At 34.3% G+C, this 72,089-nt stretch overlaps 6 protein-coding genes across 6 annotated transcripts in view; 3 read left to right on the plus strand and 3 right to left on the minus strand.

Moving 5' to 3' along the window:
- The first annotated feature begins 3,570 nt into the window (after positions 1 to 3,570).
- On the plus strand, positions 3,571 to 7,762 carry LOC122315270 (probable LRR receptor-like serine/threonine-protein kinase At3g47570). The gene is made up of 3 exons (XM_043131094.1): positions 3,571 to 6,507; positions 6,754 to 7,181; positions 7,360 to 7,762. Exons 1-2 carry the CDS (start codon positions 3,810 to 3,812, stop codon positions 7,170 to 7,172), a joined length of 3,117 nt encoding a protein of 1,038 aa, XP_042987028.1. The 5' UTR covers positions 3,571 to 3,809; the 3' UTR covers positions 7,173 to 7,181; positions 7,360 to 7,762.
- Positions 7,763 to 13,525: 5,763 nt separating this feature from the next.
- LOC122316553 lies at positions 13,526 to 19,922 on the minus strand. Its single transcript, XM_043133166.1, has 2 exons — positions 19,402 to 19,922; positions 13,526 to 15,447 (listed from the first exon to the last, which is right to left on the minus strand). Exons 1-2 carry the CDS (start codon positions 19,502 to 19,504, stop codon positions 13,847 to 13,849), a joined length of 1,704 nt encoding a protein of 567 aa, XP_042989100.1. The 5' UTR covers positions 19,505 to 19,922; the 3' UTR covers positions 13,526 to 13,846.
- Positions 19,923 to 31,395: 11,473 nt separating this feature from the next.
- On the minus strand, positions 31,396 to 32,981 carry LOC122317359. Its single transcript, XM_043134404.1, has one exon. It carries the CDS (start codon positions 32,701 to 32,703, stop codon positions 31,651 to 31,653), a length of 1,053 nt encoding a protein of 350 aa, XP_042990338.1. The 5' UTR covers positions 32,704 to 32,981; the 3' UTR covers positions 31,396 to 31,650.
- A 9,864-nt stretch (positions 32,982 to 42,845) lies between these two features.
- LOC122317139 (plasmodesmata-located protein 2-like) lies at positions 42,846 to 44,456 on the plus strand. The gene is made up of 2 exons (XM_043134075.1): positions 42,846 to 43,755; positions 44,010 to 44,456. The coding sequence occupies exons 1-2, from the start codon at positions 43,011 to 43,013 to the stop codon at positions 44,138 to 44,140; spliced, it is 876 nt and encodes a 291-aa protein (XP_042990009.1). The 5' UTR covers positions 42,846 to 43,010; the 3' UTR covers positions 44,141 to 44,456.
- A 15,581-nt stretch (positions 44,457 to 60,037) lies between these two features.
- LOC122316180 lies at positions 60,038 to 60,829 on the minus strand. Its single transcript, XM_043132715.1, has one exon. It carries the CDS (start codon positions 60,827 to 60,829, stop codon positions 60,038 to 60,040), a length of 792 nt encoding a protein of 263 aa, XP_042988649.1.
- An 8,683-nt stretch (positions 60,830 to 69,512) lies between these two features.
- The window catches only part of LOC122317460, a 4,127-nt gene continuing 1,550 nt past the window's right edge, over positions 69,513 to 72,089 (plus strand). The window contains exon 1 of the mRNA XM_043134568.1: positions 69,513 to 70,130. Within this exon, the coding sequence (XP_042990502.1) occupies positions 69,728 to 70,130 (403 nt within the window). The 5' untranslated portion in view covers positions 69,513 to 69,727. The remainder of the gene's footprint in view (positions 70,131 to 72,089) is intronic.

Here is a 72,089-nt window from a genome sequence, read left to right on the forward strand (position 1 = left end):
ATATATCCTCCATTAATCGTAGATGGCAGAAGTATGGTCAAACTTTGTGAATATAAGAGCTGGGCAAAAGAAGTAGAACCTCCTCACACTATTTAATAGACTCTTCCGTAGACCGGCTATTGATTTGATACATGAACGTTGCATTTGACGGAATTGCTTTGACCAGTGAGTCAATAGAGAAAGATGAACACAATGGGTCTTTCCCACACAATGGAGAAATGTTGTATTCGACAATTTGTCTCAAAGTCCGCTGAATTTGACAGCACTGCATTTTAATTAATTAAAAGATTGGTTATTTGAAAATTATTACGAAATATAAGATATTTTTTTTCTGTAAATTGATTTAACTGTTCTTAACTTTTAAGATTCTTTGAACTATTTGCGGCCAACAAACATTGAGTTCCTGTTTATACGATTTGGCCAATTGGCAGGAAAGTAATTTTTTATGCATAAAATAAGATTTGGCCAGCAACTTAGGTTGTTTAGATTTGAACAATAAAAATAACTTTAGTTAAAAATAATGTAGATATATTGAGTTCATTGTAGTCAGTTTTTATGCAATCTAACTAAATTTTAGTTAAAATTTAGCTAAGTTGATTCCATAAACAGTGCTCTAATAATAAATAGGGTTTGGAAACTATATAGGGTTTCGGGGTTTTAGATGTCCTTCAAAAATTTGGAGTTTCATTGGGGTTAGAATCCTCTTTTAGTTGAACAAATAGTTTTTGGTTGTATGGAATAATGATTGGTGTAAGAGTGTATGATGACAAGCTTGATTCACACTCCATCTCTTATACACTTTATCTTCTCTTGACAAGTGTCCTAGGGTTTCCAAGTAGATGGCTAGAATTGTGTCATGTGTCTATTTAAAAAAATTTCTATTGATTCTAAGTGAATTTGGCTATCATATATGAAGATTTGACATCTCTTTGAAAAAGATGTCACGAAGCGTTCTCTCGAAGTATTACTATTTACAAAAAAAAAAAAAAAACTAGAAACTTTTTATTGCACCATCAAAGCCTAAATATTTATATGAGTCTAATGATACAATTTATTTTGTAAAATTCTAGTCTCAAGTGACTTAATTAAATAGAAAGGAAATTCTATCACTATAGTGAATTGAGATTTGACTACACTAATTGACTAAAACTTAATGGATCGCTCGATTTGTGAAATCTTTTGGGGATCTCACGAAGTTTTTAAAGTTTAAAGAAATTCTTTTATTGAACTTCTTTCATATCATTACACGCATCCCATTGGTCACCTTGCTCGTTGCTCGCCTATAGTTGTTCTTGCTTTACAATTTCAACTTCTTGTTTCCTTGCCTGGCACCCCACTTGCCTCACACTCGATTATCGCCCTCCTATTTGTTTCTCAGTCGCATTTTGCTCGCTTATTGGGAGTTCCTACATTCGAATAGGCGGAGTTCCTACATTCGAAATCGAAAAGTATTTTGAATTTTTACAAGTGTTATGGATTCTTGTATACTTGTCGCTAAAATGTAAACATTTTAAGAATAATGGTATTCAATTTTCTCTAATTTTAAAACCTTAGATGTACGAGATGTTACACAAAGTGTGTACCCACGCCATACATATAATTTATCATCTCAGATCATTAAAATTATTTGCAGTTGGAAGGTTATTCCCACTTTGTGGATATCAATTTCCTATATAATTATCTCTACTCGTCAAATGAACATATGTTTTGATTTAAAAGAAAATGAAATAATTACGAATTTTACTATATATAGTTATTTTGACATATTCTTTATGTACGCCACCAATGTGATTAGATAAAATAGTTATTTTATATTAAAAAAATAATATAGTCAATCACATTAATAAAATACATAAAAAATACGTAAAATATGACTTACATAAAATTTTTAAATAACTACTTCCTCATACCATCGAGTCCCCCTGCTCCCACGGTTACGTTAAGTTGACCCATTATTTGAAGTTTCAATTACATAGTGTGTCGGCCATGTCAATCCTTCCATAAAGAAAGGAAAGAATAAAATAAAATAATTCCTATTCCCATTGAATTTCTTTCTCTCAGTTTTCGTTTCCGACATTGAAGTAAGATTCTAGGTATGTGTGGTACTTAGAAGACAGTCAAAACAATTTTTCAATTCAACTTACCAAAACTCACAAACTCCCAACTTTCCAACACAACAAATTTCTGTCTTCATAAATCTGAACACGTTATTCAATATGTTTTTTTCTCAAGAATTCTAGGAAAGAAAAAAAAATCTCATCTTTCATTCAATCCTACACGCTATGAATAGAATTCTGGTCAAACTTTTGTGAATAGCATTAAAAGATTCAAACTAGAATATATCATATGGTAGATTTAACAAGTGAGATGATTAAAATTTTTTTTATGTTAGACGAAAGTTTAAAATATTATTTTTAATATTATTATTATTTTAAAATTTAAAAAAATTAAACTGTGAAAAAGTTTTGAAGATGAGTCTGGCTCAATTAAATTACCAGAGCCAAGAAGATGAAATTTATATATTGAAGTGTACACAGGATCAATCAGCCAAGTATTGGCCGAATATTAAAAAAAAAAAAAAAAAAAAAAAAAAAAAAAAAAAAAAAAAAACTTTCAGAATATTTGCAACTAAAAAGTAAAGAAATAAAATTCTGTCAACTGTGCTATATGTGCTGTCCAGGATTGCTGCTCGGAATTCACTGCAAAACATGCGTTCCTTCATCTGATTTTGCTTGGTTGACGGGACTTGCTTGACTTATGGTAATAAGATTGACATTTTTTTTAATTCCATGTCAGCATAGCTTGTCAACACAATAATTTTTATGAATATAAAAATTTTATATATAGTTATTTTTATGTATTTTTTTATACTTTCTAATTATATGAGTAGTTATGTATTAAAAAAAATTAATCCAATTAATCATATCAATGAAATGCGTAAAAAATATATAAAAATAACTATACGTGATATTATTTTTGTGGATATAAGAACTGGGCAAAAGTAGTATTTGACTATTTTTGTGAATCTCCTCACACTATTGAAATAACAAAAATTAAAAAAATTAAATTCTTTCACGTCAGTATAGCTTGTCAACACAACAACAATTTTTTTTTTTTTTTTCTTTTTCAACCGAAAGGAATAGTTTCATTTAATCATTTTCATTTCAATCGATGCATGAACCTCGCATTGACGGAATTGCTTTGACCACTGAGTCAATAGAGAGAGATGAACGCACATGTGTATCTTTCCCACACAAAGGAGAAATGTTGTATTTGACAATTTGTCTCAAAGTCAATTAATTAAAGGATAGGTTATTTGCCAATTATTAAAAAAAATAAGATATTTTTTTCCATAAATTGATTTGACATTTCTTAACTTTTAAGATTCTTCGACTATTAGTAGCCACCAAACAGTGAGTTTCTATTTAAACGATTTGGCCAACAAGCAGGAAAGTAAATTTTTATGCGGAAAATAAGATTTGACCAAAATTTAGATAAGTTGATTCCACTCTAATAATAAAGAGGGACGAACGAGGCACGAGTCTTGCTCATATTTGATTCAAAGACTACACCTCCATTTTCAAAGCTCAATAGAAGTATCTTCCATCATGTCTTCAAATTTATATCTTTCTTGGGTTTATCCTATCCTTCAAGTTGAGTTAGCCCATTTCTTTCTATAAATATCTTTGCATTGAGTGGCCAGACAACTCAATTATTAGCCCTTCAAAATTTTCTTCATAGCTTTTGATCTTCCCTCTTTACTGTGAGCAACCAACTATTAGTTTCGGAGTTTACCCAACTCTAGAACTATGTCACTTCCCCGCTTGAGTTGTGTGTTTCCATTGCCTGTTTGTTATATCCTGGCAGTTGTTTCTATGTTGTGCTTTGCTTCAAGTGCCTATGCCTTTGTCGGGAATGAGACGGACATATTGGCCTTGCTTGAATTCAAGGCCAAAATACATGATCCACTCAAGGTTTTGAGCTCATGGAATGACACCGTCCACTTTTGCAAGTGGCATGGCGTCACATGTGGTCGTCGACACCAGAGAGTCACGGGATTGCGCTTGGTATCTCTGCAACTGGTGGGTTCTATATCACCTTTCATTGGGAATTTAAGCTTTCTAAGGTCACTATATCTCTTCAACAACAGTTTCAGTCTAATCCCTCCTCAAATAGGTCGTTTGCGTAGATTGCAGCGCCTAAATTTGTACGAGAATTCACTTAGTGGTAGAATTCCTATAAATATATCCAGTTGCTCTAACCTTGAATTTCTTAATCTGGGGCACAACCATCTAGTTGGGGAAATACCTGTTGCACTCTCCTCCTTGTCGAAACTCCAGCTGTTTTCTATAGAAGATAACAACTTAACAGGAAGTATCCCTCCATTTCTTGGGAACTTTTCATCACTTGAGATCTTTGCAGCAGCCTTAAATAAGCTGGGTGGGATGATCCCTAATGCTATAGGCCAATGTCGGAATCTTATAGATCTTCTACTTGGTGGAAATCAGTTTTCTAGTACCATCCCTTCTGCAATCTTCAATCTCTCTTCCATTATTCGTTTTGATGTCGGAAGTAATCAAATCCAGGGGAGCCTTCCATTGGATTTGGGCAACACACTTCCTAATCTAAAAGAGTTCCGCATTGAGAATAACAAATTGGTTGGGTTTATTCCTCCATCAATATCCAATGCTTCAAATATGGGAAAACTTGATATGGCAGGAAACCAATTTGTTGGAAAAGTGCCTTCTTTTGAAAAGCTACAGAGGCTAGAACAGTTGACCTTTTTCAACAACCACCTGGGAAGTGGGGGTGCTGATGACGACGACTTGAGTTTTCTTTGCTCTTTGACCAATTCTACCATCTTAGACTCCTTGCGTATAGACCAAAATAGTTTTGGAGGGATCATACCGGAATGTATCGGTAACTTGTCATCTACGCTAACATTTTTGGCAGTACAGAACAATCCTATAGTTGGAAGAATTCCAAGTGGAATTGCCAATCTTGTCAACTTAGAGGGACTCTATATGAGAAATAACTACTTGTCAGGTGACATTCCCGCTGATATTGGAAACCTTTCAAGGTTATTGGAAATGGATCTATCAAACAATAATCTCTCAGGCAATATTCCACCCTCTTTTGGACGCCTTTCAAGAATATACAAACTATATTTATATGGAAATAGTCTTTCAGGTAGCATACCCTCAACTCTTGGCAACTGCAAATCTTTATTTGCATTAACTCTTGCTTATAACAATCTCAGCGGCACCTTACCCCCAGAAGTCATTGGTCTTTCATCTATATCACTCGCTCTTGATTTGTCAGGAAACCATTTTTCTGGTCCCCTTCCAATGGAGGTTGGAAATCTAAAAAATATTGGTTTATTGGATATTTCAAACAACAGGTTATCAGGTGAAGTTCCTGCCACGCTTGGAAGCTGCACCATGCTCGAGTTTCTATACATGGGAGAAAACTTCTTCCAAGGGAAAATTCCTTCAAGTTTTGCTTCTTTGAGAGGACTTCAGAGCATAGATCTTTCTCGAAACAATTTCTCAGGGAAAATCCCAAACTTTTTTGTGGATTTCAAGTTCTTGCTGCTTTTAAATCTATCTTATAACAATTTTGAGGGGTTGGTGCCAACAAAGGGGATTTTTAATGACTCAAGAGCAGCTATAACTATTGGTAACAATCATCTGTGCGGGGGAGTTCCTGAGATGCAGCTGCCTATATGCAAACTCAACAAGCCAGAGAAGAGAAAATCAAACTTCAACGCAAAATTAAAAGTACCTATATTTTGCGGTGTTCTAGGAGTAATTTTTGCGTTTTCTTTATTATTTGTTTGGTGGTTAAGAAAGAAAAGAAAGCAACCAACTTCAAGTTCTTCAAGAAATTTGTACCCGAATATGTCTTACCAAAGTCTCCTGAAAGCAACTGATGGGTTCTCCTCTACTAATTTGCTTGGTACGGGCAGTTTTGGATCCGTATACAAAGGAAACTTGGATGAGGGTAGAATGACAATTGCAGTCAAGGTGCTCAATCTTCAACGTCGTGGGGCTTCCAAGAGCTTTCTTTCTGAGTGCGAGGCCTTGAGAAACATCAGACATCGAAATCTTGTAAAAGTGCTTACAGTTTGTTCAGGTATTGATTATCAAGGTAATGGATTTAAGGCACTAGTTTATGAGTTCATGGTGAACGGTAGCCTTGAGGATTGGTTGCATCCAACTACGAGACGTGACCTAGAAAATCAAGAACACAGGTATTTGAGTCTTTTTCAGAGATTGAATATCGCCATTGATGTCGCGAGTGCATTGGAATATATCCATTATCATTGCCAAACAACAATCGTTCATTGTGATCTCAAGCCAAGCAATGTTCTTCTCGACAACGAAATGATTGGACATGTGGGTGACTTTGGATTAGCAAAATTCTGTCTTGAACCAAACCAAAACTCTTCTACCAATCAATCTAGCTCTATTGGCATTAGAGGAACTATTGGTTATGCTGCTCCTGGTAAGGAAACAAGCATGTCTTTATCATTCCTCCATTACATCAAATTCCATTTAGCTTTAATAACTTATGTTTGAATAGGATAGCACTTTTTTATTCACATTTTTTTTAACACAAACATATAAATTAGCCTAAAATTATTGCTTGTTATTATCTCTTGGGAGTGTATCATAGCAAAACTTATTTATCCGCAGGTCTTGTTTTTCTTTGAAAGCCTTGACATAGAGTTTGTTATATTTCCAATTACAGAGTATGGAATGGGAAATGATGTGTCGACCTATGGTGACGTGTATAGTTTTGGCATCCTTCTGTTAGAAATGTTCACTAGTAAGAGACCCACGGATCCCATGTTTCAAGAAACTCTGAACTTGCATTCATTTGTCAAGACAGCTTTGCCTCAACGAGTGGTAGAGATTGCAGATCCAACTATTGTTCAAGAAAGAGAAGGAGAGTCAACCATGAGCAATGTTGCCAATAGTAGCCGTACAAGACAAAACAAAATCCTTGAGTTATTGACTTTGATATTTGAGATTGGAGTTGCTTGCTCCGTTGAACAACCAGAAGAACGGATGCGAATCAAAGATGTTGTAGCTGAGTTACATTTGGTCAGGAAAAAACTTCTTCAAGCTGAAACACATGAAAGTAATCCCACTACAAATGGAACATAATGTCAACAGGTAATGAAAGAAATTATGACAAATGTTATGTTTTTATTACTTGATTCTCCCATGATTATGAGTTTGTTGATGTGTACAGTATGTTTGCGATCTTGTTTCGAAGCTCTAAAGGATGAATTATAATTGGTTTATGTCATGCCTTACTAAACTTTGTCGTCCGTTGTTTTTGTTGTTGCAGAAATGGGAAAATGACCGTTGGCGTTATGAGCATTATTATCAATACGAGTATTTTATAGATCCCGTACTTGTTTTGGATTTAAAATTTGTGGCTATCATGTTGAGAGAGAGCAAGAAGAGGACTCACGTTCAAATTGATGCTCAACATGTGCATTGAATTTTGTATTGTTGCCTTTTATTGCACCTAGGACTTCGATCGGGCTATTTGGTTTTGCTTTTGAATGTGTTGCTTAGTTGTTTTGGTGTTTGACTTTGTTCAATGAAGTTATCTTATTAGACAAGGAGTCTGGTTGGCCATTGGGATCGACAATTGTTATCCCAAATTCACTTGGGAGTTGTGTTTGTAGCCTATATAAGGCATTTTGTGCATCATCAATAAAATCGTCAACTTTAGTTCTTTATTAGCAAACGTGATTTGCGTGTTTCATAGGGATAGAGGTGTCATCAACCCAACTCAGCCAATACAGTTGTGGGTGCTTATCCACTTGGGGTTTCAATTTTTTGCATGATTTCTTATGAGATAACGTTCATTCCACCCCCATTGTTAATAATCAGATTCAAGAATCTCCTTTGGTGTTACACCTGCGTGTGGAAAATATTGTTGCGTAACCAATCATTCTCCGCTGGCTCCTATTTCTTTTGTCCTGTTAGTACACACCATATAACACAAACTGGCAATTGGGACCCTTCCATTATTTCCTCTGATTCCGCAGCTTTGCTGTCTTCATTGGTATCGGAGGTCGTCTTGTCCTCTGCAGACGTAATTATGTTTTCACAGGTTAAAGCCAACTTCTGTTCTTTTATGGGAAAAACAACTACAAAAATGACCATGACCCTCACACTTCTAACATTCCTTAGGCTTGCTTTTTCCAACTCCTCAAACAGTACCTCCTCATAGTCAATCGGTAAATACTTCTCTTGTAGCCTTAGCTTCGTCTCTTCCCAATCCGCAATAGGAGGTTGATGCAACCTATGCAGTTGCTCTTCAACGCTTTGCCACCAGACTTGTGCCTATCCCTTTGATTTCATTCTTACGAAGTGGACTTTGTGGTCAGCAGTCATTCTGAACTAATCGAAATAATCTTCCAGGCCCATAATCCAATATCGGAAAGCATACGGATCTAACTTCCTATAGAAATCATGAACTTCTACTCAAATTTGTCTCATGGCCTCATTATGATGATTCTCGTGAATTTCAGTGTGGTTCATGAATGAACCCATGTGATGTGTCATATTGTTTTCACCACTGTGAGTTTGTGGCATCCATTGGGAACCTTGGAACGAGGTAAAAGTAGTGTACGTGATTGATCTTCTACATTGCTGCCTCCTTCCAAATGTAGTTTAGATTTCCCACTTTTTGGCGTATCCTCCTATTTGTTGGTGCCTGAACCTTCCGGTTTATCAAACATGTGGTTCCAGACTACGTCTACCTTCTTATTAAGGGGGCCCAGTTGAGTAATTACTTCTGGTCAGAAATCATCACGTTGTTGAGGTGTTAAGAAGGCAAAATAATTGGTGCTTTGCGTATGCAAGGTTATAACAATGGTAGGAACTGACTCGGACTTAAATGTATTCTTTCAAGTGTAAAAGTGTCAAGTTGTATCAAGAATAAGTTCAGGATCGTATTCCACAAGGTCAAAGGGTTATCAAAGTATTTGTGACATTTTTTTATTGTAAAAAATGTATCGACCATGAGAGATGAAAATAAATGTGAGTCTATATTTCTAAAATTACCAAGAACCAAGATATTTAAGGAAAATGTATAGAGGTTGAATTAAACTTGTAAAAAGCAATAAAACAAACACTTGGGATGCAGTTTTCGCCCATTTCTAATTTGAAGTTAGATTTATCTCTAATTTCATCTTCTCTCAACCATTTTCTCATTCAAGAGATTATGATCGATTAATTAAACAATAAGCACACTTTTCAGTATAATCAAGGTGCTTGACAGATTTTATAACAAGTATAAAAGTGAAAGAAAGCCATCAAAATCTTGTTACAAGTTCAAGTATCAATTGTATCTTTATGTCTACGACTAATCAAGTTCAAGAACATAGAACTTTAATCCTTCCCATAGGTAAAATGAAATGCAATCTATCAAGTTAATTATTTAAAATTTCATAACCTTGAAGAAAATCCAACTCAAAATAGTCATGAGTTACTCATTGAATCTCAAGTTAAAAAGTTAACCTATAATTACTAAATTAGCAAAATGTTTAAAAATGATTAAACTTAATATTTCAAGTTACTGTAGAAAAATAAATGTAGAAGAATGGTAAACAAAAAAAATAGAACCAAGAAGAAGCCACTGCACAACAAATAATCAAATGCCTAAAAGAATAATATTCTGTAAACCCACAAAAAGAACGAACAATTAAAACTAGGAAAGCAGAAAAAATAAAATCGAGAGAGAACTCCCGGAGTCCATCCGAAATCTGGAGTCGACTCCTCTATATCTCTAAAGAAACGAAAATGTAAGAGCACTAGCAATGGTTTATGTATCTTCATCTTTAAAATCACATCTTTTAAAGATTGATTTTGAAGATGAAGAAAAACTCCTATATTGGATTATGTATTTTTTGACCAAATAATAATAAAATATTATTATAATTTGTTTCTCCTAAAATCTGAATATTCAGCTCCACGGTAGCACCATTCAACTCCACGGCAGCTCCACGGCAGCACCATTCAACTCCTCGGCAGCTCCACAGCAACAACCACCAGTACATAACCAGAAAAAACCCAAATCAGAAAAAAATCCTCCAACCCACATCTAGAGGCATGTACAATATCATTGATCATCTTCAAAACCGAGAGAAGAGATTACCCAAATCCTCCAAGTGCATGCCAATATTCCAGATAAGACCCAAATCAATGTCCATGTCAAATTCATTAACCTATTTTGTGCAATCTAGTCTAAAGGCATGTAAATCCACCATTGATCATAACAAAAAATTCAACAACAGAGGCTACGGCATGCATAAAATCAGGAGTAATTTGCTTGTAAAAAAAAACCCTAAATCGTTTTAGGGCAGCACCATTAAGGAGAAATAAGACCCAAATTTCTACCACCAAAGAGTAAGAATGGAAGACGAAATCACCTGCAAGGTAGGGCTTTCGGGTTGTGTTGTTGATGGATTTGTGTTGGTGATGAATCCTGCTCAGAGAGAACCGTGAAGAGCAGTTCCAGCCGTGGAGAGTAAAAATCCAGCCGGGAGCAACAAGAGAGAGAAATGATGTGGGGGCCGTTCGGGATGGAGAGAGAAGAGAAGAGAAGAGAAGAGAAGAGAGATGGAAGCGTTCGGGGATGGAGAAAGAAGAGGAGAAGAGAGAGAGAAGAGAAATAAAAAAAAAAAAAAAGAGAAAAAGAAAGAAAAGAGAGAACCGTTCGGGATGGAGAGAGAAAAAATAATAAAAATATTGTTTGAAGAATGAAAATGTGTTCTTCATATTTGAATAAAGATTGTAATTAGTTATTTATAATTTTAGAGATGAATAAGTTAATGTAAATGATTTTAAGGACATATTCTTTAAATTTAAAAATAAAAATAAAGATAAAGAAGTCATTGTGGATGCTCTAAAGAAAAAAAAAAAAACTAAAACCAGCCGCCGCTCCCCTTGTTCTCCGTCTGAACAAAACTAAGAAAAGAAAAAATAATAATAACTCCAAACGAGAGAGCTGCTCCCTACCCCACGCCGTCTAAATCCAAAACTCAAAAACAAGTAAAATAAATAAATATCCCAGTGAGAGAGGGTCTTTCGACTCTTTCCCCCACGCCGACTACCTACCCCAAAAAACTAAAAACAAGTAGAAATATAAATATAGCTAGCCGCCCCTCCAAAATTGGAAACAATAAATCCTAAAAAAATAAAAATAAAACTAAAAATAGAATGTCAAATAAAAATTCCATAATCACGAAACTGCCCCATCTTGAGTCTACTGTGTGCGTGAGTCTATTGTAAGGCCATCTCCAGCCCTTCCTTCTCGCGTGCTTGAGTTTGCTTTTAATTCTAGTGTACTCTAGCGTGTAACAAGTCTATTCCTATATCTGCTTTTTGTATTTTTAAAAATACTCTACGTCAATTTAAATTAAGTGTTCATAATGAAAAGAATAAAATTGAGATATTAATTCTAATATAGCCTAACTGCTGCATTATAAATTTTTTTCAAGTGTAAATTATCAGAATTTATTAATTGATTAATCAACTTAAGTGCTTAACTATTTTTTAGTTAAACAATTTAGTCACTTTAACAACTTAATTATTCAGTTTTTACACTTTATCACACTCCCCAATTACCAAAATTGATGCAGGACGTAACAACTCGTAAACAAAATGCAACTTACACAATGCACCAGGTGTCTCACCCAAGTCTTCTCGTCTCAGGATTGAAAAATAAACTTTATTGATTCATAAAAGTATGTCTTATTGTAACACTTGACCTTTTAAATAGACTACAGTCCTAATTATTTTGTCGACAAACAAATCCAACTGTATTATGATAATAAAGACTTATACTTAAAAACAATAACTTAGATAAGCAACGACACAGGGATTTATCTCTTTATTCTTAACTATGGAAAATAGACTTATTAACAACTACTGAGTCCTAAGACTCCTTCTCATGCCCAAACTCTATCTCTAACTTGGACTCTATTAGGGAGTATAGTAGATTAAGTACAAAGAGAGTATTTTGATAACTTGAGAATTGTATTCAATAGATTTTTTTTGCTCTGTTGACTTGGATTATTGGGATGTTTTGAAGCTTTGTGGTGTCTTAGAATTTCTTAAGACTTTGTGGTGTCTTAGGAAATAAAGTCTTAGGAAATGGTAGCTGTTGCAAGGAAGATCCGGTAGAGAAAGAATGGTTATATATGCCAAGCTAAATGCACTCATCATAACTCAGTGGTGAAGCTCTCAAAAGACACTTTGTAGGACTTTAAAGAATTGCATTCCCAGCATGCTAGCATACCAAACAATTCATGCAACACAGTATAAAGATGGGAATCTCCTTCACACAATGTCTTCAAAATTAACTAAGATGCCACTTTTGATAGGATTCAATGCAAGATTGGCATAGGAATAATAGCTCGAGATTGGGAATGAAGGGTTATAGCCACAATGAGCATGAAAAAAACTATGTTTCCTAACCCTCTTTCAGCATAGACGTTTGGGACACTTCAAGCTACAATGTTTAGGATCGATTTGGGGCTGAGGAATGTTATCTTAAGAGGGAGATTCCCTATAGCTTATCAATGCCATAACAAAAGCAGAGGAGTCCTGGACTAGTGCTAGAATGTCTGTGAATGAAATCAAGGAGAAACTTTGGAGATTTACCAAGTGGTCAGTGCACCATGTTAGAAGATAGATTAATGTTTTTGGTCATGCATTGGCTAAGGATGCCTTACTATTTTCTGATGTTATAGTTGACATGGAGGATTACTCTCCATGTATTATTTCCTTGATTTAAAGGAATTGATCAATAAAAAATATTTATTAAAAAAAATTTAAACAAAAAATTACCTCCAACTAGATTACTATTTTTACTTGAAGCTATATGTATATCTATGGTAAATATAATTTTAGAGGAATGAGCTTTGCTCTGCTGCAGTTAGACCACATCATTCATTCTTAAATCTTATGTCGAATGTCCATAAATTTAGTAATGTAAGTTCAAACAAACTAAATTGAAAGTTCTTGTCAATAAATATTATCCAATTTGAAATTTAAAGATACAAACACTTCCACTTCTTCGGATCTTCCTATATTAACTGTTTGTTTTCTTTCCTTTACATTAAATTTGTTAGGATTAGTAACATAAAAATATTAAAAACTATTCCGTGGTCAGTCTGACTGCGCAATGTCCTAGGCTACTCCTGGTGGCCAGAGCAAAATTGGGAAAGGCTAAAAGAGCGCGTACATGAACGCCACAAATAACTAGGATGATCGTCCCGAGCCAAAAACAAACAGGACAAAACAACATAAATTCACAACAAATGCCGGATCCAGACATGGACGAAACTAGCTTTCCTCCATGTCTCTTGTCTCTGCACACCTTCTGTGTTCCACCAATCTTGCTGCTAGTGGGTATAACATACATGCGCACACGAGAGAGCGCGCGCACACAATCATGCAGCAACACAGTTTTCTGTCAGAACTCGTTAGTCTACGCTAAGAAATGATGCATAAATGATATCTGCAGGAATTTTGTGGAACTATCCAAGTTTTTATAATCTTAAAAAAGCATGGGCTGAACATTTAACTTCTAGGATCCTTTCCAGCCGGTAAGAAGGACATTTCATATTTGTTGTAATGGGATTACATCTACATTGATACACAAGCGCCAGATCACCATTTTGCTTCAATCTTTATGCAGAACTGATATGGCAGCAAGCTGGTAACTGCAATGACTAGTTGAATCCTTCTTAACACAAGGCTACACACTGAAGCGAAGAAGAAAATGACCAGGTAAGAATTGTGAGGAAGAGCTAGCATATTTCATCGCCTACCCAATTATCCTTCTCCTTTGGGCCAGTTGGCCCTTCTTCACCATAAAGCTCTGTTGGAAACAAATCAAATATGTTCTCCACTGAGAATCTAACAAACAGTGGGAGCAGATCAATTAACTTATCTATTTCTGATCGCGAATCGTACACAATAGTTGGACCCCAGTCTCTCATGTACTGCAACCAACATGGTTCCTCAATGATTCCATCACCAAGATACTCAGCTGCAATAATCTGATACCTGGTGCTCGAGTCAATAATAAAATTGCTTTGAGCAGCATCATTTCTCACTCCTATTCCCAGCTTTGATGACCCCTGAAGGTAAGTCCCAGCGTGTGGGAAGCTAGCATGACCACTTTTAGAGGAATACACAATGGGCTTATTCCCTTCGATGAACTCCAAGTTGAAAGCATCTACCCACTCACCACCACTATGCTGTGAGAAGAACATACTCCAAAGTTCTCCAGTGAAATTGTTCACACGGATGGTGAAGTGCTCCCAGTCACCAACATGTTGCCCTATCTTGCTCATTGCAATACTCACTAAACCCACTTTAATGGTGGCAGGTCCGTTAAAAGGGAAAAAAACCCACATCACAATATCGGTAAAAGTTCCTCCCAGGGCTGGTTTTGCATGAACATAGAGCTCTGCACTGTCTAAGTTTCCATTCTTCAGATTATCTCTTGCAACATCATCAATTGGCAAATCTATCCAAAATTCACCATCATTTTTCCCTCCACAAGGCAAGTTCGACCCCCTATAATTGATGGGTACAGCCTTTTTATTGCCTTCTTGGTATAATAGGGCCCCATTCTTGAAAAACCATTGCACTGATGAAGGCAGATAAACCTCGTCAGGATGGAAGAAAACCGTTGGCCCATAGTGCGTGATAAGTGAATGAATCTGATCCAGATTTGGCATAGCCTGTAGGGTGCAATCATGATTTTTCAAGCATGCAATATTTAGCTCATCTTCAGGATTAATGTACGTGCTGCAGTAGAACGTCCCTACAGAAACACCTGTACACGACATCCCCCTCTCACATGGTCTTGTGTTCCAAACCTGAAAAGGATCCATGGAGAATTCTGAATCCGTGACAAGTATAAGTTCACATGTTTCACAACTTTCTGTAAGATCCTCTCGGACACATCTAACTTCTTCAAGTTTAGGCTCCTCTGGTTCGTCACTAACTACAAATCCCATGGCCTTATAACCCGCTGGAGGGTTTGGCAGCCAAAAGTAACCACAACCATTGTGCTGTGTATCTGTACTCCAAATCAGCGTGTAGCTGAGGGGCTTTCTTAGAGGTGGCAATTTTAATGCTGAATCACTGATAGAACCAGATTTCTCCTTGGCAAAAGTGGCATCACAAGCCACAAGAACATGCCCTCTCAATGGCTGGTTGTTCAGCTGGCAGAAGTGACCAAGGCAGAAGAACCCATCTGGGATCCCCACAGGTTTGTAGAATGTGAGACCTTTTGTTTTTCCATGCAATAGATTGCAGCTCCAAATTCTCTCAAACTCAGTGACTTTGGAAACTTCTATATCACCTAAGCATATTCTTCCAGTAGCAAAACCTTGGCCTGAGTAGATGACATTACAGTATTAAGAAAAGCTAGATACTTTGGCACACTACATTAGAAAATATCTTTTTGATAATTATTAATTTCTAATTAATAATACTAATCAAAAAGCACACACCACAGCAAAAAATTTACTTCAAGTGAGCAATAATTTAACTTAAGTAGTACTTTATAAATTATGGAAAATATAGTTTTTTTAGGTATAAATTATGGCAAATATGACAGTTGCTCCTGTATTATTACGAATGACATCCGCTTTCTCATATACTACCTGATTCAAAACACAATCTGTTGGATTTACAAAATCTAACAGACAACATCATCCCATTTTAGAGGAATTCCATATAGAGTAGATGTTGCTTCATAAAAAATTCAAGAAATTAGACTCTACAACCTTTTTAAGAAACTTGAGAATTTTAAATAGAAGAGGAAAAGTTGGATATTAATATTGATGCTTGCCATTTCTTTTCTGTTATTATTTTTATTCATATAGACCAACTCTAACCACTTTAGAGATGCATCAGCTGTCGGTGAAAGATCAAGTGTGCCAATAAAAGATGGCATTTATCATAAATGTAAATATAAAGCACCATTCTTCTAAAATTATATATTGTAATGATTATGGGCTTTCAACATTTGGAGTTAACATCTGAAAGATCATGTGTCTTAGAAAAGATGTCTATGTACTTTTTGTCTCAGGGGCAAAAGAAGTAGTCATCTTTATTGCATTTGAGAATTGAGGACCGTAAGCTGACCCATTATCTTTTTCATTCAAGCATGAACTGTTCTACTTAATTGGAGGTTTTTTGTTCAATATATGGTTAATTGAATCCAACAGTTTTCTTTATATTTAATTATCAATTGTGTATAGGAGATTAAACAAAAAGTAGTTAATTGATCATTTGACCACATCAATCTTGAACCCCCTCAAATTTTGAAAGTTTTAAGGTTTGGACTCAATTTCTTTGTATCAGTCACTTCCTTTTTCTCTATATCATCATCTTATTCTTTGGCAATCAGAAGAGGAAGCATTTGGCCTGTGAAATCTGAGGAACACTGAAGGGTTGCTTCAACATTGCTCCACCCTCTCTCTCTCTCTCTCTCTCTCTCTCTCTCTCTCTCTCTCTCTCTCTCTCTCTCTCTCTCTCTCTCTCTCTCTCTCTCCCTGTATTCTAGAATCACGCAAATAAATGTGTATTTTTCAATTAAAAAAGTTAATTACCCTGCGCATCGGACCTGTGACCAGTTACAATTAAATTAAATTTAGAGTTTTAATCTATTGCTTACCTTTATGAAACTAATAAAAAAAATTAAATTTCCAGCCATAATACATGGAAATGGACTTCGACAATTTAAGAATAAAGAGGATTCCAGGCAACAGCATAAGGGTGCTGCATTTCATTGAGAAAAAAATTTCTGAAATATCCATAAAATGGTCTATGACAATAAGATTGACCCCCCCCCCCCCCCCCCCCCCCCCCAAAGTTCGAATTTATTTCTATGTTCTAGTCCCATCTAAATCAAATGTTAATATGGACAGAAATCACATCAAATGTGCTACACATGCTGAATGGCAATATATATCGACTAAATTACCTTGGTATAGTCATTTGAAATGGGTGACATACCCAAGAGACTTCTGCTATATTTATGTTCTTATACCTCACTCACCCAAACTCTCCTCCACCCCTTCCTTTCCCCTGTCCTCCAAAGCCTACTCAACCTCACCCCCGTTGCCGTGATCGTTTTCAACCTCCATAGCCTCCTCAAGCATGAGGAATGCCCCCATTTTGGCTCACCATTTCTCCTTCCTAAATGACCATGCATCTCAAGCCTACTCCGTTACCTCCCTCACTTACCTCTCTACAGCCACCACTGCTATTTGCTAGGCCTGCTTATTCTCCTAGTCGTTTGAGTGTGAGCAATGGTGATCTTGGTTTCCAGTGTTCTACTCTACAAGTTTTGATTCTACATGTGAAGTTCATGGGTGATTTCTGTGACCACAACTTTGATTCTAAGACTTTTAAACATGTTTTCCAAGCCAGTATTGAGACTCAAGCAATGTTGGTAAAAGCACACATAGGCACAAAGCGCCAATGCCGAATTACAAAAGAACTAGTGCTTTTTATCACTTTTTGTGTGAGCTTAATGTGCATAAAAGTGCACTTTATAATTTTATAATAGAAAGATTATTAAAATCAGTTTTTTTTATTATTATAAAAATCAGTTCAAGATCCAAAAAATGAGGTAAACAAATATTCCTAAGCATTCAGTTGATATTGAAGATCATTTACTTAACAGGTTCTACTTACAAAAAACAAAACAAAAACAAAAAAAAAAAAAAACAAAAAAAAGATCATTTATTACCATGGTGCCACATATAATCATATGTGATGTATGTGCTTTGAACCCAACATAGTAATCAAAGTTGGCTTTCTAAATGAATTGATATTTGATAGCTTATGTTAGCTATCGAACCAAATACCTGATCAGCATGTTCAGGGGACATTATTCAATTTCCCTCCAAATTAACATCTTAGACAGGGACAATGTAACACATTATTCAAATTTCGGGGGAAGGGGGGGTGTCAGATGAGCAAATTTAGAGTTCAGAAAACTGATTATAGATGAGGTGATGGTATTAACCTTATTTTTAGTTTCTTAAAAGAAAGCACAAAAGAAAGCACAAACAGCACACGGAAATGCCAAAGAAAAGAAAATATAAAACAAGTTTCAGGAGATAAAGACACTACAGGTTGATAGGCAATGCCACCTCATCATAGTGGGGGCATGGTGGTTTGGTAAGCAGAATTCTCCCACTACATTACAGTAATGCAACATACCATAATACTATCTTACTCTCATCCCACTTTATGTATGTTCAAGAAAGGAAACCACACAAACCAATTGTGGCATAAGAGGGGGATGGTGGTTTAGTAAGCAGAATTCTCCCACTACATTAGTGTAATGCCACATAGCATATACTACTATCTTACTTTCATCCCACTTTATGTATGTTCAAGAAAGGAAACCACAGAGACCAATTGTATCAGTTTCAAGAACGGAGCAATAAAGCAGTTCAGTCAATTTACAAAGCTAATAGGCACATTAACTATATATATTTCCTCACTCGGCATACAACACTCATCTCATCTTTCTAAAAATGCATGCCCTATGTCCCATGCCAAAACAAAATTGGAAATTTGATAGCAACTAAAGTAGAAAATTATGCAAATTTCACAAAAATATTTAAAATTTGAATTCATATTCTGAGCAAACTCCAAAGGCACTAGAGACTCTATGTATTAGAAATTTGACAAAATCATTAATGTGTAGAACAAGGCTTATATGTTGCAAGAAAACAAAACTCCATAATCAATTACCTTTGATGACTATAAATATAAATGACGAATTATATAAAAAGCAGTGTTTATAGCCCCTACAAAGTAGCTCTGAGGAAATAAGCAGTCGAGAGATGACGATATCTTACCATATTGTTGTCTGACGGAGTTATCTAAGCAATAATGTTTTGCCGACATCGGAGAAAAATAATGTGAAACAAGTTTTGAATCAGAAATGTAGAGATGGCACGAATAATGCCACAAAAAAAGAAAAACAGAGTTAACCAAACGCTTTTCTTCTAAAAACCAATTTTATTGATGGAACAATGCTGTTACCAGAACAATTTACTGAAATTCTTAATCTAACAAAAGCACGTAGTCCCAGAGGCCAGAATTACGGCCCGCCAGCCCGCCCCGACCCGGGGGGTTTTGGGGGCGGTGGGGGGAGAGAGAGAGAGAGAGAGAGAGAGAGAGAGAGAGAGAGAGAGAGAGAGAGATACTCGCAGAAAATATACTCAGGCGTCAAGAAACAGAAAAACCAAAAATCAGATTTCCAAAGAGAATTTTTCTCGAGTCAGGAAAAATAGACTAAACATTGATTAAAGGGGAATACCTTGTGGCCACTCTGGGAGAGGTGCAGGCAGAGAGAAAGGCTCAGGCTCAGATAAGCAGAACTCATACTCACTTTCCCAGCACAAACACTTGTATCCAAACATCTTGATTATGCAAAATCACTTTCACAAACTCAAGAACGGAGAACCCCAAAACACCCAGAAACTACAACCAAAGGTTATGATCCTTGGTCAATCTCTTCAATTCTCTTTGTACTGCCAAGAACATGAGCGGAGTGTGAGAGTAATGTATGACAATCTCCTCTCCTTCGATTATTCTGCGAAGATACGCATGCAGGCGCACGCACACAGGAGCCTCTGTTCCCTCTGAAACAACATACACAGTTTGATGAAAGAAAGAAGAGACCCCGTGATATTTATGGTACGGTATAACTTATCTTGGTTTCACGGAGAGAGAATAATTCCGTTGAGAAAAGTAGTAGGAGGTTGAGTGAGAAAGCAGGAACGTGCGTGAACATTTAGCAGCCAGGATGTGGGTTGTTGAGTTTGCTTTGGTTTCTTTTGTTTTGGAGTTTTATCCATTCAATAAATGAAGCCACTGGTACTGGTAATTTTCATATGAACTCTGATAATACTGTTTCTTCACTCTCCATTTTGTAGAGATTGAAACCACGCTCCACTTTTGAATAGGGATTTTGTCCATTGGGAGGGGAGAAATAATATTTAGAGTCATGAATATTCAAGCGTCATATAATCTCTTTATAAAATATAAATAAATATAAAATTTAAATAAAATAAATTATTTTTTTATAATAAATTTTATTTTTTTTTAAATAATTGTATAAAATTTATGTATTTTACGACACGATTATATGTGATATTATTTTTGAAAAAGTAAGTATTTGTAATTTATAGAAGGGGAAAGAATTATATTTTGTATATTTAAAAATATAATTTTACTAAAGATAAGCTTAATTAGAATAATGTTAGCTATCTAATTAGAGTAAAGTTAAATATAGTTCTAGAATAGTTCTAAAGTATACAAGTCTCTCATACATTTTTATAAAAAAAAAGAATGGACCCATCATTAAAAAATAAATTTTTGCTCACTCTTTTTAAAGAAATTATGTGAGGCATGCACTCTATAAATTATTTCTCTTTTAATTTTCACCTATACTTAGATAAATTATTTTTAAATAATTTAAAATTCCATTATTTATGTTGGACACACATTTATTCATTTTTTTTTTTAAAATACATGAGACTTGCACTCCGATTATATAAATTATTTCTCTTTTATTTTTTACCTATACTTAGATAAAATTAATAATTTAAATCTAAACTCAATTCTAGTATTTTGAATGGAGAAATGATACATCCACAAAAAGTTTTTATAAAAACAAATTTATCAATTAAAGCAATATTTTATGATACGTTAGATCTATTTTATAATTTAACGTATTATATCAAGTAACGTCAATTTATAAATTTATTTTTATTATATCTCTTTATAACTAAAATATTTTTCAAATTCTCTATTCAAATATATTTACTTATTTGGTTTTACACTACATATCTACAGTCTTCCAATATCTAGGCATTTTGCTGATGGGAAATATCACTTTTGTGTGGTGGTCACGCGCTCAGATAAGAACGTAAAATAAGGTTAATTTTTTGACCTGTACGACAGTGTGATTGAACAAAAAGTAAAATAAAATTTTTCTTGTCATCCTTACACTTTACATACCACATATATATTATAATTTTTTTTCATTTTTTCTATAATAAATATATAGTATGTGGATAATAAATAGAATAATTTAATTAGTTTAATAAGAATAAAATAAAATAAAAAATATAAAAAATAAAAAAGTATATTTTAATATATAAAATATGTGGTGTAGGATGATGTGTAGCATTCCTCAAAGCAAAAATACCGTTGGTCACTCACTTTAAAATAAAAACGGTGTCGTATAGTTTATGCTTGCTTCCATCTTTTCCTTCCGTAGTCCGATATTAAATCACGTCCGTTCATCACATGTCTTGTGTGTTCATCACATGTCTTGTGTGCGTTGATTGGTCAAGCACGTCAACAACTAGAATAAAGCCGGATGTCTAACAAAAGAAACATTCGTAGATGAAAATAAAATATGCACAAAGCAAGAAAAAGGGTAAAGGATGGTATCAAAACGGTACACATCGGTTTAATTTTTAAACGAGGTATAGCTGTATGCAAGTACAAGTTCTTCAATGAATGACCGAGTAGGGAATAATTTCGTACTCAGGAACATGATAGCAAACTCATTCCTATATGGTACATATGGATACATACGTATATAACTAATATATATACACATATATATTTATATATTAGGCCATGATTAACCTCTAATTGACAAATTGTGTCTCTTTTTTCTTATTTTTGGGATAAAGGGAAAAACAATGATTTTTTAACATGACAATTGAGAGCCTTTGTAACGTTTTAATGGAATGTCCAATCACATAGTCTATATTATAAAAGAATTATTCAATAAAATAATTAAAATTCTATTAAAAAATTATAAATAGTAAGAACTTCTTATTCTCAAATAATAAGAGATTTCATATGCTACTTATCTTTATTTTTATCATATAAAATATCACAGTCTTCATCTCTTTTGGTGAGGTTTTATTGATTTGACATGTTATTGTAGGTTAAATGACTAAAAAATGAGTAATGTTATATATAAATTTGCAGTATTAATATTTGTAAATCTCATATATTCCCTTTAAAAAAAAAAAAAAGAGTCCATCTTTTTTAAAAAAATAAATTTTTTTTATGTAAATTTTAAATTTACTTTTTTTTAAATGAAATACGCAAAATTTAAGTATCTTAAAAAAAATTTTAAACTTGATGAGGATCAAGAAAAACCTCTACAATCTACCAATTCCAATGAGTTTTGCACGAGGAAATCCCCAAAGCTTAGCGTAGGAATCAATAAAAATAATGTAATTAAGTTAGTGAAGGCATCATGAATGGTTGTATGAAAGAGCATCTTCTGCCACTTTCCTTTTCCTTTTCTTTAATATTATCATGGCTTGGATTTAACTTTTTACCCTACAATCAGACAAATGTTTCTACAGAGTTTCTAGGGGGTTTCTCATGTGACCAATAACCGATTCAGAGAAGGTTCGCTACTCATTTTAAAATAACATATTCCAGATTCCATCCTAAGGAAACATTCGTTTTCGTGGAACATCCTGTGACTAACTGCCAAACATCATTGGGTGTGGAGTTCAACTACCTCATTACTTATAAATAATTACATTTTTAACCAACCTTTTTTTATCCTCCAAACATAACGGCCCTGTAATTGGAATTGAAGCATATGCCCTTTTTTCTGGCCTTAGTCCAGTAGAAGCCTGCCAACGCACTCACCAGTCTATAAAGTAATTACTTTAACAGTATAAAAGTATTGGTATTCGACTAACCAAATATTAATAAAATTTAAAATATAATTAAATTTTTTTATAAAAGATATGTATTGGATTAGCTAAAAATTAACTCTAAAAGAATTTTTAAAATTGGAGAGACCTATCAAATCTATATTTTATTAACAAATAATCAACAATATTTTATGAAATTTGTTTTAAAATTTTCATTAGTAAATAAGGCTATATTATATTGGATAATTAGGTTGATATAAAAAATAGTTGAAAAGTAATAATTTTAAGTAAAAATTAAATTATTAATTAATATATTGAGTGTATCTGTAAAATATATAAAAAATTTATTAACAAATATTATTATTAAAATACATAATATTATATTATTATTTTAACTTTGAGATTGATAGTTCAATATGAATTAATATTTTCAATGACTTTGACTTTAGCTAATATCTCAACTTTTAACCAAAAAAATAAAAAATAAAAAAGAGTAAGGAAAATCAACCCCCTCTCTTTTTGGTCGTGGACTGAATGTTACTCACTTTTAGTGTTGGGTTTGTAGTACAGATTTTTTTGTGTGTTAGAACTCCCTTGTATTATATGAAATTAATAACATATGTTGTTGTAATGAAGGTAACGATGGTTGCAATGGAAGCTACTGTAATGGATACGGATGAATGCGTAAGAGGTGCTTGATAGAAAAGCTCAATGAGCCACAGATTGTATTGCTACGAGTTCTTCAGGGTATTGTTGAAGGTAAAGAAGATTATGTGTGCAGATTGAAAAAATCATGTTATGGTTTGAAACAATCTTCGAGGCAATGGTATAAGCGTTTTGATTCTTTTATGATTGATCGTGGTTATTTAAGAAGTAATTATGATAATTGTGTTTATTACAGGTAGTTGTTTGATGGGTTTTTCATTTATTTATTACTTTATGTTGATGATATACTTATTGATGCCAAAGGCATGTCTGATGTTAGTTTGTTGAAAACCCAACTCAATAATAAGTTTGAAATGAAAGACTTAGATGCTGCAAAGAAGATTCTAGGGATATGGATCCACAGAAATAGCAAAGCTGGAAAGTCGTAGTTGTCCCAAGGAAAGTACATTGAGAAAGTCCTTAAGAGATTTGGAATGTCTAATTCCAAAATAGTAAGTACACCACTTGCTACACATTTTAAGCTTTCAACATCTCTATATCCTTAGATAGACAAGGAGGAACAATTCATGGCTAGTATTCCATATTCTAGAGCAGTGTGTAGTACTATGTATGCAATGGTTCGTACTTGTCTAGATATTTCAAAGGCAGTGAGCGTTGTTAGCAGTTACATGGCTAATTTAAGTAAAGTTCATTGGCAAACTGTGAAATGGATACTCTATTATTCAAAAGAGACTTCGAATTTTGGCTTAGACTTTGATAGAGAAACAGATGTCAGTTCGTTATTGGTTGTGTTGATTTTGATTATGCTAGGGACTTAGACAAGAGAAGATTATTGACAGGGTATGTTTACACTTTGTGTGGTTCGGCTATTTATTATAAAACAACACTACAATCCACTGTTGTTTTGTCAATTACAGAAGCAGAATACATGGCATCAGCAAAAGTTGTGAAGGAAGCCATTTGGTTGAAATGTCTAATCATTGATTTGGAACTATAGCAAGATGAAATTTCTATGTTTGTAATAGCTAGAGCGCAATACATTTAACCAAAAATCAAATGTATCCGAAGATAACCAAGCAAATTGATGTCAGGTATTATTTTCTTCGAGAGGTTGTTACATAGGGTGTGATAGCAATTCAAAAGATTGGTACCACTAAGAATCCAGCAAATATGATGATAAAGCCAATTACAGTATACAAGTTTGAAATTTGTTTGGACTTGATTGGTGTTCGAGGTCTGTGATTCCCTTAGGGGATTTGGTGGAGGGGATTGGCTCTTGGTTTTATGAAACTTGTTTTAGGCTTGATAGAATTCAAGTTAAGGTGGAGATTTGTTAAGTGTAATTTGATTCCTTTTAAAAACGTTATTCCAGAGACTTAACTTGATTATGGCTTGACCTCGGCTCAAGCAAACTTTGGCTTGACACTTGGCTCAACAATCCGCTCAAGCGAATGCTAGGCAGATTGTTCGCTTGACAATTAGCTTGAGCAAAGGCCAGGCATATTGTTCGCTTAACACACCGCTCGAGAGAGAAATATACTTTTTGAGTAGCCAAAATATAGAGAAAGAAAAAGAGATCCTTTTGTAAGATTCCTGAAATTCATTGGATGTATTGGAGCTCTAGAATTGAGGATTTTGTAATTGATCTCTTATATTCCACCTTTGTTATTAGTAAATTTATTGGGACAGACCCTGCCAGTAGACGTAAGCTCACACTGAGCTAAACCACTTAAATCTGTGTGTTCTATGTGCGATTATTATTTTCTTTTGATTTTCTTCTACTATTTCACTTTAACTGAGCCTCTGATAACTGGTTAATCCCAACAGTTTTTACACCAAAAAGAAAAAAGAAAAAAAAAACTAAAAAGGGGAATCTATCTCTTAAGTGGTCTTAAATTTTTCTTTAAGAAAAAACTCATGCCCCTTTTCTTCCTCTCAAGAATATCCTATCTTGTTTTCTCTTAGGGCCATTTTTTTCAGAATATAAAAAAAAAAACTTACTATGATGCAAAAAAAAAAAATATATATATATATATATATATATTTATATATAATTACAAGACATTCTAGAAAACCTAACCATTGTGTATTAAAATTTAGAACCCCACTGTGTTGTTCGAACGCGATCTTGGTGTTCAACATCAAGTAATAAGTCATATATCACTCTTATTCAATTTCTTTGTGAAACCTAAATTTTACAATATTCATGGTTTAGAATTAATGAACATGTATATGATTTGTAAGGAATAGAACATATCTAGGATAGAAATAAACTCACACCTCGCGCGCTCCTTCACAATAAAAAAATCTCCCCAATCCCTTCATTCTCTCTCTCTCTCTCTCTCTCTCTCTCTCTCTCTCTCTCTCTCTCTCTCTCTCTCTCTCTCTCTCTCTCTCTCTCAGAGATATATTTACAAAATTAATACCTTAGGGACATATCAAGAAAATGGATCAAATGAATGATAATGAAAAAGAATGTTGAGGTTCACAGATTTTGTGCTCCATTCATCCATGCATGTGATATGATATGTAAGTTGTAACCATCTCAATTTGAATTTTATTTCATTTTTACAAATTCAAATTACAGATATCATCATCAGTTGACACATTAGATGATAATGATCAAATTCTTTTATTTTGGGGGAGAATAACATGATTTTATGGGTAAACCCCAATCAAAGGATCCAAATCCTCTCCTGTTAACTTCTACATTCATCCCAGTATTTATTTATTAATTTTTTTTCAAGACAGTATGAATGGCTACACAGTTACATAGGTTATGGGTCTCATTTCTCAATAAGTTTGGCGTTAAATGAACAGGGAAAAGAATCGTGCTTTAGTAGAAAAGGATTGGTACTTTGTTGTTATGGGTTGCATTGCCCTTTCCACCTTGTCGTGTACCAAATCACCAATCCACATAAATCCACGCGTTCCCCACAAATCACCTTGTCGTGTCACACTTCAACCAATATTATTAGGTGGGAGGCTAGTTCTAATAAAAAATAGAAAATATAATTGCAAGTATAATTATACATTAATCTATGTATTAATATGATGTGATTAGTCAAAAAATAAATTTTATTTAAAATAATGTTAATTTAAATTTTAAGTATAAATAAATCAGTATTGATATATAGATTAGTACGCGGCTGTACTTATATATAACAAAACTTAATAAAAAATATTATAACTATTCTTTCATCTAAGAATGCCAAAAAGGTTTGTTACAAGCCAAATTGATTGAGTAATGATGGAAACGCAACTTCCTTTTTTTTTTTTTTTAATAACTCTTGTTTTAAATTAAAGATATTTTTACAAAACAGAGTTTTAAGAGTACTCAATTTTTTACAAAAATGCCCTCCGATTAAAACAATCATAAAAAAGATTGTGTTTCTATTATCACTCAAATAAATATATTGAACTTATGAAAAACATTGAAAAATAAAGGGGGACAATAAAGCTCCTTTCCTTCTCTTTTTCTAAACATAGAAGTTATTCATTCTTTCTAGAAAAGCTACTCATCCTTTTTTGTATCCACTAGAGAGGAGGGTGGAGCCTTAGCTCCCATCCTACTCTTTGTTAATTTTTCAGTACTGATCTGTCTAAATGTTTTCATGCTAGGTTTTTTTTTTTTTTTTTCATCTCTCCTTTTCACTGGTTTGGTTTTGGTCATATGTACCGTACTCTAGCAATTGACTATCAACAAACACCTTGCCATGTAACCTCCCAGCCATTGATCTATCGGGACAAAGTGGAACCGTGGCAAAAACTCGACACTCACATGCTGCTTGTTTTGGGCATGGCCATCACTTGTTGCTACGCCATAATACATACATCATTTACACATGCCACATCAGTAGATTCTCAACTCCAAGATTTTTCAGATTTGCCCCACCCTATCTCACAATTGCCAACGTGTGGTCTCCACATGCCACCACAAGTGCACGTGAAGAAACTTACTAACTGTAATCTAATTCATTCAATGCCAGTCTTCCTGCTATATTTATGTTTTTCCTAACTGATAATATTGAGAAAAGGAATACGGATCTCTTTATGAAACATCTCAAGACAACAATCTACAGTGCACTTTCAGCTTCCATCACCTCCAATAGTGGCTACACAGTTCGTGCAACTATGCGAATTGCCAAAACAGTCATTTAAGACAACGCCCTTTTTGTAGAGTATGGGTGGAGACTAAGTATTTGGTCCTAAAACCCTTTTTTTTTTCTTGTTTTTATTTTAAACCTTTTCTCTGTGGTTGTCATAATAGAGTGTTTATTAGAGAACCTAACCCCCTCCTCATATATCTCATTTTCCTTATTTGAATGATATATTTGTTTGCTTAGGGGAAAAAAAAAACTACCAATAGATTAAAAGCCACCAACATGCTTGACAATTTGCTATTTGAACTATTATATATACGGATTAGAATTGACCTGAGTTTACTCGTTAATGCAAACTACAGCTCAAAACTCCTAAAACACGAAACGACAACTTTAAAATCGATCAATTTTCTGTTTCGAGTGTTCATAAAATTTTAAGAAAGTAGTCTGGGAGGAAAAAGGAAAATGGAAATAGTTCGGCGCATTCTTTAAGATTTTGATTTTGATTTTTTCTCTTTCCATGATTTCTGATTTAAGCCTCAATGGGGTCCAGAACAAACCAGGCTCAGCTCGTGAAGTTGTACAAAAAGCAGGTATGCGTTCAAAGAAAGGCTCACGTGATGACGCGTTGGTCCATGAACATCACTTTTATCTCAAGTCTCAACGCGTAACAGAATTCCAGAGTCCAGACAACAATACTTTGGAAGCAATTTTAGCAGAAAAGAAAGAGAGAGATGAAAAAGTGGGAAGGGCTTGTTTGGGCTACCCAAGGATAATTGTCAGCAAGGGCCTTTTGTGGTTACCAAGGGCGGCCTTTTTTTTTTTTTTTTTTTTTTTTTTTAGAGAAATGATATTTACAGTCGTGGTTGTACAAGTGGCGTGCAGTCATTTTGAAAAAAATAAATTAATATGGGACCCACATGAAAAAAAAAAACTAATTTTTTAATCGTGGACCCCACTCTTTTATAAACGCGATTACGCGACGTTTGCAATTCTACGACTGTATGTAGCATTACTCTTTTTTTTAATATTAGGTTAATATATTTTAGAATAAAAATTTTACAAATCATTTTTATATCATATATTATATATATTTATTTATTATAATTTCCTTTTTTTTTTCTTATCAAATGTATAGTGCATGAATGATGAGTGGAATAATTCTTTTAATTTAATAATAATAAAAATAAAGAAATAAAAAATAAAAATCAAATATAGTATGCTTTATAAGAATGATGAGTATGATTCATTTTATAATTTTGATATACTTTGTATATTTTCTTTTCTACTTTTTGGATTGATAAATGCTACAAGAAAGTTTTATACTACACACATTCACCTAATTAACATGTAATTTGTTATTTTTGCTATTTTATTTAAATAAATACATATTTAAGCATTAAGATAGAAAGGTAAAAATAACAAATCATATATTGATGAAATGGACATGTATGGTATAAATTTTCATGTAGAGTTTCTCTTTTGAATTTTATAAACGCTTTTTTAATGTTATCAATATGACGTAGAAGGAAACTAGCATGTGTTGGCTTCTAATTGGACGACAGGTGTCATGTCCATTGCATGGCATGGTCGTAGTGGCTTTTGAGTATAGAATTGAAGGAATTTTTTTTAAATGATTATTTTAGTGATGTTTACTTGACTGCTTACTAACCATCGAATCTTGAATCCTCAGCATAAGTCAAAAATACTAGAAAAACTCCAAAGAATCCAGCCATAACAATCCCTACCACCTCACCAAAAGTTCAAGTTATAAACATAGCCACAACAATCTTCGTTTAAATCCGCAAGACGGGTGAGTACTTGATATTGGGTGAGGTACTGGGACTTGATTTAAACTCGCATTTGCAGCTAGCGAACTGGAAGAAGAATGTTGAGGATAATGATTGGTTGGAGCGGCAATAAGATCTCATGGCTAAGGGATGGTGTTGGGTTTGTGAAGTCTAGTTTGTTGGGATGCATACTCGATTTGATGAACAGATCCGACAAGAATGCATTATGGTTCAAGTACGCCATTGAAAAAAGTTTTGACACTATTTACAATTAGAGGAAGTACTAAGTTGAAAGTTAGCTCAATGTTCATGTGACAAGTAGCTCAAGTGAACTTTAGGCAGAGAGCTCATTCGAGCAAATGTAGGATAGTGAATTCATTTGAGAAGCGCTCGACACTCTGCTTGAGCGAATAATGCAGAAATGTGTAAATTAATTTTTCTGCCTTGTAACATTATAAATAGAGTAATGTAAAATACAATCATAAAATGTGCAAATATCACGTAATCTTTTTAAAAAAAAATAAGATATATTATTAAAAAATTAATTTTTTTATGTTAATCTCGTATTTACTTACTTTTAAAAAAAAATTGTGTGATATTTGCGCACTCTACAGCTACAAATATCAATTCTCTTATAAATATGTACTTAATTAATATAGGTATTTATGAGGGTTCTTATAAAGGTCAAATCAACAGTCTATAATTTAGTTTCGAGATAAAGCCGAAAATCAAACTAAGAGATAAGTTAAGAATTTTTTAAAAAAGAGCAATGCTACTCATTATCTGAATTCTCATTATCCTATAATATGACGTTTGATTATTGAAGAATATTTATTATATTTTACTTGTGAACTAATCATTTAATAACACATCATAGGATGATGAGAAAATAAATGATGAATAAATTTTTTCATGAAAAAAACCTTACACTTTTGGTATTGCAAGTTTTTAAATGAAAAAATGCTTGATATTTTTCTTTTACCACTAGTGATCAACCTAACATTTTATTCGGACACAATTTCTATCGCGCGCACTAAACATGTATGGGAATTTTATTTTCCTCCAAAACGTTTTGAATTAAAGGTACTATGATAAAATTTTTGGAAATGGTTTTCACAATTTTCTAGCGTTTGGATAACTGCCTCGTTTGTTTTCACAAATTATTTCATCTCATCTAATTTTTATAATTTTTTCAAACTCACACACAAAATATGATAAATATTTCAACTTTTTTCAAATCCTTAAACAAAATTAATATTAAAATTTTATATTTTAATAATATTTTATTTAACTTTTTATTTTTATTTTATTTTTTTTATCTCATTTGTGTAAACAAATGAAATCATAACAATTTTAATCAACAAAAAACTCGAGCTTTGAAAATAAATCTAGCACATGTTTTAAATTAGTATTGTGCGGGGCTCTTCAAATCATTAATCTTTGATCAATCTTTTGTTCATAGGAGAAAACATTAATGAGATTTATGAGGGGGAGAAAACACATCATACATAAATAGGAAAAAAGGAGAAACAATGGATTCACTTTCTTTAGAAGTCACAATTTAAAATAAATAAAAATAATAATAATAATGTTACCTACATTAATCTCTTTTATCATCATCTTTCCACCATCTCATTATTTTGTATTAAATGGCTGGAGAAGCATATATATGGCATAAGGTCCTATGGACTAGATGACATAATCTCTAATTTCCAAATTAAATAAGAGAACTAGTACTTTCGAACCCCATCCCTATTTAAAAAATAATAATTAAAGACTATTTATTATGTTTAACTTGTAAGCTGATTATTTGATATTATATCATGATATATTGAGAAGATGATAATAAAATAGGTAATAAAAAGAATTTTTTTGAAAAATAGTAAAATTCCAAAACAGATAATAAAATAAAAAGGTTCGAGCTACGGAGATCGACGGTCTACCAATAGATGACATATTGTCTTATTTTTTTTATTTTTTCTTAAACATTAAGAAATATTTTTTTAAGAAATATAAGAAAAAATAAATAAAAAATAAATCCATTCAATACATTAATTTTGTAACATATAAAATCAAAAAACAAAAATTTCAAAAAATAAAAATACACCTATCAGTGCAAATGCTCGGTAGACGATGGGTCTACCTAGCATTTTCCAAATGGAAAGAGGAGGCATTTACTTTGGTAAGCCCTCCGTTTCATCCTCCCACCTATGGCAATTAAGTAGATTTACGTTCTCAAATTTGATCTCCAAATTTGAATTGTGTCTTGCAATCAATCTCACAAATATTATTCATCAAAGGTAATTTATGATGCATCAATCAAATGAATCTGGTCATCACCAATAATCCTTTTCTTTGTCGTTCCTCCACCACATGTACAGGAAAACTCGCATCCATAGCCATTGCCAAAGCACGAAAGCAACCCGAGACCATTGGAGCGCTTACGCCTAATCCCCGTATGCCTGTGTTTTGACTCGAGATCTTGATATTCAAATTCAGATATTGGGGGAAGCTCCATCCACCACCTTGCGATCTTCGTCTTCAGCCTTTCGCCACCGCTTTCTTGGGACCAATCGTCCAATATGGAGCTCTCGTCGTCATTGTTCTTGGCGGTCAGATGAATGCCTTTGGGCATTGCTGCCGCGAACACCGATAGAGATGCCCGGTCGTTGGAGTGCAGCGCATTCTTGCTGCCCTTCTCCAGAGGTGCAGGAGGCTTTGAATCATCATGCATGGAGCTCATTTTCACAGCGTATCTCTCCAGACTGGATCTATCACTCTGGGAGCGCTTGAACCTGGTCACAGGATTGGTTCGTCGTTGGGTTTTCACATCCATGGGGAGTTGCGAGCTTCTTTGTTTTTGAGTCTTGACTTTCATTAGATCCCAATACCCAACTGCCGATTTGCTGAGATCTCTATATAGGGGCATGCTACGAAAGGTGTTGTCAAGGAGCATGACACCGACGTTGAGAATCCCTTGTGGGCGACCTGATGGCCGACGAACTTGGAGCGCCACCAGTCTCATCGTTGCTTTGCCTTCATTGCGTGATGAGGGAGGGAGAAGATTGCTAATGAGGACACGGACGATACCAACCAGTGTGTCACGCAACCAAGATGAAGCATAAATCTCGATCATGATGGCAGAGGTGTCCGAATCGAGAAACTCGTCGGTGATGCGGAACAAAAATTTCTCGTTCCAGGTAGGGTGTGTATGCCCATCATGGTCGATGCGAGTCAGTAATTTACGCTCTGGGTTTAGCCATGCAACGGCGTACGTGTGCATGGACTTGGACTCCGGCTCCAAGTCTTGAGCTGACACCAAAGTAATCTCTAAAATTTGGAATTTAGAAATAGCCATGGTGGTGCTGGCGATGGTGATTGGATGACATAAAAAATGAAGAACAACAATAATAACAGATAGCTGCGCCAATGGTGATATATTTGTCCCTATAACTTTTCAATGAATCTGAGTTTTGCAGCTAGCTAATCTCTTTTTCTTGTTTAAGCCAGAATGCGTGGTATTTTGTGAAGTTTTGGATTGAGGAGATCAGGGCAACAGGGCCTTATTGAAGGGTTGAAGGTCATGTGTTGTTATTAGACGTTTGTTGCAGTTGGCGGTTTTTTATGTCTAAAGGTTGAAGGTCATGTATATATACATGCACACAGTCATTCGAGAGGACAGCCTTTTATGTATACTTTTTCTGTAAGTGGTTGAAAGGAAAATTCTCGTTGACAAGACCGAGTCTTTCTAGAACACAAAATACGTGAATATTACCCGATTTGCTCAATAATTGAAGAGACTTCTCCAAACAATTAGTCTAGCTATTACGTTTTAATTACTGAAAATAACTTCACAAGCTGGCCTTGACACAAACCAAACCTTTTCGTGCACTCCGGAAGATTGACAACACATCAGCGTATAATATGGAGAATGAGATAACGACTCTCAATCAATGACAAAATAATAAATCTATTTGTAATTCTATCTATAAATACATCACCCATATTGCTAACGCATAAACCTATAACATCAACGGCTATAAAATACATTGTAAATAGCATCATTCTAATGCATGTTTTTTCATAAGTATAATAGACTTGTAAATATCATAATTCATTATAAAATCTCTTGGAGCATTCTTGTTGGTTTAGCCAAATGTAAATGCAAATCAAACTTTGGTTAATAATTCTTTAAAATGGGTTAAAGGCAAATATTTTACTTGCCAACTATAGTCACTACAACACAATTGGTCTCTTGTGACAGAGAAAAACGTCACAAAAAATGACTAAAATGTCACTAAAGACATTTGGTGACGGTTCGAAACCGTCACGAGTACCGTCACCTAATGTGTGTCACAGAAAACAATTGGTGACAGTTTACTATTCAACCGTCATAAAAAACATTTTTAGTGACGGTTAGAGGTCTTCCATTTGATGTCACGTTTGAACGTGGGATTTTTTGTTTCAGTTGAAATCTGTCACAAAATATAACGTTCGAACGTCCAACAGAGCGTTTGAACGTTAACCCGACTGATTAACATTCGAATGAGAAAATTTGACGTTCGTTGGTTATAGTTCGAACGTATCATATTTACGTTGGAACGTCAAACAAAACATTCGAACGTAAATCCTTTAAACATTCGAATGTTGTGTTCATTTTGAGAGTGAATATGTTCGAACATTGGGTCGTACATTTGAACGTTATTTTGTAATTTTGTGTAATTACATTCGAACGTTAGTTCTAACATGAACCAACATTCAAACGTTTGTTATATACATTCAAACGTATAGATCAAAAATACTATTTTCATAAAATTAAAAAATATACAAATGTTATCATCATATTGCACCATCAAATTAACAACTAACAATGTTTTATATAGTTGTAAAATTACATATTAAAAGTTCTATACAATGAGAAAACTGAATTGATTTTATTTTTTCTTCTTTACTCGCCCACCGCGATTCTACTGTAGTGACATAACACGCCCTATCTGAACTCTCATCTCCCTCTATACTTGTTCTTAAACTTCACTGCACGTTCTTTCCTCCTGGTCTATATGTTGCTCCTGCAAACGCATCTCTAAATTAGACTGTTGCTCTAAGAGAGACTCCAACTTTTGTCGTCTTGATCTCATATATTCATTTGATAAAAAAAAAAAAATACTGCAAAATAAGTAACATTTAAAAGAAATACAAATAAAAAATAAATTAATGACATGTTGCATAACTTAATAAATTATTCCCAACATATTCAATAAAAGTTCACAAATTTATTCAAAATGATATCATATATTTCTACAATATATAAACATATTCACAACTAAATTTACAATATTTTACATATTCTCAACAATTTTAATAAATAATGTAATACACAAATTCACAATATAAAAACATATTTCCAATAGACTAAACGAATTCACAAATCACATATACATATGCACAATAATAACTAATTCACAAATACCAAAACATAGTCACAAAAAAAACCACAACATATGCTTCAAATTCACATAAACAATTGTAAAACATATTCATTTTAATCTATAAATATACACAAATATTTATATTTTCATTTTAAGAATAAGTATACACACAACACAATTTTTCATTTTAATTCATCATATTATATAATCCATATCACAAAGATTTGCTTTTAATTCATCAACATAAACAACTCAATTCCTTCTAATTCGTCAATAATATCCAATTCAAAACATATTCACAATATATACAATCAAAATTCACTACTCAACTCATAATATTATACCCATATCTAATCCTTCAAAATCCAATCAACTCACATTATACACATCAAAATATTTATCATTATCCACAACAAAAGAACAACAAAATATATAAACATCTTAATAAAGTTTAGAAATATACCTATCACTCACAATATTCTCTTACAAATCACAAGTTTTGAACAAGTCACAACAACCAATCCTTCAAAAAAATCACAACACTAGTTAGTTAAAGACATATATATAAAAAAACACAAATAAATATCATAAAATTGCAAAACATTTAAAGGAAAAAAGAGTTTTTCCTTACCAAAATCAATGGAGAGAGCAAAAATATTAATCCTCTCTCACTCTACTCTCTCTCTAACCATCTCTCACTCTAACACACACACTCTCTCTCTAACCCACAACCCTCTCTCACTCTCACTCTCTCTTTCACGCACGGGAGAAGCAGAAGAAATGATTCTACTTCCTCCCGTGCGTTTATTCTTTAAAATCACTCTGATTTGATATGACGTTTGAACGTTTAAAAAGTAACATTCGAATGTTAAATTTTAACGTTTGAACGTTATTTAAAAATGAGTGGAAAATTTTTCACATTTTTTCACGTTCGAACGTACATGCATATACGTTCAAACGTTTAAAAAGTAACATTCGAATGTTATTTAAAAATAAGTGAAAAATTTTTCGCATTTTTTCACATTCGAACGTATATGCATATACATTCGAACATTTAAAAAGTAACGTTCGAATGTTAAATTTTAATGTTCGAATATTATTTAAAAATGAGTGAAAATTTTCTTGTATTTTTTCACGTTCAAACGTTTAAAAAGTAACGTTTGTTCGAATGTTATTTAAAAATGAGTGAAATTTTTTTTACATTTTTTAATATTCGAACATATCTGCATATACGTTCAAACGTGAAAAAAGTAACTTTCAAACGTTAAAATTTAACATTCGAACGTATGTGAAAGGAATATACTCTATTATTATAAATAATATATAATAATATATATAGTATATACTATATATATTAACTATATAATATTAATATATTAACTATATAATATATTATATATTATATGTAATGACTATATATATAATTATAATGAGTATATATATACTATATATATTATATAATATATACTAGACTATATATAGTATAGTATATAGCACTAGACTATATATATAATATATATTATATACTTAACTAGTATATAATATAGTGTATTATATATTATATATATAGTATATAATATATTGCAATTAGCTTATCCAATTTTAATATTAAATTATTGCCCTTCAAATTTCAATCTTTTTAAATTTGTAATAATTGTTCACAAAGGATGTATTATTTTATTTAAAAACTACATAAAATTTAAATTATAGTCATATTTACCAAATACTCTATCTAACATTCAAAGTTCACCCATTAACGTTCGAACTTATGTGAAAGAAATGTACTCTATTATTATAAATAATATATAATAATATATATAGTATATTAACTATATATAATATTAACCATATACTATAATATATACTATATATATTAACTACATAATATATTATATATTATATGTAATGACTATATATATAATATATAATGAGTATATATATACTATATATATTATATAATATATACTAGACTATATATAGTATAGTATATAGCACTAGACTATATATATAATATATATTATATACTTAACTAGTATATAATATAGTGTATTATATATTATATATAGTATATAATATACTGTAGTTAGCTTATCGAATTTTAATATTAAATCATTACGCTTAAAATTTCAATCTCTTTAAATTTGTAATAATTGTTCACAAAGAATGCATTATTTTATTTAAAAACTACATAAAATTTAAATTAGAGTCATATTTACCAAATACTCTATCTAACGTGCAAAGTTCACCCACTAACGTTCGAACGTATGTGAAAGAAATGTACTCTATTATTATAAATAATATATAATAATATATATAGTATATTAACTACATAATATATTATATATTATATGTAATGACTATATATATAATATATAATGAGTATATATATACTACATATATTATTTAATATATACTAGACTATATATAGCATAGTATATAGCACTAAACTATATATATAATATATATTATATACTTAACTAGTATATAATATAGTGTATTATATATTATATATAGTATATAATATATTACAGTTAGCTTATCGAATTTTAATATTAAATCATTGTGCTTCAAATTTCAATCTCTTTAAATTTGTAATAATTGTTCACAAAGAATGCATTATTTTATTTAAAAACTACATAAAATTTAAATTATAGTCATATTTACCAAATAGTCTATCTAACGTTCAAACTTCAGCCACTAACGTTCGAACGTATGTGAAAGAAATGTACTCTATTATTATAAATAATATATAATAATATATATAGTATTTTAACTATATATAATATTAACTATATACTATAATATATACTATATATATTATATAATATATAGTATAGTATATAGCACTATATATATATATATAATATATTATATACTAGTTTATACTTAACTAGTATATAATATAGTGTATTATATATTATATATTATATATAGTATATAATATACTGCAGTTAGCTTATCGAATTTTAATATTAAATCATTGCGCTTCAAATTTCAATATCTTTAAATTTGTAATAATTGTTCACAAATGATGCATTATTTTATTTAAAAACTACATAAAATTTAAATTATAGTCATATTTACGAAATACTCTATCTAACGTTCAAACATCACTGATTAACGTTCGAATATCACTGATTAACATTCGAACGTCATTGATCAACGTTCGAACGCCACTGATTAACGTTCGAACGTTGGCGCCAAAAAATATTACGTTTGCACGTAAAAATCTTTAATGTTCGAACGTTTATGTAACGTTCGAACGTAAATTTTCCTACATTCGAATGTTAGACGAATTCTTATCTAGATTTAGTGACGGTTTGTATAAACCGTAACAAAAACTGATTTTTTGTGACCGTTTGGGTACTGTCACTAATTCTAAAACATCACTAAATCTCAATTTTGTTGTAGTGAGTAACTCTCTATATTTGTATGGTTACTATTCACCCTCCGTTGAATAATTTATATATATTGATTTTCCTCTCATTTTGTTGCTACATATATAGTAGTTGCACCGCATATTATTTTATATATATATATATATAGGTGCTCAAATTCAAACAATTTACAATGGTTTGAATTGCAAAATATGAGAAAAATAAATTTGAAAAAAAAATTATATATAGTAATAAATTAATAACATTTTATTATTATTTTAGCTAATAGATGGATAATCCAACATGGGAATCTCTCTTGGAATAGATAAAAAGCAAAATATGTATTTTAGCTTTGCCTTTGCTTAAGCCAATGAGAATGCTCTTATTTGGATACCACTATTCCTTATGCTATTGAAAAAGAACACTTGTAAGGGTGTTTTTTACTCGTGGTCTATTTCACAAAATCAAATCTCTACTCTTCCAAATGGCGCTCCCATGTACTCCACCGAGACTCCCCTTTGTTGAAGCAAAAAGACGAACAATGCTAATGACAAACCTGAAACCGAAGACAATGGATCGGATCATCAACTAGATCAGGAGTGCCATGGAGGATGAGATCGATGGATGCCTTCTTTAGCTTCCTTGTCATATACAAAAATCTCATTGATTTTGAGGCGTTTAGTTTATTCTTTGTAATTTTATATTTGATTAATTGTTGAGAAATTCATAAAGATAAATGTTCTATAATCTATTATATTTTTAGTTTGAAGGCCCCAACCTTTGAAGTTATTTTGAGCATGCAATGAAAGTAAAAAGATGACCAAGATCACCATGGATTAGGAATGAAATCCTAATCAGATTTATGATGAATGTAATAAATCTCGGAATTGGCATTTGAGAATTATCAATTCCAAGCAATTTAAAACTACTAGAAGCGGGGGGTTAGCTCTTGAAAGGGATCTCTTCACCCTTTCCCCTCGAGCGGTTTGCTCTCGTAGAGGCTCCTTTCCCTATCGTTGTACAGGGCTTTAGCTCTTTGTCTAAGGAAGACTTTCTGGGATCTTGTATGTAGACAAATTTCTTATCGACATGCCAACAATGGAAGAGAACATAGAGGAGCTGTGTAGAAAACTCTCCCTCTTCGAGCAAGAACAAGAGGAGATATCAGTGACCAACCTATTCGAAAACTCAATAAACGAGGGCAAAAAATGTTTGATTGTGTCCCTGCTGACGAATAAACATTACAACCAAGAGGCTTTTAAACAAACAATGAGGAGGATTTAGTGTCCAGTGAGAAAAATGTCTTTTAAAGATCTAGGTTCTAGATGTTTGAAGATTGTACAGAGAAAGAAAGGGTGGAGAGAGAAGAGTCATGGTCCTTTGACAAGCACCTTGTTCTGATGAAAGATTCTAAAGGGGAGTTACAAATTAATAAATAATGATTACAGAAGCTTCATTTTGGATTCGACTCTATGACCTTCCACTGCATACACTGAACGAAAATATGGGGAGATTGATTAGGGACAGCTTTGGGAGTGTGGAAGAGATTGATGTGAAGAAGGGAGAAGTCTCTTGGGGTGAATTCCTCATAATAAAGGTTCACCTGAACATCACAAAACCTCTAATGAGAGGCAAATATATCAACCTCGAGCCACATGGATCATGTTGGGTCAAATTTGTCTATGAAAGACTCCCCATTTTCTACTATGTTTGGGGTAGATTAGGACCTAATCACAGAGATTGTAGTTTCTAAGAGAACAACAAGGATTCTTTCACTGAAAATTGTCTTCCTTCTAGTGAGTGGATGTGAATAGGCATTGCATTAGGGAAGGGATGAAACCACCTTGATTAAAAGGTCGATACTGATTGGAATCCATCAATGCTTTGACCCTGGGATCTTGCTTGGCGAACTACACGATATGTGGCTGAAAGCATGGGTGAAACAAACAGGATATCGAAAATGGAGAAAATCAATAACAGAAATGTGATGCCCACAGCCCCTGCTTGGGATTGGACAATGACTGAAGTGTTGGAACATATAACTCAAGGCTACATACTCCCGTACATGACAGTTAATATGCAATACACCTAGCATATTTCTAATAGTATGCAATAATCATAACGAAAATAAAACATTATTCTAAGTAAGATTTAGAGCAAGAACTAAATCATGGTACCAGATCAAACTGTAATATTCTAAAAAAAACATAGTCATGTAGTCTCCCAAAAACATTAGGGATTTACAAAAAAATCAAAACCACGATCCCTAAAATAGTTCATATTGAACACTGTAATATTCCAAGAGCTCATTCACTATATATGTACAAAAAGACTCCCTTCCTTTGTAGGGGTCGGGCTGTTGGAGTTCCAAAATCAAAGCTATCCTTTTTGCTTCTACGACATATTTCCAAGCTTGTTTTAGGTTCACAGAATTTATTAGGTCACTCAAAAGAGTGAGCTTTCTTTGGCTCGGATGGCCTTGGAGTGTCGTGATCCTTATTGAGAGCTTCTTGGATATCCTTAAGACGCTGAGTGGTGGTCTCTAAACAAACAACAATGTAACTATAACTGGCCTTAATTGTGAACTCATCCTCGACTAAATCATTAATCTCATTCATCTTACTTAGGGTCTTGAGTACCTGTCACATCTTCTACCATTTCGGGTTGGGGATGGAAGTAGAAACTACCACAGTGAGATTTCAAAAAATCTTTTCAATTTATGCAATTTTGATAAAACATCTTTTTTGTTTTCACATTGAACGGTTCATTACGCAATTTTTACTTATTGCCTTTTCACTTCATGTAACATACGATCAGATACCTCATAACTCCCTTATGCATCGTGTGGTACCTAACCGACCCACTTGATTGACGTGACTGTGTTAGAGTCATTTTTTATGCAATAGTTTGCCATTTTCGCCTTCACGGTAATACCAATTAAATATGGGCCACTTCGTCCATCAACATTAAATGGGCTTTAATCTAATGATTGGTTCCAAAACTAGCTATTAATAACCATAGTAAGTTTTGGGCATGTGGCATGTTCAAAATAGTCAAATAAATCTCAATTGGATTTTTCAAAGATATAGACCCATTAATACCATCCAAAAGCATCTACTAAACCTAAACAAGCCTTAAAAAAAAATTAAAAAAAAAAATCATAGGCCTATGAGCTTGATTAAAATCTCATTACCAACCTCAAAAAAGTATTGCTCATGAGCTTATTATTCAAAATTGTCCATTAAATCTAATTTAGGCCCAAAAAATTATTTATATTTGATCTCTGATAATATTAGATCAAGTCTTTACAGAGAAAGAGAATATTCTAAAGCTTTCATGCAACAACATGGTTTTGGTTAGAAGAACCGTCTTGTGTGAAAGTGAAGGACTGTGAAAGAACAAAACATGATGGTTTGCACTTTTTCAAAACTAGTATCTTTGGTTTAAAAATTTTAGAACTAGCATCAATAATTATAGTCAATTAGAAAATGATACTAGTTTTCTCATGTACATCTATTACAAACCTTTTAAAGAATACAGAATCAAAATGCCACTTCAGCATGAATATCAGAAGAAGTACAAAAAAATTAAAATTTTAAATTTAGGAAATAAATAAAATATAATATAAAACACAAAGTTTTGAAAAATGCGTTAAGTTTTTAAAAAAATTAATTTTAAAAGCTATAAACTCTTTTGAAAGAACAAAATAAAATATTCACAAATTTTAGATAAAAAAAAAATTACAAGTTTTTAAAAATTAACTAAATTAGTTGAAAACGCATAAATACAAAGAGTTACATTATTTTTTCTAAACACTTACCAAAATTAAATAAATCCCTAAAATTATTTAAAAAAAAAATCGAAACTTGTTATAATTAAAAAAAATCAAATTAAGATAAAAAGATAACTAATTTATTAAATTAATTAAAAACAACTTGACACCCACAAGGCAGGGTGTGACCATGGTAGCCCTTGGACAGCCACCCTTTGGGCTGCCCGTTGGTGACCATCCACTTAGGCCACCCAAATTAGTAGGTGGCCGATGCTCAATATCCCGTTGGGCGGCCAAGATTGGATAGCCCAAGCGGAGGTTGGCTAGGCCACCTCGTTAACGTGGCCGGCCTTTAGGTGGCCAAATCGGGCCAACTTGAAGGGAGGTTGCTAATTGCCACCACTTTTTGACCACCCATGCATGGCCACCAGTTTGTTGCTTTTTATCTTTTTAATAGATTAAAATAATTACTTGTTTTTATTTTATTTTACTCTAGTTATTTTAATTTTTAGTGGCGTTTAAAAAATTTTAATGTCATTCTTAAGGTCGATATGCATTTTCTAATTTAGTTTTTTTTTTTTTAGTTGACTAAAATTAAAATTATTTGAAAAGAAATCAAGATTTTGGATCTCTCCGAACTTAAAAAGTTACAAGATATACCCCAGCTTTACGGAACCATCATGTCATGCAAATCCTTAGGTCTCCCTGAAAGTGAGGGAAGGTTTTTAAATGGACGCAATGCTTGGAAGCTGTACATGATGTCAAAGGCCAGCTAAGTACCCCCAATCTCAAGTCAATATTTAACCAACAAGAAAGTATAATTCTAAGATGAACTTGTGAATAACCCTCTTTTATATATATATATATATATATATGAATGTTCATTCATCCAGAGTTTAGATAAAGTAGGCAGGAAAATCCATTTCTCAAAACCCAACTACCCGGGCTAGCTTATCTTTACGAAAGCGTTAACCATCCAAAATGACAAATATCCATCCAAGAAAACTTTACAAACAACTACTGTAGTGCCAAAACCACGAAAATCCCAGCAAATTCATCTTTAACTTCAACAAGACCCAGCTCCCTAATGGATTCAACCTTAATTTCATTCTCTCTTCCATCTAACTCACTGCTTCTTATACTTCATTTAGCTCTCTTTCTACCTTCTGTCAGACCCTTCTCAGATTACAGCACCTTGGTATACAAGAATTGTGCAAGCCAAACTTTCACAGATCCAACAAAATCTTACACACAGACCCTTTCTGCCTTTTTCCATGAGCTCCTGGCGCACTCCTCCCAGTCTAAGTTCTTCAAAGCCGTTGAAATTTACAATGAGATGGCCATTTCTGGCCTCTTTCAATGCAGAGGCGATATCAATGATGAGGAGTGTTACGATTGTGTTAATGCGCTTTCTCAAATCTCAAATAGCTTGTGCAGCCAATCCATGGCAGCTCGGGTTCAGCTTTTAGGGTGCTATACGCACTATGAAGCCGATGGTTTTCATCAAACTAGCACTTCAAAAACTAATTTTCTCTTCAAGAATTGTGGGAAACCGGATGATGAGGTGGCTGTTAGCTTTGCTGAGATTAGAGACGCGGCCTTTGCAGCAATGGAAAGTGGTGTTGTGAGCGGTAATGGCTTCTATTCAAGCAGTTACGACAAAGTGCAAGTTATGGCGCAGTGTGAGGGTGATTTAAGGGATTGTGATTGTGGAGAATGCGTGAGCAGCGCAGTGCAGATTGCTCAGGAAGAATGTGGTAGTTCTGTTGCAGGAGAAATCTATTTCGACAAGTGCTTTATGAGCTATTCCTACTCTCCGGATGGGATACCAGGCAAGTCACACCCACTTACGTTTTAGAATCATATGGATAAAATCTTTCAACATGAACAGTATCATAAACAGGCAAAAAAAAAAAAACAGCATGTACACTTGCACACTACAAGAAAAAAGATTTTTGCGTCCAAATCATTGCATCGCAATTGCTTTTTACCGTCGCTTTCAAATGCCTTTATGTAACGTTACATTTCTCTTCCTTGAAAGTATTCCCGTCAACATTAACGTTCAACTATTATGATTTCTTGACAGAGAATAGGAGAGGAAAGAACAATAACAGTACGAAAACTACCGCAATTGTTGTTGGAGGGGCGGCAGCTATATTTTTTGGGTTTATTTTCTTCTTGTTTATCAAGTCGTGGGGAAAGAAAGGTGACGATTGAGTACTATAGGTCGTGGAAAAGTTATTAAAATCGTCTATCTTTAGTTTATTGTATCCTTTTCCTCAATTTGTTTTTCTTAGAATGTGGAATTTTTTTGTTCTGTCGGGGCTATATACGGGCAGGTGCTCTGTGGATCAGCAATTTGTCGAAAGGAATTGTATTAAAATATGTACTCTTGTTGTCTTCTTTTGTTTTGTCTTTTTTGGTTTTTCCGCCCTTTCTTAGCTGCGTTCGGTGCGCTACTGCACCCGACTTCTTCTTTTAACTGAACAAGGAATGAGATTTAAAAAGGGAGTGTTTAAGTTCGGTTTGTCAATACAGTTGTTCTTAAATATTTTTAATAATATTTTATTCTCAAACATGATTAAAATATAAAATATTTTTTAATTTTTAATTTTTTTATTTAATTATTATAATTTGCTTAAACTCACAAATAAAACACAAAAAAATTAATACTTTTTAAATTTAAAGATAAAAATTATATTTGATACAAGAGGAAATTCTAACACCCTCTTTTAATTAGTTCCTCTACTTCTTTGTTTTTTTTTTTTTTTAAGACCCAATCTGACACCATATACGGGGAAGAACGAAGATTACAAAGAGGCTCAGATCAGCCTCATTCCCAGCAGAATAGACCCCTTCACACAGTATCGTTTGTAAGTTCGAAACACCAGAAACCTCCCCTGGAACTTGTATCTCGCTGGTAATTAATGTTAATTAATTGAGAAATGATATTTACACTCGTGGTTTTGCAAGCGACGTGCAGTCGCTTTGAAAAAAATGAATTAATATAGGACTTACATGAAAAAAAAAAAAAAACTAACTTTTTAATCGTGGACTTCACTCTTTTTCAAAACGATTGCGCGGTATTTACAATTTCACGACTATATATAACATTGTACTAATTAATTTGCTCACGTGAAAGGGGCCCTCTGTGCATCCCCCGATTGTTGAAATATAAAGCTGTAATTGAACTAATCACTTCGGTATTCTGTTCGATATTCATCTTATTAGACTCAATCGAAATCGATTCATTAAAAAAAAAAAAAGTTTTCCCATAAAAATAAATATCCATCCGATTAATAAATGACATATATCTAATAAAATTTAACTCGATTCGATTAAAATTTATTAAGATTCGCTCTTTTATTCTTGAGTCGATTCTTATGAATTCTTTTTGTTTTTTTTAAACGAGCTTTTAGGGTCGGCTTAAACTCCTATAAATTATATTTTCTTTATATATTTTGTATATTTATCCATTTTCTATCAAGAAATCGAAGAGTCATTGTAACAGCTCGCTAGAAATTCAATTAAGGAATTTCTATTGACTTTAGGAACCTTGTGAAAACTCTGTAAGTTTACACGAATCGACTAATCGCATAAATTTTAGCCTGTCAACATAGTTAGTGTTATCACTCACTATGGTGCTAGAAATGCGATTTTAATTATTTGAGATAGTTAAAAGTGTCAGAATACATTATAGTCTACACCACTAGGCTTAATTAAATATTTAGAATTTTTCAGTACTAAGTTTATTACGTTTATTTTTGGAGTGAATAGTAACCTCGGTAAATGTACTGAGCGCAGTGTTTTCAAAATCATAGTGTGAAATGTCCAAATTAGGATAGCGATATTTTATTTGGACACTTGGCAAGATCTTAACCACACATAATGAATAGTATTAGATACTTGGCACAAAGAGAAACCATTAGATGGAATTGTGAAGGAAATCAAGATGTGAGATCATGACACCTAAGCAAAATACACATTTGGAAAATATCTTAAGAATAGAGATTTAAAATACACATAGAAAGATTTTAGCCACCTTACTCTTCCAAGTCTACTCCACATTTGGAAAATATATTGAGCTGATTTTTATAGATATTATTGGATAGAATATTTTGAGATAATATTTTATAGATATTTTGGGTAGGAGAAAACCACACTCAACTCTCAACTCCAGCCTTATCATCTCCCTTATCTCTTCCATAAGCATCTCCAGCCATCACCCACGAACTTATCTTCATTTACACGTTTCTTTAAAAGAATATCAAACATTCTCTCTCGGACAGCTTTTAGGAGTTCTTTTGCATGCCGATTTCGAAGCTGTTGTAAGTGTTTTATCATAAAGTCTCCTTCATATAAGTTGTTCCTTTTTGAGTCTAGTTTACATGGATATCTTATTTGCCCTATTTGAAGATCATTTGTTTAGTCAAATATTGTGTAAACTATAGAAAGGTCATTCTGGGAGATAAACTGGAGAATATGTTATAGTTTGGAGTTTTTGACCAAGCTAATGGATAGATATTGGTCCGAAATTTTTATGGAGTATTTTTAACATGTATATATGACTATTGGTTGAAGATTTTTGCATGATTGAAGGTTTTGATGAAATATTTGCTTAGATTTAGAAACTTAGAAACTGGAAGAAGAAAAACAGTTTCTATTTTGAGAAAGTTTAACTCTTTGGTGGTCTAAACCTATTCTAATGACTTTGATAATTTTATTGGAGGATCCTAAGCATCTTATATACATGTTATATTATTATTTTGAAGATATTTGATGTTAGTTTCAAAGATATGAAATTTTATACAAAGAGATATTCAGATAAGCCAAAGTGTGGATGTTCTTGGCTAAATTTATGTTTTGGTTAATTTTTAACCATGTGATCTTGAATTAGAAGCTTATATATGTTTTAGGACATCTTTTTAAACCATGTGATGGTTTGGTTTGAATATCACATATTTATAAGTCATAGATCAAAAGGTTGATCAAAACAAGTTAGAAACAAAAATCAATAGAAATAGCATATGAGAATTTCGGCCCTATGGAGTTTTAATAGTTGTGATTAGTTTTAAATTTTTCTAAATTGATATTTGAGTTGAGGATAAAATTTACATGAGGCATGTAAATTTTGGTGACTTTTGGAGTTAGTATGCAAAATCCTTAAGTTATGGGTAAAACGGTCATTTTCCTACATGTAGGAAGTAAAATGGAAATTTTACTCTTTAAGTTAGTATTTTTCCATATTTCAAATTATTAGTGATTTAGTACTAACTTTTAGAATCACTAATTACAGTTCCTCGTGATCGCGCTTGAGGTTTTATAAGAAACGCGGAGATCGAGGTAAGTTAGCTTTTAACTTACTAGCAGTCTACTGTGTATGTGTACTAAGTAAAAGAACTACAGTGTATGTATGTATGTTATCATATGTGTCATGCCATGTCAAGTTATCATGTAATTGTCTATTATACAGAATTTATTCTGTCATCAATTTTTATCTGTTACATAATATATTCTGTTATATATTACTGTACATTACAAGTACGTCATGCTAAGTATGTCATCCATTACATGTAAGTCAAGTCATGTAATATTCACTGTTGCAAGTATGTCATGTTAAATATGTTGTCTATTATATGTTATGCCATGTTACGAAATGTTTCTATCTCAAGTTGGTCATGTATTCTAAGTTATGTTCAAGTCACGTTATGTTACGTCAGGACTTCAGTCCTTTCGTATTCCAGTCACATTTCATCTTGAGTACATTATGATGTGTAGAATACATGGGGCCACAACAACTGTGGAGTATGTATTTTTAATGTTAAGTCAAGTTTGTGTAGAATACATGGGGCCACAACAACTGTGGAGTATGTATTTAACTACAATTGTGATGCGTAAAATACATGGGGCCACAACAACTGTGGAGTATGTATTTTTAATGTTAAGTCAAGTTTGTGTAGAATACATGGGGCCACAACAACTGTGGAGTATGTATTTACACGTAGAATACATGGGGCCACAACAACTGTGGAGTATGTATTTTTCATGTTAATTCAAGTTTCAGAGCAAGTTCATGCTAAGTCAAGTTCAGTTCATGTTTCAATTTAAGTTATGTCAATTATGTTATGTTGTACGCTAAGTTATTCTTTAATTACTTATGAATTTGATTATGCATTTATGCTTTTACTGTCATCCATGCATCATTAGTCTGTGTGGAAGTTTTTTTGTTAACTTGCTGAGATTTGTAATCAAATCTCACTGTGGTAGTCCCAACTACCATTCCTCCCGAATGGTAGATCTTGTTACAGGACCTGAAGGAGGACCAGGAGCTGACCAACTAGACACAGTCGACTGAACGACGGTGTGTCGTTAATGTTAATATAGTAGTTAAATTACTACTTGTACGATGGAGTTGCATCTCCAGTACTTTTGGATCATAACTATTTTGGAATAGTGCTGTGATCTTAGTTATTCAATGGATCTTTATGTATGAAGTATGTTTTAAGTATTGGGATATTTTCAGTTTGGTGCATAGTATTGCTAAAGAAAAAAATTATCCGCTGCGAATATTGCATAATGTTAGATGCATGTTAGGATTATTGCATCTTATATGTCATGAACGGGGGCAGGTAACCTTGTGTTGCATGTCTCGACGCTTCAAATGTCCGTCCGATCCCAAATGGAATTTGGGGGCGTCACAGTCATGATAATTGAATTCATATTTAGGATTCACATTTTATTTTTTAAGAAATTATTTTAAATTAAAATCTTAATTATCTGGCCAAAAAAAAAAGAAAATCCATGCATCTCTCCATTTTTATAATCCGATCATTTTTTTTTTTGAAAAAAAAAAACAATACTATTGTCACAGTTTTTAATACAAAATATATGGCAACAAATTTTGCATCTCAACAATGAATTCTACACTTTCACACTCACAAAACTTTATATGAAATACGGTGTTCCAAAGGCATTCATTTTCTTAAGCAATAAAAGTGTTAAGTATTCGATTAAATAATTTAAAATCTTGTCAGTATTGATTACACATCCCATACATGTCTGCCCATCAGACCACAAGCCTCTATGGCTTGGGCCTTGACGGTAATGTTTGGAGCTTCTACCAGCAATAATGCACATTTTGAGAAATATGAGGGGCCTATGAAGAAGGCTTTGTCCCGTTTCGGGCCCCCAATACTTGCCAAGTATTGGCTGATGGTCAAGTATGATAGTCATACGATTTCGTTTCCTAATTGCCTAAATTCATCTATGGAATTTTGTTGTCGATAAAAGTGGACTACCCAGAATTAGACAAAATATTTGTATAAACTGATATTAGTTTTGTACAATTTAAGTGCTTGATTTTGTTCTCTTGGAAGTGTTATCTACTCGGGGGGTTTTTTTTTTTTCATTTGGTTAAAAGGTTTAAAATTTCATACAAATCGGATGTTACCATTTAGATGATGTAGATTGTATACTTTACATGTAAGCTTGAGCCTTAAGAATATAATAACTCGATATTTTTTTAGTAAATGAGTGAGGGGGGTCTTCCTGGGATTGGCTCGGCCCAACATGATCAGGTTGGAAAGTAGAGGGAGGCCTCATGCATCCCTGGGACCAGCACGGGCATAGCAGGATTGGGCCTGGAAGTACAAGGAGGCCTTAGACCTAAGGGGCAAGAGAGGAGTTACGCCAAAGGCCAATCTAGAAAGCTCAGGCATTGAGCCCAACCCAAATGAGAAGCCTAGCCGAGAGGCAACTGGAGAGCATGCCACGGGCAAGTACTTCCAGACACCCAAGTGGCTAACTAAGTCTTGCAAACGAGGAAAGGAACGCTGCCACCTCAGAATCCCGATGGTTAGGCATGCCCAAGAATGGGCGCGGCGTGCCTGACAAGGCCACACCGCATTAAATAGAACACAGAGGGGAGGCACGCCACGGCCAAAGACCATGCTAAATGTAATGCGCAGACACATGTTGACGTACTTCCAGAAGTGTTAGAGGTCGGCATGACCTTGGCTTGACACACTGCCACCTGACTGAGATGTGGATAGCAAGTTTGACTTAAGTATGAATTGGCACCCACAATCAACCTAGGTGGTCGATCCCAAGTCAGGTGTAAATACCCCCACCTTCTCTGGGAGGGGATCTCTTCTTCTTCTTTTGACTCTCTTATTCTCTACATCACTTATAGAAGGAACTCCATTTCACTTTGGCATCAGAGGGACCTCGGACCACATCGAAGCTCACTCTTCTTCTTAATTGCGGGTTTCAGTACTAGGCCTCCCTGGAATTGCCCAGCCTACAAAACAACAACACGATCCCAAACCACGCAGAGAGAGGGGGAGTAAGACGAAACGATGGAAGTAAAGATGTCGAAAATGGGGGAGATGATAAGGAAGCTGATAGAGAAAATGGGAGTGCTCCTCTAGGAAAGCTCAACGAGTAGGCGAACCAACAAAGAACTAGCAGGAGGGGGAGAACCCAGCGTAAAACGAGCATGTCGAGTCACGGCATGCCCCTAGGGGCGCCGCAGTAGAGGAAAAGAGGTGCAAGATGTACCTCAAACTTTGAGAGCTCAACGATAAGTACGCAGAAATGGCTAAGCAGATGGGCACAACATCCACCGTGGATCAACTGCTCATCAACACTAACTTGCTATATAGTGCGTGGGTTATGGGCTTTCCACTCTTGCCTAAATTCAAAGTCCCTTAGATGGAAGTGTACGATGGGTCTAAAGACCCACTGGAACACCTGGAGACGTTCAAGGCCCACGTGACCTTGCACAACATCCCAAGAGAGATCATCTGCCGAGCCTTCCCACTAACCCTAAAAGGAGCTGCACCAGCATGGTTCAGGTCCTTGCCATCGGGGATTGTGGATCACTTCAACGAGCTGACTCACCTTTTCATGACACAGTTCATGGCAAGTCAATAGATGAGGCATCCAACTATCTACCTTCTAACGGTAAAACAAGGGATAGCGAGAGCCTGAAGTCATACCTCTCCCAGTTTAACTGAAAGTGCATAACCACGAACAACCAAGATGAAAACTTCACATTGTGAACCCTGCTGGGAGGAATCTGGCCCCAAAACCCCTTCATGGCCAATAGGGCGAATAACCCCCACGACTCTCTGGAATTCATAGATCGGGTAGACATATTCATCACTATGGAAGACACCCTAGAGGCCTTGATAGCTCCGCAACGGTTCAAACTGGAGTAAGTAGACTGAAAAGCTGCCAGACAAAGGGGGGCCAGCCACAAAGGGGACAAGTGAGGAGCACCGGATGCAAAAGAAAAGGGAGAAGTACCAATCCAACCACGCTACAGGCCCCATGCCCACTCAAGCCTTGCTGTAAAAAGGGAATGAGCACCAAACCCACAAAGGGAGCCTGGGCAAGGCAAAGAGGGCCGTCAATATTGCACATATCATATGATAGACCAGCACAGCACCATGGACTACTATACTCTAAAGAGGAGAAGAAAAGTCTTGGAAGAACTGCAGAGAGTGGCGATAGTCAGAGGATCAATAGGAATAGCTTGAGAACTGTTGTCTACAGCATTGGCTAAGTATGAGCTCGAGGAGGCAAGGAGTGAGAAAGGAGGATCGAAGGAGCCCTAAAAGGACGGACGGCCCTGTCAGGGAGATTCTCATGATTGTGGGGGTATACGCAGGAGGAGGAACCATCTCATCGGCTCAGAGGGCACATGCCTGAAAAGCACTGTATGAAGAGGTGTTCACGACTAGGAAAGTCTCTGCTTGGCTCGTAGGCATCCTAAGAGCACCATAATAACCTTCAAGGAGAAGGATGAGCAAGGAAAACTTCACCCACATGATGATGCGTTAGTTGTGACAACACATAATGCAAACTTTACAGCCCATAGGATCTTGGTTGACAACGACAGTTCGGTAGACATTTTATTCTAGGAAGCTTTCGTCAGAATAGGGATTGGCCAGGACCAGCTACACCCAACCCCTATGCCGTTCAAAGGTTTCACAGGCGACATTGTCCAGCTAATGGGAGCCATTACCTTGTCTTCCTGGCTAGGCAGGCCCTTACGATCGCAACAACCATGGCCAATTTTCTAGTGGTCAAGGCCCCCTCTTCATACAATGCAATACTAGAGCGCCTAACCTTAAATAGTGTGAGGGAAGTAACCTTCACCTACCATCTCAAGATGAAGTTCCACGTGGACTTAGGAAAGGGAGAAGTCGCAGTGAACAAGTGCTTGCCCAAAAGTGCTACACTCGGGAGCTAAGGCATGAGATCAAGTTAGTCACGACAATCGGGGAGGCTGGGAGACGGCCAGGCTGCCTTCACTGTTAGACCTAGCCAAGTGGTACGATGAGGTCCGAGACGAATAGGCCCTTTAGTAGGTTGAGCCAAATGAGCCCTTAGAGTTGGTTTCGTTGACCAACAAAGGCCCGAGAAGACGGTTTGAGTCGGGACCAAGTTAGACCCCTAGTTAAGGCAGGCTCTGAAGCATCTCCTCATTGAGCACCAGGACATATTCTCTTAGAGTCACAAGGAGATGCCTGGGATCGACAACTCCATCATCGAATACCACCTCTACGTGGATCCAACAGCCCAAAAAGTCAAACAAAAATGTTGAAGATTCAACACCAAGAAGTATGCTACCATAGTCGATGAGGTGGATAGTCTCCTAGCAGCGGTTATCCAAGAAGCCTACTATCCTGAGTGGCATCGTGCCTTGGTTCATTGGGATTAGGTTGTGGCTCCTGGCCACGCCCTTATACAAATCTTCTTTTGAGTCTCTCAATGTTTTCACGTCTTTCTCTCCTGAAACTTTCAATGGTCCTTCTATTTTCTTCATTGCTTCGGTTGTTCACATTCATGACCATCCTCAGTTCGGCCAAGGAATTCATGACCACATCAAGGACATTAAGAATCCATGTATTTTGTCCTTCAAGCAACTCTTTTCGGTCCTGGTGGGAACCAAGTGGCCTCTCGGGCCTCGATATGCCATCCTGCATGGTTCTTCAACTCTTCGGCTCGGTTAGGCTTACAAACTGAGCTCACAAACTGTTCAAAGTAGTTTGGACAGAAGCTTGAACTCTCTTGGCCAATATATCTTGCCTCAAAAGTCTAAACATGAGTTGTCCACCTTCGTGGATGGGCAACCCCTTTTGCACAAGTTTAGTCCAACCTCAGGTCCTCCACCTTCAAGACTGGTCAACCCTTTCACCTATCTACTCCGTCCTCCTCCTCAACCCCTGAACTATGATATCACAACCCAACAATAATAAATCAAAAAGTTTAAGTTATTGCGTTGTTTACCTCAAACAGAAATGAGGACTTTTCTAGATCTCCAAGCAAGTAATGCTCTCAATGAAAGCACCAATTAATGTTAGGGACCTCAGTCTAGTCCCTAAACATTAAGGTCTTCTAGATCCGCTTCTTCCAACTATAACGAAAGTACATATTCTGCTTGCTTGTCCTTACTTGAGTCCTTGAGCTTGAGTAGTGAGATTTGGTGAATTTGGATGGTTTGTATTGTAGTTGTGAATTGGAAGATCGATGGAATGATTTGTTGTGGGGAATTGTGATGTAGGAATTGTGGGATCTCACTTTAGGGTTGGCGCCACTTAAGGATGATTAGGGTTAGGGTTTATGGTTGGCGCCTCCTAGGATAATCATGTAGATATGGAAGTGAGGTTAGGGTTTAGGGTTTCCTAAAATATAGGAAATCCTTATGGATATAGGGTTTTGGCAAGGAATTATGGAGGCACTAGATCTAAGTTAGATCTAGGATTTTACGATGATGAAAATTAGATCTAGGGTGAATTATGAATGAATGGAGGCTAAATTAGTGTTTGGTAGGCAAGAAAGTGAATGGAAAATGTTGGAATTGGCCCACATGGCTAGATCTCATTGGAAAAGTAGATTTAGTGTGTTAGATTGATGGATCAATCAAAGGAATGGATGGTGGCATGATGAATAATGAAATTTTCAAATATGAAAGATGCAAACAAAAGTAAAGAATAAGAATGCAACTCAATAATGGAAAACAGAAACAAAATTGCTCATAAGATTGATAGTTGAACCAACACATGTCCACAAACCTCAAGGTGTACATCCTCTATTTGGGATTCACACAGTGCACCCAAATAGTCCAAGTGCTAAGCATCGACAAGTGATCTCAAGAATAAATAATCCGTCTACAAAGGAATTTGTCAAAAAATACAAAAATAAAAGTCAAGGGTCCTATTTATAGACTTATAAGTTGGAAACCCTAAATAGGTCTCATAAATAACAAAATACTTAAAATAAATAAATTAAATTAATAATAAATAAAATAAATAATTTTGGCCGTGTGACCCGTGAGGGCCTACAGCTTGATTAGAGATTATATTTTATAAGTTAAAGTGTAGTTAAACAATAATTTTATCTTAATTTCTCTCAGTATTTTCAGTTAAATCAATGTTTACGCATTTTCAAATAAGTATTGAAAGCCCACCATTAGATCATTTGAAAACCTCAAGATGAAGGGTTTAGATTAAATATCCAAGCCCCTAACATTTTCCCTCACTTTTCCTTTTTTCCTCTCTCTCCTCCCTCTACCTCAGCTCACACAGGCAGCAGCCTTCCCCTTACCCGATCTCCTCCATCAGCTTAGTCTAGCTCCACCTCCAGCCACCTTTGGCCACTGCCACCACTAGTGTCTCTCCCTCACCCCAATGAGCACCTTCCCACCATTGGTGAACTCCCATGGAAGCTCTCTCTCTCTCTCTCTCTCTCTCTCTCTCTCTCTCTCTCTCTCTCTCTCTCTCTCTCTCTCTCTCTCCCGAAATGGGTTTCCCCCATTTCTCTCCATGCGTTGTCATCATTATTACCCAGGCCACTGTACCATCACCGATGGCCTCCCCCTCCACAGCAAACCCCCTCCATGGATCCTAACCTCCCTTTTCCCCCTCCACCACCACACACACACAACCTGAAATGGGTTTAACTCCACGACCTCACCTCCACCGATAGCCTTAGTACTGCCGTATGCCGGTTCTGGCCCCACCAAGCACCACCTTTGGCCTTTCTCCTCCATTTCCCAGCTCCCCACGAAACCTCATGGCCTCCTTCAACCGCACGCCCTCTCACTCTCCCATGGGTTTCTCCACCCTTTGTCCTAGATCTACCACAATCTAGCCACTGTCTCGCCTCCTCCTCGCCACCACCATTCCACCAGGACCCTCTCAAGCTTCCCCATGCCCCGCCATACCCAGCCAAGCTCCCTCTCCAAATTCCTTGTTTGAGACCCATGACCCAAGCTCCTCCACACGCCACCATGTGCCACCTCAGCACCATCATGAGGCCACCAACATAGGACCTCAACCCAATGCCTAATAGCCTAACCCAACACCCAAATAGTTTCCAAATGCCCAAAACAGTCATTGAACGCAGTGTTAACTGCCACGTACTACCCTTCTGACCCCATTGACTGTGATGGGTAGTGAGCAACGCATGGGTTAATTCTGACGATGGTATAACCCTCTCTCCCTATTATTTATGTTAGATGTTAGTTGGTTAGTGGTAGATTGTGCTATGGATAATTATGGAGTTCGTTGTATAATGAAGTGTTAGACGTAATTGTGTAGTGTTGTGGATTATGCTGTGAAGTATGACTGTGAAGTATGTGCTATAAAAGTAATCTCATGTAGTGTTGTGAATGGAGTACACATGGCGTGCATTCCATGTTTTGTAGTGATGCACTATGTGGTCTGTGTCGTAGTAATGTGTTGCGTAGTGTGGATGGAAAGAAGTTCACATGGAGTGTATTCCTTGTGGTGTCGTGATGCACCGGATGATGTGTCACGAAGGGTTAAATGACGTAGCTGAGAAGTATAGAGCGTGTTGTATAGCATCGAAAATTATGGAATAGTGTCCCGAAGTAGTTGTGAGGTGACCCTATCATAGTGACGGGTGTCACGGTGTCAAGCTCGAGCTACGTGACGTGACTGAGGTGAAGTGTGAATAGGGTCTTGTTGTGTTAAGTGTTGGGATGAACTTGTAAAGTGTCGAAGAGTAGGAAAATCCTGCCGAACAAGTTTGAATAGAAGTTGGTATCGAAGTATGGAGCTTGTTTATACAAGCGACATTCAACGGATTATAAGTTGATCTTAGGTGATAAAATAGGGTAAAGTACGTGTGTAATCTGGTTAGACACATGTGCTGGATGGATTTATCATATGTAATGGGTAATTTGTTCTAAGTATGGGTACACAATGCTTAACCCTCAGAGTTGGCTTAAATTCTTGTGACATGTATGAATGAGAATGAGGATAAAGTATGGGCTAGGATGTTGGAAAGGAAGTAATGTGTATATTGTCTAGGATTGGGATGCGTGACTTAGTCTGAGTCATGCAAGATGAAGGTCTTAGTATCTTAACCCTAAGGTGAATCATGGAGGTTCACTTTAGTGGATAAGCACTCATGGTAGAACATCGAGTTTAGAAGAGGTAGTGATTGTAAGTGGATCCCGAAAGTTTTAGTATAGTAAAGGGCACATAAGAGCACGAGATAGAAGGAGAATGTTTCGAAGTGACGTGTAGTTCTATTTTTAATATAGTTGCTTATGTACTAGATAGAGAATGACGCAAGGGTTATGTGTATGCATGTAAGTTGCCATCTGACATGGATGTGAATAGACTGTATAAAATGAGTATGACATGGAGTCCAGATAAGTATTATGTTCATATCCTTCTAGAGTTTTCTAAAGATATGAAAATGAAAAAGAAATACTTTTCTTTTACCATGCTTTACAAAATGACATGAATGACGTTTTATGAAAAAATGCTAAGTATAAGTTTTCAAGTATATGTATGTAACAGCCCTTCTTGGCAGTCCCTTTTTATGCACCCCAAATATGTAATTATACGCATGTAATGGATGACTATACGTAGTATTTATTGTTTTTATTTTTATGAAAAGAAATGTCAAGGTTTATGCCTTAATCTTTAAGCGATGTTTTAGATGATGGGAAGAAAACGTGTTAAAATATCCATATGAATAGATGTTTTAAAAGATGTCACGAAAGATGATGTTTAATGATGTTTTAATAATGCCATGTATCGACGTTTTAAAATATGCTTATGTTTATGATTTCAAATGACGTTTTAAATGTTGAGGTTTGAGCTTATGCTTTTTCATGATGTCTATGAAATAAATGGACTGATAAATGAATGAAAAAAAAGGACTGAAATGACTGAATAAATGAATGAAAGGAAATGAAATAATTGTTTTAATGTATGAAAAAATATAACAGACATGACTGAATGAATGGTATCAAAGGATTGGGCAGATTGCAATGCTGGATAAGTAGTACTAGTAGTGTACCCAGTATTGTCCTCTGACTAAAAAGGGATACCCAACCCGTGGCCACGGGCAGAATCCGAGTCCAAAAGAAGACCGCTAATCCTCGCACACGGGGCGTAACAGTGTGTACTGGCTAATGGAAAGTGATAAAAAAGAATGTATGTATGATAAGAAAGAATATATATGTATGCTCAGACTCTTTAAGAAATAAAGGTACGAGGTATGAGAATGTTTTATGAAATGTTTTAAATGAACGAATGTCTTATGTATAGTATGTATGGAGTGAAGAATGCATGACTGAAAACCTATGTTATTATATGTTGTTGAACCTAAGGTTTCAAACTTCATAAAATTATCTATCTATATATAGATTTTGATGATAACAAATAAATTTAAATAATAAAGTAGTCTCAAGCTCAAATTGTCTATACAATAGAATCAAACACATCAAGAAGTCAAGAATGAGCAAGAAAGGAACAAGCTCATATTAAATTTCATAGAGTAATTTTGTAAATCTATTAAAAAATTCAAAATTAGGATTAAGACTCAAAATTAATATTTTGTCATAAAGTATTAAATTAAAATTTTCACATGTGCATAATATTTTTTAAAATTAAAGTTGAGTCTTTTAAAGATGATTTATTGTCATTCTTCACATATGCATGACATGATTAAAAGTTTAAATTTTGAAAATATTAAAGATGATTGATTGTCATATTTTATATGTGCATATTTTATTTGAATATTTTTAAAAGTGATTGATACTCTTTTTGACGTATGCAAAAGGTAGATGATTTTATTTGAAAAATTTGAAAAGTAAATAATACTCCTTTTGTCATATGCGAAAAGTGAAAAGATTAAATTTGAAATTTTTGAACAGTGAATGATATTGTTTTTGACATGTGAATCTTTTCAAATTTGAATATGAAGTTTTATATGCCTATAAATAGCTCAATTGAGATCTTCAAATTCACAACACCAAGAGCATACGCATATCATTGCAAGTTTTGCAACATTTATTCAAAGTTTTCAATCTTTCTTTTCAAAGTATTGAGCCTTAACCCTTGTTCATTTTGAGAAAGATATAGTTTTCACTGTATTGTTCTTATTTCACTCATTAATGAGTATTCTTTGATAACCTACCAACTATCAGCTCTTGTATCAGTAAAAAAGTATGTATAACCCTTGTGTGTGTAGAAAGTATTCTATACAGAGAATAGTTGAATCACCACATGTAAGGTGATTACAAGTGTAGTGGGTGTTCTACATGGATCCTTTGTAGCGTGTTATTCAAATGTGTAATAGGTTTTTATCTTCAACTAAATGAGGTTGAATAGTGAATTTGGAAATCCTCAAAGGGTAGCTTGAGGTGAGGACGTATGTAAAGGGGCCGAACCCCGTTAAAATGCTGAGTTTGCTTCTCTTTTACTTTTACTCTTTATATTTATTGCTGCTTCATATTTTGTTTATATTTTATATTGTGTATTTGATTTATAATTGTTAGTTATTAAATATAACTCAATTCACCCCCCATTTTGTGTTAGTCATCTGGACAACAATTGGTATCAGAGTAAGAGCTCTTTTGTAATATTAATTATTTTTTGAGTTAATATCTTATAGCTAACATTGCAGCTACATTTGGTGAATGTCAATCTAGCAGTCGGTCTCTACTCTTTTGTGGAGACAATTACTCATTCTGGAAAACTAAAATGAGAATATTCCTTCAGCCTCAAGGTCAAGAAATTTAGAAATGTATTGTAAATGGACCTTATATCCCCACAAAAGTGGTTGATGGAATAGAGATCGAAAATGAAGAAGAATAATTTGATCGTGAAGAAGATAGAATTTATACATTGAATTTAACTGTTATGAATTTCCTATATAAGACTCTTAATAGAAATGAGTTCAATAGAATAATGACTTTCACTACGGTAAATAAAATTTGGGATAACCTGAAAGTTACTTATGAAAGAATTTCGCAAGTCAAGGAGTCAAAAATTTATATTTTTACTCATGAATATGAAATATTTAAGATGAATGGTGATGAATCTATTTCTAGTATGTACACTCGTTTTACTAACATTATAAATAACTTGACAACTCTCGGCAAAATTTATTCCAAGATGGAGATTGTAAAAAAAATTCTTAACTCTCTACCAAAACGTTAGGAATCAAAAGTGACAGTGATTCTTGAATTTAAAGACCTCAAGAAGCTCGAAGTTAATGAACTCATCGGGTCACTTACAATCTATGAGTACATATTGAAAAGAGGAGATGAAGAAAGAATGTTAAAGAAGAGTTTATCACTTAAAATCGTTGCTCATGAAAATGAAAGTGATGAAGATGAGGAAAGTGATGACAAAAATGAAGAAGTTGCGATAATAATAAGAAGAATTAAAAAATTCTTAAAGAAAAATAAAACTCTTCTAAAAAAATCACATTAATTATTACCGTGTCAATGTTTATATTTAGAGTGACATTTGTACAATATTATTGAAGTGGTTGAGGCTGATATATCAACGTCTGTCACATTAATTATTTAAAAAAAAAATGTGTACGCAAGGTTGAGGCATTAAAAAAAAAATATTTGATTCCGCACAAAAGTAGAACACATGGACTCCTAGTCAAAATTGGACCCTTTGATGCCATGACCTTCACAGGGCTCAGGCCATGAACGGTAGACACAAGTAGAACAGCCAAGTCAATCCTGGCTTGTTCGGACTTGGCTATTCAAAATTGGAAAAAGATCCTGGCTTGTTCTGGCAAACGTACGAGCACCAACCCCTCTCACCCAAGCGGAATGCAACCAAAGGAAGCCTTTACGACAGCGTTTGAATGCTGACTCTTCCTGCGTGACCCCAATCCCAAAACCCTTAGCAGCCTCCACAGCCCCTTCCCTCTGCTCCTATTCTCGTTGCCTTTGATCATTTCATCGCATTGAACCGAACGGAACATCGATGATTGGCTCCTCATCCGACTCTGTCTCATCTTCATATCTCTCAGCTCCATCTCCGTAGGAAACCTGGTCATCCCAAACATAAACAAATACCACCGGGACTTGGACGAAGATGCCAGCATCGACACCTTCCCTACTGAAAAGTCACAGTTACTAGCACCGTAAACATAACCTTTTGATGAAGGTGATGCCAAAGTTTTCGAATCTTCATCTTCTGGCAGCTTCGAGTATTTTGAGGAGCTCCTTCTTTTGTTGAAAGAGAGTGATTTCCATCGAAGAAATCCCGTCTTCGCGTGATTTCGCTTTGTGTTGGTGGTGCTTTCTTGTTTCAGTGTTTTTTCGGGTTCCGGTAGGTCTTTGCAGGGGATGATTTTACCGCAGAAGATGATGTTCTTGTTCACTGTTGTTGCACAAGTAGAGGCGGTGAAATCCTCGCTTAAGAACTCGAAGAAGTCATTGTCATCGGACAAGCGTTGATCTTCTTTTGAGTAATCATCCCAGTTGGATGCGTCGCTATAGATGGGAAGATCACAAAGAGAGAGTGTTTCTTCTGCCTCATATGAATCTTGCAAGTCGGTGTTTTCTTGATCTTCTGGGTCTTGATAAGGTTCCTGATCTTCCATGATGCAGGAACTGAAAGAGTTGCAGGAGAAGTAAATTGGTGATCGAAAGAGAAGAGGCTGAGCAATATTGGAGGAACAGCTTGTGCTCCAATCGCTTATTGGTCTGTGTCTTCTGGTTTGGTGATAGGGGAACCTGAAAAACTACCCATATATATAAGGAGGGAAAATGACAAGTATGTGTTTTAAATATTCTCGAAAAATGTGATTATTTATATCTTCTTATTTTTATTTTTTTAATGGTTAAAGAAGTTATTATTAATGGATTTATATATTTTTTTAATTGTTAAAAATATTTGAGATGCAGATTTTTTGTACATATAAGAGTACTAATAGTGGGCTCAACAAACTTTAATTAAAATTTAGCTAAAGTTTTCACTTTTATAAATTTTAATTAGCCAATTTTTGTAACATCAAATAAACTCAACAAATCTTTCACTATTCTATTAAAATATTGATTTTGAACTTTTTATTGAATTTTAATTCTAATTATAATTTAAATATGATTATATTAAATATTATGGTTGTATTAAAATTTATTGTTGTATTAAAATTTATGATTATATTATTGTTATATTTTAATCTAAAAATATTTTACTAGTGGTTTTGGCTCTAATATGGAAGAATATTTTACTCTAAAGAATATTTTAATATTATGGAAGAATATTTTATTCTAAAAATATTATTTAGCTAGTGATTTTGGCTTAATAAATTTAGCTAGCTAAAAGATTGGTGGCTAAATTTACTATATACTTGTTGAGTCTATTATAAATATTTTTTCCACATTTTAATTATTTTTTAACTATAATTTAATTTTATTGAATCTACCTATGCTGAGATATAAGGCCTGAAAAGAGAATTGATGATAATAAATTTAAATTGGGCTTTGCTACATACAGTCGGGAAATGCAGTCGGCGTGCAGTCGGCTGTACGGAATGAATAAAAAAAAATTATAAAAAAATTATTTTATATTCAGGGGGACCTACATGAATTATAAAAAGTTATAAAAATAATTTTTTTTTTCATGTAGGTCCTATATTAATTTTTTTTTACAGCCGACTGCATTTCCCGACTGCATAAATCATTTCTGATTTAAATTATGATTGGGCTTCTAGAAAAGCAGGCGTTGAAAAGTTATTCTGCGTGGTGTCCCCACTCTAACGGCACTCACTTGTGTTCAATTTGCTGACAGTTGGATGACATGGATGCGAGATGTCCCACTCCTCGTTGGACTTTTCCCTTAGCCCTACAGAAACCCATTCAATCTCGGCATCAAATCAGTAAGATTTTATGCAGCGATGGTAACACTTGAATGTCACGGCATGTAGGGTGAAATTGTAGCCAGTCGTACAACTGATATTCAAAGATCAAAGATCAAACCGTGACTTTCTTGGTAGAAAATGCATAACATTACGCGTTGAACTTTTAACTAAATTCGTTCAAGCTCAAGAATTTAACGGCTGAAAATCTTCGCAAACCGTCCAACAAGTTTTGAGGTTTTATACCGTTTTAGTTATGGTTCGTTTGCGAACTCCTGCCCTGTTTTTCTTGTCTCTAGAACTTGATTACCGATTTTCAAATGCTCTGCATGACACGGTCTTCCCTGCGAGGATATGAATCATCGAGAGGACACAAGTAAAATAGATTAGCTTTTCCAAACGTACAAAAAGGGATACGCCGTTGAACTGTGAATACCAGCTCGATCGCTGAATATGTCATTTGGTTTTAGGTATTTGACTTTTCACCCTCCACGAAAACAATTTTTGCTGCCCCCATATATGGGATCACGTCCTTCTTGTTTGAGGTTCATGTCCTTTTTATTTGAAAATGAGTAAATTTTTTGTAGTCTCATTGAAATAAAATAGAGTTTATTATTAACAAAAATAATTTTTTTATATGAATCTTAAATTTATTTTTTTCAGAAGAGATACACGAGACTTATATATTATAATATTATAAATATTATTTTTTTTCTTTTTCTTTTTATGAAAAAAATACATTTTTTTAATTTGCAATGCATACAAGTTGGGTAGGCAAGAAGACTATTTCTCTATGTGCATCATCTGTACAACTTGTCAACAAAAATATTAAAAATTTAATGGAAAAATCAACAATATTTTGCTGAATGCCAAATGTGTCAACCTAATTAAAATCTGCGTTTTGTCAATAATTAATTACCTTAATTTACATCATTTATGCGAGCAACATTTCTTTATGAGGAATGCTATACATTATCCCACACCACACACTTTATATATTAAAATATTATTTTTTTTTATTATTTTTTATTTTATTTTATTCTTATTAAATTAATTGAATTATTCTTTTTATCATCCACACACTATATATTTATTATAGAAAAAATAAAAAAAATAAAATAAATGTGGTGTGTGAAGTGTGAGGATGACAAGAAAAATTTTCCTTTCTTTATTAACCAGGTGAGATCACCAACCAACCGGTACCTTGTTTCGTGGCATCTTCTATGGGGGTGGCTCTACAGTCACCGTTGGGAGCTCCTGTGGAGGGCTCCCGTTACTTGTTTTGTATTTTTATTTTTTTATATATATTTTTTTAATATTTTTAAAAAAATAAAAAATCATAATATTATTAAAAAATATTTACTTAATCATTAAATAAAAAAAAAAAATCTCATTGGTAATTCTAAGCAGGAACCACTAGCGGGAAGTAGCAAATCCACAACATCTCTTTGAGAGCACTTGCATCTCCAAAGTGGCCTGAATATCAATAAAGTGGTCCGTATTGAAATAGTCAAAATGAATGAATTCTACATATAAAGTATCATTAAAGTTTCTTTCAAATTTAGATATATACTATTCATCTTCAAAGTAATTATTTTATTTTAAAAATATACATCAATTGCACTAACAGAATTATTTCATTTTTTGTATACAAGAAACTATCATATTGCACAAACAGGAAACTATTAAAATTAATATATAGGCATGAGGTAAGGTTCCTGTACATGTGAAAGAGGAATATGTACATTTTTGTGCAACATACAAGCAGGAGGTTAGAGGAAACTGCCCTCTGCACATTTTTCATTAATAGTTAGGAAACAAAAAACTTAAATAAAAAATATATTATATTATTATTTTGACTAATTTAATATAAAATTATTTGTTGAATGGTTTTAATTTGATGTAAAATATATACTTTTAACTACATTTTAGAGATTAATAAAACCGATGTGAATGCACCGAGTCTTGAGTCCAGATTGCAGCCTCTGAGGTCACAACTGAGACCGGATATTCTTCTAGAAATTGTAATATACTTCTTGGTTAGTGTCTTAGTGAGTCCACGAGGTCTAATTTTCCGAGTCAGTCCATGCGGTCTACCGGTAGAATGCCAGAAATATGTTGAACCCTGTGGCCTACTCTCTGAAAAGTCAAATAGAACATGAGATTGTAGATTATTTTTTAACCATAACTACTGGAAGCTATTTGTTTTAATCGATAATAATTTTTCCGTCTGACATGAAATATTAAGAGCTTCTTTAGACAGTGAGATAAGATAAAATTGTTAGAATATTATTTTTTAATATTATTATTATTTTATATTTTGAAAAAATTTAATTAAGATTTAAAAAAATTGAATTGTTTATTATATTTTGTATAAAAATTTAAAAAAATTATAACAATAAGATAAGATAAAAATATTTCTCAATTTAAACTGCCTCTAACATACCATATTTTGGAGATGACTCCGAAATGATTATTGCACAAGTAACAAATTAGAACTTTTCCTATTCATTTTGGATCTATATCTAGGGACCCAAAAAATAAAGAAAAGGGTGAACCGGTAAAGATTATGTGTCAATTTCCTTGCTTCAATTTCCTTCCAACTTTTGGACTCAACCCAAAGATTATGTGTCAAGTGATGGCTGAATGCCATGGTTCATCAACCCTTACTTTGGCATTCCCATCATGGTGATTTGGCTAGGAGCTAGAGCTATAGTTCCCTCTTTGTATGTGTGTTAAGGATGCAGCGTACGACCTCATTGTAGATCTGATTCTCCCCGTCAATATTCTCAATTAGGGCTGTGCATTTTTTGAATTTTCCTTTCAATCCTTGACTCAAATCGATGGTCTTACTCTAGGGTATCCGATTGCACTTATTGTTGCTTAGAGTGGGGTGCAAGAGTTTGACATAAGGCTAGGAAGTTTGACATGAGTTGGTACTTCTTCCTATCTTGGGATAACGTATAAGGAGTCTAATTTGAGATGGTGAAGCTTTGGTGACTAGTGGAAGATAGAAAAATCAAATTTGATGCTATGGGTGTCAAATGGCCGAGATAGAGTCTTTGGGCCTCCTTTGCAATGCTTTTAATTCCGTTACAGTGATTATTTTGGTTTAAAAATTGGAACGGAATATTTTTGATACTGGTGCATTCCGGTGTACTATTTCGGTATTAATTATATACTATATATAAAAATTTATATCAATATATAAACTACCAACTAATAGAATAAATATGTATATATGTAAGTGTGTATCATGTATATGTGTATATATATATATATATGGAAGAATTTAAATTTTATAAAATGAATATAAGTTTGAAAAATAAAAAATTTGAAAGACAAAAACAAAGAAAAAAAAGAGAAAAGAATAAAGAAATTATTAAAAATAATGATATTTAGAAAAAGAGAGAATGAGGGGACATATTTAAAGTTACAAAAAAACTAAAATTATATAAATACATTTTATATTCTATAACTAATTAAATACCATCTGAATTTAAAATTTACAAAAATGTCATTCAAGCACAAAAAAATTACAAAAACAATTTGAAATGGAAGAAGGCTCGGAATGCTAATTCTGGCTAAAATTGCAAGAATTTGGAGCAAAACAGAATAATGAGATTTAGAATATTGGATACTACACTGGAATGGAAAATTCTAGCTACAACATAATGGAATTTAAAACTATGTTCCTTTGTTTTTTTCTTCCTCCACCTTGAAGGGTTGTATAGTACCACGTGTTGAATTTCGGAGGGTGATAGGCTAGTTTCAAAAACTTGATCTCCAAGTTAGGCAACTTTGGCCCCAATTTTGGTGTTTTGGGCTAGGCTTGGTTTTGCACTTTGACTTGGGCCTTCCTTATCAAGCCTTGGCCCACTTAGTTTGTGTGCTTCTAGTTGGGCCATGGGCCCATTTGGATTTGGTCCAAATGTTGGGCTTTAGGCCCATTCATATTTGGGCCTAAACTTGGGTCTTAACTTTTGTGTTTTACCTTGGGCCTATTCTAAACTTTGTTCTTAGGAGTTCGATCCTCTACCTTCTTATGTTTTAGGCCCATTTTTCTTCTATGATCCTCAAGATGTTATGGGTTTGGTCCTTAGGCCTATAAAGATATCAGTTCTTTTAATATGGTCCATTCTCCATTATCCTTGTGGTTCTCTTGATAGGCTTTTGGTGGGGTGTTTACATATGATATGACATTCATGGCATGCAATAGATAATCATATAACATAAATGATGATATGGCATTCATGGCATGTAATATATAATCATGTGATAGAATTGATGACGTAGCATTTATGGCATGTAACAAATAATCATGTGCCAAAAATGATGACATGGCATTCATGACATATAATAGATAATCATATCACATAACTGACATGACATTCGTGGCATGTAATAGAATAACATGTAACAGATGACATGGCATGATATATTATAATAATTATAATAAGCGTAATGACATGAATATAAAGAACATAATTCTTACCATCATACATATATAAAATACCGAGAGTAAATTAGAAACTAACTTATAGAATTTTAGCATAATGTAAAACGAGCAAAAAAAGGACTGTGAATTGAAATGAGATATTTTCTAAGGTTAGAATATCTCACTAGAACCTATAAAAATAAAACTTTCTAACATAGGGTTAAATTTGTAAAGTTATTGCTCTACTTGTATGAAATTACTAATTTTCCCATAAAATAAGGACAAACGAACTCCAAAACTTATCGAAATTTACATGATTTCATTCTAAATCCAAACATGAACTCAGAAAAATTTAAAACTAATCACAACTATACCAACTCTCTCTTGGCCAATTTACCCTTAGGCAAAAACCATAAACTAATCACACCAATTTACACATTTCATACAAACTTAAACTCACTGCATCATAGAAAAGAAAATGCAAAAACATCAAGATAAGGTCAAAATTGATCAATTCTTGATGTTCTTAGTTTAATACCTTCAAATCAACTCTAATGGCTCCAAACGTCCATAAATACACTCCTAATATGTTCATTATTCAAATCTAAGTAATAACATACTTAACTAAACAACCAAAAATCACAAAATACAATTTGTAACAATCAGTTTGCATAAAAACCATGAAACCGAGTATAGTATGCTTTGGACTTGAAACAAAGTGACTAGAATTTTGATTTTTATGCAATAAATCTTCAAATAACATAACTATATACCTCATCTCAAGTTCTAACTTGATCTAAGCATTAAATATTGCATGTCATGGCAAAATTTTCATCAAAACATATGATCAAACCGGAAAGCCTCTAGATTGAGTTTAAAATAAAGTCTTGCATGTTTATCATTATTCCAACTAATATCTAAACCATAACTCTTCAAGAATAAACTCTGAATCCATAGATCAAAGCCTTAAAAACAGCATATATGAGAATCAAATCTATAGGATCCAATTTCGAAAACCAAAAGCAGAAACTAAGCTAATAAAGAAAATGTTTTGAGCTAATTGGTTTCTAAGACTTTCAAGATCAGGCAAAACTCTTTTATAAAAACATAACATGCTTGAATTATACCATAAAATTACATAGAAAATTTTTAACACTTCACCAAAGCATTCATAAAACTACCAAAGTTCATCGCATACACCAAAACTGGCAACACCAAACCTTTCAACCAAAAATACTAACTTTCATCCATCAAAACTCCAAAACAAATTAACCAATGCTAACTCAAGAATTATAGAATAATTATTAAACATAATAAGAGAGTTTAGAGCTATAGAAAAAGCTTAAAATAAAGAACACAAAAACTGCCTAGAAATCCTCTCAAGCGCTCTCTCTCTATTTCCTTATGGAAAAATGGATGAAATGTGCTAAGTGTAGGAGGCAAAAGCAAGGGGTTTGGGGTGTAAGGAAGGGAATGACTAGGTTGGATGAGGGGATGACCAACTGATGGGATTGTTGGCTTGTGAAAGTGGAGGAAAAAAGGCTAAAGCAAGGGGCTGTCCTACTGCTACTACTAGCAGAGTGGGTGAGGTGTGATGGGTGGTTGTTTGACTTGTTGTCAAGACATTATTTGTGGCAGCAAGTGAGGTTGCATGACAGCCATGGTATGGTCTTATAAGGAGGATGAATATTACTTAAGAAGCTTGGGCTAAGTGGTGATTTCGGCGGGACTAAGTAAGGCTAACCGAATGGTATCTAGTTTGGGGTTTAGTTAGGATTTTGATCATGGTTTGGTTCCCATGTGATTTTTCTTGGTCAATTGTAATTACTAAGATGTAAGAGAGTTGTTAAGGGTGTAAAAGTGTGTGATTAAGTGGTTAATTACATGTGGAAGTAATTTAACCAAATAAGAACTTACTTAATCAAAATCGGGTGTAGTTAGTGTTTGGAAACCAATTTTTCCTCTAAGGATTTAGGATTTCGGTTGGTTTTCAATGATTTGGAGTTTCATTAGGGTTGAAACTCTATTTTAGTTGACCAAATAGTGTTTAGTTGGATAGAATAATATTTTCTGTAAGAGAGCATGATGACAAGCTTGAATCACACTCTATCTCTTCACTATTTGTTTTCCTCTTGACATGTGTCCTAGGGTTTCCTACATGACAATTTGACAATTATTTAAATCGGTTGTCACTTGACGCTCTCCTAAAGGGATATTCACCTAACAAACTTGAAACTTTTTATTACACTATAACATCCTAAATATTCTTCCAAGTCTAATAGTACAATTTGTTTAAAAACATTCTATTCTAAAGTGCCTTAATTAAATAACAAAGAAACTTCGTCACCATATTAGATTGGGATCCAACAATATTAACGGGCTAAAACCTAATCGATTGTTTGACATTTCTAACCTAGAAGAATTTCTTTTAAGTTACTACATTTCTTGGATAAAAGTGATGTTTTTATAAGGCTCAAGGTAAGTGATTATGCTCATTCCCTTTTGATTGCCAAAAAACCCTTTGTGTACTAATCTCATATTCACCACGGTTGGTCTCAAATTATAGCACCAAAGCTACCATGATTATTTTGTTCCCTTATTTTTTTTTTTAATTCATAGTAGAATGGGAGGATCTTATTAGGTAACAACGTGAACTGTATTCAATAGGTCATTTTATTCGTCACTTTTACAATTATCACTTTTTCATCATTTTTAATGTGACATCAAACAATTAAATAATTAATTATTATTATTAATTTATTTCATGTCATATTAAGAAATAATGAAAACATAATTAAAAAGATGAATACTTTCTTTTATCCACACAAGATATTGGTCGACCAAGGTCATTGGGCTTGTGTGGTCATGGGCCCAATTATGATAGAAATAGTATTGGCCCATTGGCATGGTAGACTACAATTTAAACACTATTTTCTCATTTATTGGTGCCCAATTTGACCCGTCAGTTTCAACTCTGGCGGCCCATCACAGACTCGAGCGGAAATATCACACTGACAAAGAGCCAAAACCTTTCGTCTCCTTCCTTCCTAACCATCACACCAAACCAATAGTCTACACCTACACACATTCGCAGCCTTCACGCCGAGGACTCCGGTACCCGATTCTTCCCAAACTGTTCTCTCCCCTTGTATATACATACACATATAACCTACCCCACCTACAGGAAGAACGACCCATCCTCCATGGATTCACTCTCCTCCGTCTCGCCTTCCATTGTTCTCCCTCCCACCAGTGACCCCTTCCGCCTCCGCAGCCGTCGGCGACTCTCCGTTGCTCCTCTCTCCGCTTCCCACAGCCATGGCATCCGTCGTCTTTCGTCTTCTTCTTCTTCTTCTTCTTATTTCGTCGGCGTCTCGTACTCTCCAGAACCTCCCAGAAGGAGAATTATTCAAGTTTCTTTAAGTCTGAGAGGTGGAGCTGCGGAAGAAGAAGAAGACGCCGACGGAAGAGAGGATTTGGAGAGGGCACTTCACCTGGATGGTACCATTCCTGGAACTTCGGGTGAGTTCGTGAAGCGGATGTCGTCGCGTGCCTACGACATGCGTAGACACCTCCACCAGACCTTCGATAGCAGCAGCTATGATGGTATTGCTTCCTTCTTCTTTGTTCTGATTATAGTGGGTAGCTCCAGCCGCTGCTCCTGATCGTGATTTTTGCTGTACCGTGCTAATTGGTTGGATTGCAATGTTGTTCCCTTGGCGTTCGACGGGAATCATTTATAACCATTTAAACTTACTTAGGGCCGCAACTCTTTTTGGATCCCCTTCTCGATGTGATGAGTTTTGATCTTGCATAATGTATTTTGCTCCTTTACTGCTGGTCAAAGTGTGCGTCTTGTTTTAATAAATAATTTTTTATTTTATTAATATCAATAGAAGAATAGGGAAAGCCCAAGCACATGGGACAAGAGAAAACACCTAGAACAGTTACTCAAAGAGTGTTTATCGTGTTTTACCATGAAATCTGCAACCTTGTCGTTTAATTTGTTTCTCATCCTCCGTTTTCACCGTGTGAAATGTTCTATCTTCGTCATGTCTCAGTACAGATTAATTATATAGCATTGTTGCATTGATCTCAATGCCTCACTCCCTTATAGTCAACGATATATCGCATTCATTTGGTTTTGTTATTTCTTCCCTTTGGTATGTATTGATTCGCAAAGGTTCCTTCATACCGGAACCTTGTTTGTGTGGTCTTTGATTTTCAGATACCTGGATGTCCATGCATAAAATTTAGCTTTAACATACTTTCTCCTAGGTGCGTATGATTTAAATTATATTGTCATTCGACATTTACAAAAAGTAAATGAATGGTTATTTTGACTCTAAAATTAGAGGCGTATACCTTAGGCCACTGCTAGACATGTCAAAACTTGTAAATTTATCGACATATGCACTTTAAAGGATGTATACATGTTGCCAGAGTATAGAGAAATGCTGGTTGGCAGGCAGTAGAACCTCTCCATCCTGCTTTTGGAGATGTTAGTGCAGTTTCCAATGCCAAAGGTGTGATCCTTGCGATGAATGCAATGCCTAGAAAGAAAAAAAGAAAGCACTCGCGGGGTGTGTCCGATGTGGGATAGCTCTGGTACTTGGTCTTAAGAGAGGATAACCTAGTATGTGCAGAATGGATTAGACTTTTGAGAGTTTCACCTTATTTGTTGGGCTATTTATAGTGGCGGGATCCCTTGATTCTGGGAAACTATGCATCTAAGGGAACCCCCCTTTTGCAGCTGTGGGTGTATCTAATGATTACACTTGATACTCTCGCCCTTTGGTCCGATTGTATAAGATGCTGCATGCCATGTCCTGATTACATCACATTAAATGCACAGGTCTGCATCCCTTCACACCAAATTCTTCCTGCCATTCTGTGTTGTTGCATTTAATGTGTTGTTTGCCACAACAAATGTCCTGCCTTCCACTTTTGTCATAAATGTTTTAGCCTCTCTTGTCTCAAGGGGTGACATCATCACACCTTCCAACTTCATTTCTTCTGGGTGGGGTACCTTAGCTCACCTTACTACCTTGCCTCTTGTTTGGCGGGACTGCTTAAAAGGGGAAAATTTGAAGATGGTTTAGATAAATTTCACTCTAGCATGACATACCTTCCAATTGGCATATTATCTATTAATACATGTGGATTTTGATATTTCTATGTGTCTGCAATAAGATTGACTAATGGTTCATTTCATTCTAGTTATTGTTCAAGCCTCACCAAAATTCTTTGGCCTCGTTTGAATACCCTTTCTACTTTGCTAGGTACTCTCCTGAATACATAGTACCAAAATTCTTGGCCTCAGCCGATTACCCCTTCCTTCTACTTCTCTAGGTACACTCCTGAATACATATCTAATTATGCTTAAGTGTAACTCATGTACTGGACTATTAAACACATTGGCAACTTTTGTTGTATCCTAACCATTCAATCATCAATCATTTTGGTTGAGATATATCATTGTTACAGATCTCTCTCTGTTTCTGTCTCTCAAATGCAATGTCCATTTATATCAAGTGTAAACTTGAGTATTCCAAATTTCACTCA

This window comes from Carya illinoinensis, chromosome 7 (assembly GCF_018687715.1).
Source record: "Carya illinoinensis cultivar Pawnee chromosome 7, C.illinoinensisPawnee_v1, whole genome shotgun sequence".
Lineage (NCBI taxonomy): Eukaryota > Viridiplantae > Streptophyta > Magnoliopsida > Fagales > Juglandaceae > Carya > Carya illinoinensis.

Bases quoted from the DNA above. Each gene is read 5' to 3' on its own strand.
- LOC122316553 (XM_043133166.1), bottom strand. From the start codon at position 19,504: ATGTTTGGATACAAGTGTTTGTGCTGGGAAAGTGAGTATGAGTTCTGC. The intron at 15,448-19,401 runs GTATTCCCCTTT...TCATCTACTCAG, and splicing joins TCTCCCAGAGTGGCCACAAG to GCCAAGGTTTTGCTACTGGA.
- LOC122315270 (XM_043131094.1), top strand. From the start codon at position 3,810: ATGTCACTTCCCCGCTTGAGTTGTGTGTTTCCATTGCCTGTTTGTTAT. The intron at 6,508-6,753 runs GTAAGGAAACAA...TTCCAATTACAG, and splicing joins TATTGGTTATGCTGCTCCTG to AGTATGGAATGGGAAATGAT.
- LOC122317139 (XM_043134075.1), top strand. From the start codon at position 43,011: ATGGATTCAACCTTAATTTCATTCTCTCTTCCATCTAACTCACTGCTT. The intron at 43,756-44,009 runs GCAAGTCACACC...ATTTCTTGACAG, and splicing joins CTCTCCGGATGGGATACCAG to AGAATAGGAGAGGAAAGAAC.
- LOC122317359 (XM_043134404.1), bottom strand. From the start codon at position 32,703: ATGGCTATTTCTAAATTCCAAATTTTAGAGATTACTTTGGTGTCAGCT.
- LOC122316180 (XM_043132715.1), bottom strand. From the start codon at position 60,829: ATGGAAGATCAGGAACCTTATCAAGACCCAGAAGATCAAGAAAACACC.